Below are 72,089 nucleotides of genomic sequence, written 5' to 3'. Positions count from 1 at the left end.
GGGAATGTGAGTACCAGAAACAGTGTCCTGCAAGTTTGGAGAAGCTTAAAGCAGTCTGGCTTTGGTCTACTGGGTAGAGCACCAAGTCATGAATTGATATCCAGAGCCACCACATTGCTGATTAAACATGGACCAGGAGATTCCTTTCCAATATTACCAAAGCTCTCCCACTTGCAATCAAAGTCTTTAAAGAGCAAAGACTGAGCCAGCGTTCTGAATTCCCAGGTACTGACCAACTGAGAAGTGGGGATGTAAAAGCTGAACTCCACCCTTCTTCTCAGGAGGCACGAGGGCTACACATTCATTTCTATACAGATAACTTTCCAATGATCAGCAATGGAAGGTGAACAGGCCGTGCTAGTGGAAGAAAAATGAGGAAGAATTGCCTTTGAAAAATGAGACAAATATAAATAATCTAGAAAACTCATCTCTGTATTCCTTCAAAAATAATTTCTGGGAAATCTATAGTTTACTATCTACAAAGAGTATAGAAGTCAAACAATTCTATTGAAGAATCTGACATTCTCAGCAATAAAACATTGACATCTCACTCCTCCAAACTCTCAGCAATTTGTCATTGTGTCTCTTTTGACCCTGATTTTTGTCTCACTGAATTAGGGTTAATACTTTTATTATTTTCCCCCTGCTTCTAGACTGTAAGCTCCTGAAGGAAAGATGTGGGTCTACCTCACATTTGATCTCTCTGTAACAGGAGCAGAGAATAAACATTCATCTGACCTAAAGTACCCAACCAGGAAATCCATTGGTGCCATGTAGATAATCCAAAGTTAAGGATTTCTTCCACAGGTCCTTTTTTTTTTTAATTTTTAATTTTTATTTTTTTTATTTATGATAGTCACAGAGAGAGAGAGAGAGAGAGAGAGAGAGAGAGAGGCAGAGACACAGGCAGAGGGAGAAGCAGGCTCCATGCACCAGGAGCACGACATGGGATTCGATCCCAGGTCTCCAGGATCGCGCCCTGGGCCAAAGGCAGGCGCCAAACCACTGCGCCACCCAGGGATTCCCTCTTCCACAGGTCCTAAATCAGCCTCCAGACAATGACTAAATCATCCTACAAATATTTTTTCCACTAACTTTTTAAATCTATGCCAGTATGAACTTACTGTAAACTATAATGTCCTTTTTGAAAGCTATTTCCCCTTAGCTGGTTGCTCTGTGACATCACATGCCTGCCAGGTTAAACTACCATCCATCAGAAGCTTCTGAACGACACAAGTTTCAGTGACAGCCTCAGGGCCAAACCCCAGAGATGTGGCTATCAGGTAAATCAAGACAATTGTGTGTGTGTGTGTGTGTGTGTGTGTGTGTGTGTGTGTTAGGAGAATGCTGGCTTATATTTAACCCAAAGCAAACTTTTGAGTAAGCTGGCCTCTCTGAGGAATTCTGGCTTACAACAGAAGAGCTGGCAGTCTCTTTTCTACAACCTCACAACCAGCTCTCACTCCACTGCCAACCCCTAACTTGATTTTTTTGTCTGTAATTCAATGAGAGGTTTTTGCTTCCAAATCACTTTCAAATCCTCCAGCTGTGCTTTCTCCTGGTGCACGATAGGTACATTGCCTTCCAATTGAATTATCACCCTATTTATCTATTTTTCTATATTAAAGTCTGGTTAGCTGTTCTCTTCCAATGCCCTGGGGTCTGGCCCCTTCCTTAGCAAAGCCTAGCATTACTTTCTCAGTAATAGCACTAGGTAGACTCATTAAGTTTCAATATTAAACAAGCTGTAGGAAACTTTGAGTTTCTTCTACAAAAGAGAAATGAAATCTTGATATACCTATATATATGTGGTGTTTTCAACCCCATCCCAAACTTTTTGTTACATTTTAATGCACATTAATATATGCAGAATAAGCTCTCAAAAGAAAAACTGCAGCTTAGTGAATGTTAAGAATGACAAAACCCAAGACTAATTGAGCCCCATAAGGGACTTGCAGATAATTTTAAATGATAAATTCTTTGCCTCTTCTCCTTATTATTTGAGCAAAATCTGGTGCACATGAAGGAAAAAAAAGACAACGAGCTTGAGATAAAGCATTTCCAAAGTTATCTGCATATGAAGCTCCCCTACAGCTGCACTGATAGCTTTTGCTCTTCACTGGACTGGCCGAAGATTCCCCTGGATATGCACATCATTGTCTCCAAACATCAGAGATGCACTCCCAGTCTTCCCCCAGAAAAAGCACAAATTCCCATGGCTTGGAGGGGGGACGTTCCAGGGTTCCTCCATCTTTGGGTCTGGTATCAACCCTACAGGGATATCTGAGCAGGGTGGTATTAAGTCTGTGGCTTCCTTGGGCATGGTGGGGCTCTGTGCCCATCCCTTCAGCCTCCTACACGGTTACACTGCCAGCTCAGTCTCTGAATGGTCCAAAATTCACAGAAGAAGGGAAGTAAGGAGATAGCCAAGTAATTACAACAGAAGATGTTGAAGGGGAATTATTTTATACTAAATTACTATATCCTTGTAAATGAATGGGATTATTTCTGGGGGAAAGGGGAGAAAATTATGTTTACCCAAGTGGAAAGTTTTATTTTCAGTCTTAAGCTGAGGCTTCATATCCCATTAAGCAGCAAAAGAAAATAACTCTTTTAGTCTATTCTTCTTCCTGTCAGTTTTGATTTAAATGAAAGAAAAAAATTAACCAGGGCTACAGGTCAAAGGATTTTCTAGCTTTCAAAATCAGAACACTAATATGGATGCTTTGAGACAGTCGACCAACAGGGAAAGAAATGTAGCGTATCTAGGAACCGGTTCCCACTACAGGGACTTAAGAGAGGGCTCAAGATATTCTGTCCTCCTAGCTGCTAAGGCTCTGACCCTGCCTGGGATGCGCATTGTCTCTGCTCATTCTTTCCTGGTAAAGATGGTGAGGTGATTTAATTCCCATCAGGAGCTGCTATTCCTGTGAAGACCTGTCTTCACACACAAGGCAGGCAGGCTAAGTGGTGGGGAGAAAAGTGTTCCACCGTGTGATGGAGTCACACATCTGCCCCAGTGGATGAGTTGGCTCTACCTCCAACCACACACCGACATCCATTATGGAAAACACAAGAAGGCAGAGTTGAGTGAGAAGAGCCTCAATGCACTGGGAAATTTGGAAACAGCAGCAGCAGCAATAGGATCAGGGCAGAACTCAAAGATTAACTGAAATGAAAGGCTTCAGGCAGCCTGTCGCAATAGGATTTCACTATAAATGTGAATTGCTTCAGAATTCACCATCTCCTTCCCACCTGGTTCAGAGGGAACACCACCAGGGTCTATGCTGGTAGCATTTTCTTTCCCTCTGAGCCCTTAAGAATGGAAAGCTAGTAAAATATTTCAATAGCTATGGTCCACAGAATATGCACTCCCCAAATGATTATTACACTGTTGGCTTTAATTCAATTTCTTAGGGTTTCCTGATCAATATCTTGGTGGAAAAAGTTACAACTCCAAGAAAAGAAAGCTTTCTAAGTAATCCCACCAATAGTCTTCTTCTGATGGTAATGTTAGTCCATAATGACAGAGTATTTTCAGATAAATTCTGTGATCTTTTCCCTTAGGGCGTTACCCAGCTGAGTATATTAAACACCTTCCCAGACACACAGTAACTCCTTCCCCTCATCCCTCTTATCTTTCCTCAAGGGCTGTTCCTTCCCAGTCTTTGATATGTTGTTCTCTTTGTTACTACCTATCTTGTCAGGCATTTCCTCTGTGGTTTTACACATTTCATGCATCATTGCTCCCAATGTCTTTTTCTCACATTTTTTGCTTCCTAGGCCTTGAATCACTTTTTGGTGAAATATTTCATGACTTTTCATTTTTCATACAAATTTGTAATTTATTTCCATTTCCTTCCTGATCATATCACATTTCACACTCCTTAAGATGCTGAGTGGAGATCTTCTTCCAGAAGGGTCTCCCATGAAAAGAAGGAAAGGAAGAAAAATAATGTGTCATCATCCTGAAATCAGTTTATACACCTAGATGGCTCTAGAAGATGTTTTACTGACCAAAAGTAAAAGTGTAGTTTTGGGTCAATGACAAGACAAACATGTCTGTTATAGATGCAGTTACTCTGCAAAGGAGAGAGAGCTTGTCTTTCTCTGACATGATTAGTATTTCAAACCTTGCAATCAATCATAAAATCTATACCACCCACCAAGAGTTAAACCATCTTTTTAAAAGATGGTCTTCAAGGTTAGCAGATGTTGAGATAAAAATACATTATAACTCAAAGATAGGTGAAAATCAAGAGATCCTTAGCACAGAAGAAGGCAATGTGTTTTTAACTGAGTTTCAAAGCCATATGGAGAGCTGATGAGGTGGAGAAATGTAAGCAGGATTTTTTTCCAGATGGTGGGCACTTGAGTTGAGGAGCTGAATTTTGTAGAGGCCAAGGACCCAGGGAAAAAGGATTTTGAGGCTGTACAAAATTGATTCTCAAGGTCGAAGGAAATGAAGTATTCAATTGTGAACAAGTCTAAAAAAATGGAAGGTCTAGGTAAAGGAGGTGACATGTGGAGCCAGCTGGTGGTTTCCAAAAAAATTTCTCAGTACATGTAAAGTTAAAAAGATATAAGAGAAACTCACTGATGCAACAACAAAACTCCATGTGTTCCTGTGAAATGAGGAAAGGGTGATCTACATACAGAAAACATACTTAGTGGAGAAAAGATAATCAAACTTTCTCAAAATATTGTCCCTAAACCACCCACATTAAAATCACCTGTCTTTTTAGGCAAATTCCAGGCCTCAATGCAATGTTCCTGAAAAGGAACCCCTAGTTGGGGCAGAATTTTTAAAAGTTCACCAGGTGATCCTTATGGTCACTAAAGACTGAAAAGACTACTGGTAACAAATTTGCTACAGATAGACTCAAGTGAAAAAAAAAAAAGACAATACACAAGAGAATATGCCTGATGCCCCCCAAACTTGTGGCTAATTTTGAAAGACAGTAAAATATATTTTACAATTGGAACAAGAAAGTTAGATGCTAAAATGCTAAAAAATAATCACTTGAATGTATACTGTCATCTCCAATGCCTTCATTAATCAGATACCAGATGATGAGAATTTCTGAATAATTTCATTTTCTACTTATTTAGTTGTTAACTAAAAAATACTGTGCAGTATTAAGGTTTTGTTTGTTTGTTTAAATTCTACATCCCTCTTAGAGCAGAGTAATCATGATATATTTATGTTTGGGTCAGTAGAGACCTTTCAGATTTTCATGCTAATCACTAGGGACAAAATGTTTTAACATCTTATGTGGATATGGAAAAAATATGACTGGGATGACAATATATTTATTCTTGCATAAATCTGAAAACTTCCTTTTAAAGGTATGCTGTTTTTGGTGTTATGTTTGCTTTTTATTATTTTTAGCTTTTACTTTTTCTTGTCTCTTAGAAGGTTAAACAAAAGGGAGCATTTAAAACCCTAAAAATATTGTTATGAAGGAGCCTCAAAGAGCCTGTATATTATAGATACTGTTTTTCCAGGAAGTATCTTTTTGTCAAGATTTCCTCCAAAGTAAGTCTATTACTGCACTGAGATGTTGCTCACAAAGGCCATTCTAAGTCAAAGGGTAATGGTTGAAAAATTCTTTTCACTGATTCATTGTAAAATGGAAAATGTAAAAATACTTCCTTTTCATGAAGACAAATTGCATTTTTAAATTCTCCTAATGAACCAGCATTCATCAATGCTTGCTCATTTGTCTTTGCAGGGGGAGTTCTGGGGCACAGATAAGAAGATTAATGTCTCTGAACTTTTCAACACATTGAGTTCAGTCATGGTCCTCCCCTAGTGAGCAGAATTAAGTCAATATCATTACTAACATTCTCAGTAACATTTTTAGATTTACATTATGTTTCTATTTTTTTTCAGACTCAGAGAGTTCGCACTGATACCAAAGTTTATGTTTCTAATTTACTAAGAATATGGCTTCAATTTCTTTTCATCTTGGTGAAAATAAAATTGTGGCCAACAGGGATGGGCCAATAGAATGAAAGCTAATAATGCTTGAGGGATTTAAAGAATGGAAAAGTAGACAGGCCCTTTGTTCCCTTAAAAATCATTATTTATCAAACATTCATTAAGCATTTACTCTAAGGTAGACATTGAAGAAGGCTCTAGAGAAGCAAAGATAAATAATAAACTAATCTTTCTCCAAAGACTCAAAATTGTTGGAGGAGGCAGGCAAGAAAACAAATCCATGCTATATGTGGTAGACATAGCACTGCTCAATGGAGGGAGAAATATTTTATGAAAATATCAGAAAAGTACTCAAAGAGGAGAGTTGTTTGACTGGAATAGGGCAAATAAAGTTAAGATGTTCCATTCTGCCCTGAAATTTATATCTGCAAGGACCCTGGGAATGTGGCTTTATTTAAAAACAGGGTTGCAGGATGCTCAGTGATTGAGCATCTGCCTTTGGCTTAGGGTGTGGTCCCAGATTCTCAGGATCAAGTCCCACATCAGGTTCCCCGCGAGGAGTCTGCCTATGTCTCTGCCTCTATGTGTCTTTCATGAATAAATAAATTTTTAAAAATCTTTAAAAAACCAGGGTGTTGCTAATATAATGAAGTTAAGATGAGTTCATTCTACATTAGGATGGGACCCAAAGTAAAAATTGCTGTCTTTACAAAAAGAGAAAAAGTTAAACACAGAGGGAGAATGCTAAGATGGCATTGAAGTGATAGTGGCAAATACTAAAGCGATAAATCCATCTAGGATCCTCCCTTGGAGCTTTCAGGAAGAATATGATCCTGTTGACACCTTGATTTTAGATTTCTAGCCTCAAGAACTGAGCTGATAATTTTGTGGATTTTTTTTAAGACACTCAGTTCGTTTTGTTATGGCAGCCTTTGGAAACTAATACAGGAATAGGTAACGATGAGGAAAAAGAATGGTTCTATACATGCATGCCATATTTGGGGGAAATGAGGTTTTCAGGGAGTCAGAAATATAGAGACTGAAGTGGAAGGCATAATCAGGAAATGTGGTTGGATAGGTCAACTTGATACAGATTTATCTAGTGCACCCATATGGAGCACTTTTAAATTATTAAAAATTTTAGGTATTTTTGTACCTAGAAAAGTGGTATATACTTTAAGTTGGAAACAAAAGGAAGCTCTGGGATAGTTAACACAGGGGCAGGGAAAAAAATCAAAACTGTTCTTGCTCTTATTTCAGAAAAACTACTCTGAATGTCCTATATACAAATGCATGTAGGGAGGAGTGCAAGGATTATAAACACAGAGATCAGATAGGAGAATGTCACCATGGTTCAAATAAAAGACTAAAGCAGATGATTAGGGAGTATCACTTCCAATAAATATGGACTAGCTTGTATCAGTCTAAGCCTTGGAACAAAAACTCTCATCAAGATCAAAAAGAAAACAATGTTGAAGTCATCGGAGAGCAAGCAAAAGCAGGCAGAAATTAGAGGAGGTGTGACCTTTGAAAGCAATGAAACAAATTAGGTGAGATCCATATTAAACCAGTTCTTCTCTGGAGGGAATTTTCTTGTTTACAGTGCATGGTGGACAGACCTCAGGCAAAAAGTCATAGTCTCATCTGGTGAAGAATAAGAGAAGAGCTCAGAACTGCCAAAGAGATATGAAATCGAAGAGAGAAACCCAAAGTAAAGAAAAGGAACCCCAAATTCTTCATATAAATATTGATCAAATCCTGATCAACTTCTGATCTGGATATGCAAAGAGCAAGAGTAGAAACCAAGTTTCAAACTGGAAGAACTGGAAAGGTTGGAAGGTTAAGGAGTTGAGCAGAGATTTTCAACAGCTACTCAGTGTCGGAGAGGATAACTTCAGGGATCAAGTCTTGCAATGTTAAAAGGTATTGACAAACAACTGAGAGTTACTTTTAAAATCTTAGAAGGGCAATGCCATAAAAGTAAGAATATGTTTAGGACTCAGGAAGGGCCTTTCCCTAGGATCATAGACAAAATTGAAATAACAGAGCTATATCTAAGCTTTCCTAGTATCAAGATGACCTACCAGTAATTTAACTGCCTGAAAAAATAAAACAACATTTAGAAGTTAACAGAATCCAGAATATCTATACTTCAGCTATAGTATCTATAGAATCAATGATTACTGTGTATACCAAACATCAGGGAAATGTAAACTATATTCAAGAGGAAAAAACATCCTGTACACAAAATTGGAGCCTCAAAAGAAAAGAAAAAAGAAAAAGGGGCAGAAAAATACTTGGAGAGAATATCGGTTGAAATTTTCTCACACTTGATTAAAGACAACAACCAATAGATCCAAGATGCCCAGCAAACTACAAACAGATAAAAATGAAAACCCCACTTAGGTATATTATACTCAAACTCCAAACAAAAACAAAAACCCAAAAACAAACAAACAAACAAAAAAAACCAGGGGGACATCAAGAAAATCATAAAAGCACCCAAAGAAACAAGAATAAGAATGATGGCTCACTTCCCACCAGAAACAACAGGAAAAAAAAATCTGATGGAACAAAATCTTTAAAATATTGAATAAACAACATCTTAGATAACATCTTAGAATTCTATACCCAATAAAAATATCCTTCAAAAATCATTTTAAAATAAAGGTGTTTTCAGATGAATGAAAACTGGAAGAATTTGTAGCTAAAAGAACCTAATTAGAGATGAGAAGAAAGGTTTATGGGTTGAAAGGAAATGATACCAGATGGAAAATTAGATCTAAAGGAAGAAACAAAGAGTGCTAGAATCAGTCCAAGCTTAAGTCGATTTTTTTCATTCCTTAAATTCTTTTTAAAAGCATTATTTAAAGAAAAAGAATAATAGTTCCGTATATTGGGGTTTAAATACATGTATATGTAAATATATAGAAGTAAATTAGCACTAAAAAGGAAGGACACATTGATTCTATGAGAGATACACTGATTTATATTTTAAGGTTTTATTTATTTACTTGAGAGACAGAGAGAGAGCTAGAGAGAGAAAGAGAGGATGAGCAGGGGGAAGGGTAAAGGGAGAGGAAAAAGCAGGCTCCTCACTGAGCGGGAAGCCCTATGGGGGGCTCCATCCCAAGATCCTGGGATTATGTCTTGAGCCAAAGGCAGGCACTTAACTGACTGAGCCACCCAGGCACACCCCCAACACTGATTTATATTTTTATAAAGTTCTTACATTATAGACGAAGTACTTATAATAACTTGAGCAATTACTAAAACTTATTACAAAATTAAAGCAAAAATCTAATAGAGAAGAAAATCTTTTAAAAAAATTCCAGATCAACTATATCTAAATTTATTAAAAATAAAGATACCTATCAGTAGAAGCAAAAGAATGGAAAATTTAAAGTTCAACCATCAAGCTTAAGAAAGTGGAGAGGCTTTAATAACCTAAGACTTGAAGACAAGAGGTATCACTTGAAGAGAGGCATTTTGTAAGCATAGAAGGGTAGTTTTTCAAGACAATATCTGAATACTGAATAAATATGCATCTAATGGTGGATTTTCAAAATACATAACGATAAAATTAAAAGGAAAAAATCCTAAAAAGAGAAATGGACTTAGTTATAGATTTCAACACTCCTTTGTCAGTAATTGATAGACAAGTTGACAAAAAAAAAAAAAAGAGTTCAATAAGAATGAAGAATATTTGAATATCAATAGAAGTTATTTTGGCTTAATTAATATTTATGCAACACTGCCTCTGACAACTTTAAATACATCCTATTAAAGTTGATATGGATAGTGCATCAAGAAAGATCATATGCCAGGCTATAATCATTACTTTTAAAGGACTGAAGTCATTCAGAGTATGTTCTCTGACAACAGAATTACATTACAATTGACAACAATAACCACTGATGATTTTATACATCTAAAAATGATAAAAAGCGAATATTATGAGCAGCTTTCTACCAATAAAATCAATAATATGAAATGGGAAAATTCCTCAAAAAACGCAATTTACCAATTTGGCCACAGGTAGAAATAGAAAATATTATTAGTTGGTATCTTTTGAAAAAAATTAAATTTGTAATTCAAACCTTTCCCAAAAAGAAAACTAACTCCAGGTCCATGTGGCTTCACTAGTAAAATTGATCACCATTTAAACTACAAATGCTACCAAGCTTACACAAAACTCTTTCATAAAACAGAAATGGAGATAATACTTGACAACTCACTTCATGAAGGCAACCTAACCCTGCTATCAAAATTTGACTAGGTCCAGACAAGAGAAGATAATTGCAGACTAAACAACTGTTAAAAGATATTCAATTAGAAATTTGATGATATTAAGGAACTGTCATATTTTTTGGTGTGATAATAGCATTTTGACCATATCTTAAAATATCTCTTATATTTTTGAAATAGGTACTAAAGCACTGCCATGTAAAGTAACATTACGTTGATGGTATAAAACTGATCTCTCTCGGTCAGAAAAATCTGAAATATCAGCAATTTCACAATTCAACCTAATACAAAGTCTGGAATTTATTCATTATAATCCAGTGCACATGGAATGAGTGTATGAGAGTAGATAAAACTAGAACATTGTGATGATGAGTGCTATTTATGGACACACCACCTACCCCATGACCATTCTAATTACATAAAAACTGCTGTTTGTTCTGCTGATCCTATCACAAGCATTATTCATGCTAAGGGTCACATTTCAGATATGGGGGTGGGGGGGAAGAGGGGCTGCAGAAGATGCACAGGACCAATCACAGTTCACATGGGCTGGACGTTGTGACACTGTAAGGTCAGTGTGTGCCCACTCTGAATGCCCTTGTGATAGAATTTTTCAAAAGATATCCCATCTTTTTCATAACTTGTAAGAGCCATTTCAATTTAGCTATTCTCTCTCATGCATTCCATTTGGAAATTCTTAAGCAAAACGAAGTCTCTGTATAAATCACTACACATTAGTAAATTGTTCTGAATTATACTTGAATTAGTCAATTTTTGAAGAATGTTACACACATTATCTTTCTTGTAAATTTCAAAAGGCATCACAAAGTGTAATCTAGTCATTGATTTATGGACTTGAATCTTTCAAGGAAGGTTTCAGATTCACTCTGTGTCCGTGAGTTGCTCAATCTGGCATTTAAGTAGGAAATATTGCCTAATGTGTACTCAGTTCCTCATTCTCCTCTTCCTGGGATAGAGATTCATCATCAGAATATCCAAGAAGTATAAGCTATACTCCCAACTTCAAAATGTACACAGACACACACACACGTGAGTGCACGCCTGTGCTCACACACATACACATACAATTTGATAGAGTGTCCTCCACCATTTCCCACACCAAGTGAGAAATGTGCTCCTCCATATGTACTTCATACGTATCATAGGACTCCAGAATACTCAGGCTGCTTGGCTTTTTCAGTCTGCATCCAATCAGGAAACAGAAACCACATGATAATTTTAAAAAAGGGGAAGCTTGATACAAAGAATTTATTAAGCTATGACCAAAGGATCAGTAAAAATGTAGAAAGAACTCAGACACGTACTCTAGGGCTGATGGTGAGGGTACGAAAGCAGAAAAAATTGGAGGGGGATGTCTCTCCAACAATGAAGTTCAGACCTCATTGAGGAAGGCCTAGTTTCATGAGTTGCAGACTACAGGATGGTGGACAAGTTCACTGGCTAGCCTAGGCTAATGCTTGTCCACAGCTGCTAAACAGGTAGGAAAAACCCTCCAACTCACAAGTGAGCCAACATTGGTGAGTGGATAGGCTCAGGGATTTAGGGCATGGATGGCTGCAGGTTTGGAGTGCATGATGTTCATGTCAAGAGAACTACATGAAAGTGGTTCCTGGCCCGGGCTACGGCTGTGAGGTATCTGAGGTACTGTTCTCTCCAGGAATTGCCAGGGCAGAGCACGACTGGATGACCCAGTACACTCACACCACAGACCAGACATGCACAGGAACAAACAGAAGCAAACACAACAACCAAAACCATGAAGAGAAGTCCTCTTCTCATGCAATGTACCTCAGTGCTCTCTCCTGACTAAGTTTCACACTGTGCTCATTATTATGGAGAAATGTTTAATCAAGCATACAGAGCAGGTACCAAAAAATGAATTCGGAGCAGAGAGGCAATGGATCCAGTTCCGTCTAGGGCTTTCTGGGATTTATATGTAAGCATAGTCTCCCAAAAGTAAGCCAAAATCTAACTTAGTAATTTCCTTGGCATTCTGAGTTCCATGAAAACGGCTTAACACCCAACCATCACCAGATTCTTTCACATGGTTAAAAATCTCATAGTGAGCCCTGGAGCTGGGCTTCCTTGGGCTAAAACTTGGTTTGTCCACTCTCCAGCTGTATGACTTTAAGACAGTTATTCATCCTCTCTGTTTCTTCATTTAAAAGTGGGGGTGACAGCCCCCACTCCTTGGAGTTGTTGGAAAATATTAAATGACAATATATGTTGGTACTTAGAACAGTCCTAGCTCATAGTCAGAGCTCAACATTTATCAGCTTTTAATAGTATTATTGACTGAGTACCTATGACATAGATCTTTTACCTCTCTGGAAAGAGGTAACAAGAGTCAGAGCCAGTCCTCCAATTACATTTGTTCACAGGCTCAGGTATTTCTTTAATCAGCTCACATTGGCTTTATCATGTCTCCTTGCAGCCCACAGAAATTACATTGCCATTGCTTTGTGCTTGAATGCCACAAGCTACCAAGAATTCATTACTTTCGCTCCAAATTCCCACACCACGTCTAACTCCCCATTGACTCTTCCTTATGTGTGCTCCTCTATTTTCTCTTGCCTCCACTGTACAACCTGAGATAGTTTTTCCAACCCCTTATTCCTCAGTTTATATGCTGATACATTAAGGCATACTCTATAAACAGGCAACTTATTTAGGGGTCAAAAAATGATGCTCAATTTTGAAATTCTAAATTTGAATGTCCTCATTTTCTGAGAATGTTTCCTACTTCACTTATTTAAAATCTAATTTATGCAATGAGATTGCCAGGAACATATGCCAGTTAGTCTTAAATGCTAAAATGAGAATCACTAGGTTTCCCACTACGACCTTTGGGTACAGCACTAGTCTTCCAGTTTTGAAATATATTCACTTCTCTTGGAGGTGGGTGGGTGGGTGATAAAATTAACACTGAGACACTTCTACTTTCTAATTTCTTCTCCACTTCTGTTCATTATCCTGAGTGTGATACATAAACTTTTACTTCATCACTTTTCAAAATGATTAATGCTAGGTCAGACCAAAGATCTTTTGTTTCCAGTTCCAAAGAGAACCAAGAGTGATCCTAAGCCAGACTTCTGACATATTCTAGATTAGTTCAGCATAAAGAAAAAAGTGGGACCTGGGATCACATTGACAGCTCCATATGCATACCCCAAGCATGGATATGACATCAATCAACATATTACTGTTATTTTAATAATTCTATCTCCCTCACTATACTGAATATATCTCCGCAGACAGACACTGTCTTATTAATGCCATAATCCAAGTAACTAGGACATTTTTAGCACATAGTATATACCAAAAACATGTAAGTACATAAATGAATGACTGAAATTTGCCAAATTGAAGCTTCACTTGCTCTTTTTTCCTAAATTTTTTTCAGGAAACACAATCTATCCAGATATATAGTATAGATATGGGGTCTTTTTCAATCAGCAGCATACAATAAAAAATTTCCACCAAATCTGAATGGCTCACAGAATTTATTTCAGTGTCAACTATTATAAGACAGGGAAACACAAATGTCACCTTAGGGCGGCTAAATAGTTGTTTATCTTTTCTGAGGATATCTAATGACAAACAAGAATGAGAGTCTCCATATTACCCAACACCTTTCTTCATCTAACAAATCTGTGTGCATGAAAGGCAAGTGTACCTCAGTGAAGAAAGTTTCCAGTAAAGGATCAGGAGAACCTCAGGAGATTTAGATACAAGTGTTTGAAGATGTTAATCCTACTTGCATTAGAGCAAACTCAGCTACAAAGAAAAACAAAGAAACATCAAAGGATGAATAGGAAATGCAAATACTCACATGTGGTAAATCAATCACGACCTGTGGTACAAAGCCTCAAATACAAGATATCGGCAAAGACGCTGACCAACTTTCCAAGTAGAGCCAGAAGAAAGAAAACACACAGTTCTACCTAGAGAGATAGAAAGAGCACATTAAATGGATAAATCAACACAAAATATAAGACGGTTTTATGGAGAATCAAAGAAGGTGGTAATTCTGACTTCTCTATGGCGGTCAGATGGATGTTTCTACATTTCTATAGGTCATCACCAGACAAACAGCAAACTACATGGATGACAATGGAATCAAGAGGAGTTCAGAATAAAAATCTGTCACATTATAGAAGTTTCTGGAAAGGTAACTCAGACTTGTTGAATACCTTCAGATGCCTACACTGCTCTAAAAATTAAGATAAATCAGATAACATTCCCATCAGGAGAGAGAGTACAGTATTTAATGAAGATAAATACATATTTGTAAAGAGCTAAATTATTGTGCAATGTTTTAGATGCCTTAATGAAAGCAGGGACATTTCCATGAGAATGTAGAAATATGGCATATTAAGTATACATGGAATAGTAGCAGATTAGGATGTGAAAGCACAGTACAGATTACCTTTATTTTAGTCAGCTCAGGCTACTCTGACAAATACCACCGACTGAGTTAGCTGAAACAACAGACATTTATTTCTCATCGCTCTGGAGTCTGGGAAGTCCAAGGTCAAAGTGCCAGCCAGTTAGGTTCTGGTAAGGACTGTCCTCCTGGATTATAGACAGCCACCTTCCTGCTGTCTCCTCAACATGATGGAGTCTGAGAGGAAGCAAGTTCTCTCATGTCTCTATCTATGCTAATCCCTTCATGAGAGCTCCACCATCACAACCTAATTACTCTCCAAAGGCCCCATATCCAACTACCATCACATTAGAGAATAGAGGTTCAACATACAAATTGGGGACGGGGCACAAACATTCAGTCCCCAGAAATCTTCAGTTCATCAGTGGACTACCAAAAAACCCTTCTATCCAGCCTGGCCTCTCTCCAAGCCATTTCCCATAAAGCAACTAGGCTGATCATTGAAAAATGAAGATCTGAGTATGTCATGGCACTGATTCAAACTCTTCAATTGCTTCCCATTCTAATTAAAATAAAGATGACTCTTTGCATGGTTTATAAAATCTGCAGGATCTAGCTTTGGTTTTATGTTAGTTTCCAGCACTGCCACAACAAAATACCATAGCCTGGCTGGCTTAAATAACAGACATTTATTTCATCATAGTTCTGGAGGCTGGAAGTCCAAGGTCAAGGTGTTGCCAGATTTGATTTCTCCTGGGGACTCTCTCCCTGGCTTGCACATAGCTGTATCCTCTCTGTGCCCTCGTCCTGGTTTTCCTCTGTGCATGCATATCCCTGATGTATCTTTCTCAGTCCAAATTTTCTCTTAATGTAAGGACATGAAATAGATTGGATTAGGGCCTAACCTAATGGCCTCACTTTAACTTAATTATCTCCCAATACAGTCACATTCTGAGGCCCTGGCCATTAGGGCTTCAATATTGGAATTTGGGGGTCAAGGGTAGGGGAGACACAATTCATCTCATTACAATGCATGTCTTTTTAGTTCCTAAAACATGCTATATATTTTCTCAACTCAAGTCTTCCCATGTGCTATTATTACTTCTTGGGTGCTCTTATCCTCCTGTTTCAGTAGATTAATATTTATTCATTGTTAAGATCTTAGGAAGTTCTTCCCTCAATTTCAGTGTTGGAGGAGCTACCCCATTACATAGACATTATTATATCTTATTAACAGAAATTTGCCCTCTTGTAATTATGTGCTTAATTTCTCATTATGGTTCTATTAATCTTCTCTTTAAACAGTGCATTCTATGAACACAAAAACAATGCCATTTATGCCTATATTCAATTCCTTACTCATTTCATGAAATTATACTCTATTTTTTGTTTTGTTTGCATTTGTTGTATTCTCTATTTTTTAAAAAAATCAATTGTCCTTGTTTTTAATTGCAAACTTCTGTCCTCTCTTGCAGTTATCTTATTTCTAATTATCTTGACTCCTTTGCCTTTGTGTTCTGCATTCTTTTTATTAAAAATATAGATTCACATTTCAGTTGTGTCTATTCTTTGCTTGTGGTTTTTATTTTATTTATTGGTTCTAAAATGGAGTTTCTTTTCACCTCATTTTTTAAAAACATTTACAATCGCCTTTTTCACACCATTCTATTATTTTATTGCCTTATCCGTAAGACATACAAAGAACTTAACAATCATATAACAAATGTTAAGCATTAAAATAGAAATAAAATCTATGCTTTCCAGACAAGTAAAAGGAAAATGAATAATAAAAATCAATCAATATTAAAGGCATAAACAAATGAAATAAAGACAAAATCAGTCCCCAGAAGGCAGAACATAAGAAAAACATCAATTGTAAGAAACAGTCTAATTTTAAGGATGTTCCAATGGAAAAACATAAAATAAGGCCACAAAGTCACAAAAGGTTCAAACATAGTAGCAATCTTGCAAATGTAAGGAAAATACATACCTACTTACTTATTTTCTCCCAGTAAAAACAAATAAATATTTTCCATTCAGATAAACTACTTCAAGAGTTAACTTTAGAGGAAAATGAACCCAAAATTTCATTGTAGGAGACACAAAAATACATAAAAGGGCAGTCTTACTAAAAAGGAAGCTTTTATAATAGTATCCATATATGAAAAAAAATCTAAGATAAAAACATTAATGGTTAAAAAGACAAAAACTATGCATTCTAAAAGTATATTCACTAAGAAGAAAATCATTGTGAACTGCAATGGCCTATAGATGCATAAATTATAAAACTAAAATAGAAATAAAAAAAAGAATAGTAATCAAAAAAGGAAATTTGAATTATATCTTCCAAAAATGGACTGATTATGCAAATAAAATCTAATAATATATAGAATTTTTGAAAACCAATTGAAAAAACAATCTAATTTTATAGAGATAATCTTTCACCTGAAACTAATATGTTATATGTCAATTACACTTCAATAAAAAAAATCAATAAATATATATGGGAGAATAGGCAAAGCATCCATATAGAAGTATTCCAAATAAATGCATGCAGGTACTCCTCCCTCAAGTAGGTGGAACACAACTCACCAATCCTTTATTGTGCACTGTACACAATGACCCTTCAAAAGAATAAAATATGGAAAGAGGAAGAAAAAGTAATATTACACAGCAGATCTCTGACAAGCACTATATCAAGCAAGGGGATCAAGGTCAACATCAACAACCATAAGTTATGTTGCTAATGCGTACCCTTGAAATTCTGTGATAAAAATGACACTTTACCTCTCTGGTCTTCCTCCCCCCAAAATCCATAATTCTAGTCTATGATGAGGAGAAATATTACATAAGTTCCAATTGATGAATACTTATAAAATGCCTCATCAGTACCCCTCAAAACTGTCGAGATTATAAAAAAAAAAAAAAGAAAAACAAAAGAAAGCCCAAAACATTGTCAGTCAAGAGGAGCTCAAGGAAACATGTTAACTAAATGCAATGTGAGGGATGCCTGGGTGGCTCAGTGGTTGAACGTCTGCCCTCGGCTCAGGGAATGATCCCGGGGTCCTTGGATCAAACTCCTGCATCGGGCTCCCTGCAGGGGCCTGCTTCTTCCTCTGCCTGTGTCTCTGCCCCTCTGTGTCTCTCATGAATAAATAAAATTTTTTAAAAATATAAATAAATAAATAAATAAATAAATAAATAAATACATAATACATACATACATACAATGTGATATCCTAGATAAGATTCTAGAAATGAAAAAGGAAATCAATGAAAAAAAATTAAGGAAATCTGAATACAATACACATTTTAATTAACAATAATATATTAATATTGGTTCATTAATTGTGACAAATGTACCCATACTAATGTAAGTTGTTAAACATAGGGGAAATTGAGTGTGGGATACATAGAAATTCTCTGTACTAATTTTGCAATTTTTTTTTGCAAATTTAAAACTGTTCTAAAATAAAAAGCTTATTTAGAAAATCTACAGAACACCTACAACTAAACCTTGAGAAAAGACATACAAAAACTTTTTGAAGAAAAGCACAAAATGCAATTAAATGTTCATGAAAGAAAATCTGAATAGATATCCTATATGCACAGTTGTGAATGTTCACAATGTTTATGTGTCATTTGTGCAGAAATAGAGCTAGAAAATTAATATAATTTCAGAGAAAAATCTCAAACAAAATTTTAAAAGACTTAAGACAAACTTATTTTAATTTAAATGTGGTTTAGATTCAAGAACATCTAAATTTTTTTGATTATAAAAATAACAATATATTGGTTGATATATGTCATACTGAATATCTAGAATTAGTACAGAGTTGCACTTGATGGGATGAGCACTGGGTGTTATTCTGTATGTTGTCAGATTGAACACCAATAAAAGTAAATTTATTATTAAAAAAATAAAATCATACTGTTTTCATATAAGGATAGAGAAAGAGATCAATGGAACTGAATATGGAAATAAGATTTAGACTCATACATGGGAACTTTGTAAGTGACAAAGATAGCATTATAAATCAAGGTGAAAGGAAACCAGTATTCACAACTATAGCAGGGACCATTTTCATACGGAAAATACTAACTTAGATACCTAATTCTATACACAACTAATTTCAACATATATTTAAGAACTAGGTTTGTAAGATACATTATGAACTTCTTAAGAAATAAATACCTTCTGTATATTAATGAATCACAAATAAAAGCCAAACAACAGAATTGGAGAAGATATCTGCAGTACATAAATAGGAACAGTATGAATGTCCACAATATATTTGATTTGTAAATAAGAAAACATGCAATCTAATTAACAAGTGGACTGAAATAATGTGATGTCAAGGATTAATTCAAAATATCTGTACATAAAGAAGGAAGTGGGTAGGGATATAGATGAAACAAGATTGCTTATTATTTAAGTTGGGTGACAGATATAAAGGGAGGAGAAATCATGGTGTTATTTATCCTACTTCTGTGCCGTGAATTGTTGATGCCCCAAAGATCATCAATAAACCTTTTGATTTACCTAAATTGAAGTTGGTAAATGAGGCTAAATTTATCAGACTTATTATGACAAAGGAGAATACCATGATAGAGTCATAGTAGTGACTCAGAAAAAGGATATCAAAGAAGGACATTTATAGGTTGTTGAGTTTGGGTTCAAATGATACGGTAATTCTTTCAAAGTACAGAATTGCCTTATTTTGAGAGAAGTTTGTGACAAAATTGTGCTGGACAGAAAGAGGTAATGATCTTGAAATGAATCGAGATAAATGAACTGTTGTTTGATAAGCTAGTTGTTTACTCAGGTGAGCAATCTAATATCTTATGGGATGACCATTTGGCCAGATGAGCAAACTCTTTGTCCAGACCTATTGGTATGCAAGAATTTCCTGAAGCAAATAGTGAGAATACTTACTGGTTTATAGTCTCATCTTCTTGGGCAAGAATTTCCTGGAATAAATCATGCTGACATGCTGACACAGGTGGCCTTGGTTCTCAGTCATCATATTTAAGCTATGTGGACACACATCTCAGTATATATGTTTTCCATAATAATGTTTATCTTGTTAAATAGGCAATCCATCAAAAAATAAACACCAACAAATATATGAAGGAACACTCATCTTCTTTAATTACCAAGGAAAATTATCTATATGTTATTTAATACTAATTAAATTTAAAAACTCAAAATTCCGATATTGCCAAGATTTGACAAAGACAAAGGAAACTAAAACTCTCAGTGATTGGCTGGTGAGAGAGCAAAATGGTAAGACATTTTAGAGGGCAAGTTGTCAATCTCTGGATATTTAGATATATAATCTGTGACTCAGCAATGCTGACTTTAAATATATGCCCAGGAGAAACTCTTGCACATATTCACCACAGAAAATATGCATGAAAATATCCATTGAAGCAGTGTCCTTAGTTAAGGGAATGAATAATAAATTATTGTTCATTCACACAATTCATACAGCAATAAAAACCAGTTAATGCATGTGAACATGAATAGATCTCAAAAACAATACTGAGTAAAAAGATATTCCGGAATAATATATACACTATGACAGCATTAATATAGATTTTTAAAACAATGCAAAGCAATGCTTTGCTCTTGGATATAAAAATGACAAAATACTAAAAGTATGAACAGGAATGATGCACATCATATTGGGGAGAGCGTTTATCTCTGGGAAAAAAAAGAGATAATGTCATTGCAATGGTGAACAAAAAGGGCTTAACCATCTCCCATAATGTTATACAGTATACCTTTTATTTAAAAATAAAAAGAAACCTGAAGGAGAAGCAATAAAATATTAGCATTTCTTTATTCTGGCTGTCTGGTTTTTTTGTATCTGATATTTTATTATGTGTATTTTTCTATAGTTTTAGAACTTATCAACTTTCATTAAGGGGAATGAAAATATTCATCAATATGGGAAAACAGTTTAGCACAAGCTAAATAAAAGCAGAATGTAGGGCAGCTAGTCTATTTTTCTGTGTTACTCTCTGACACTGGAAATCCCCAAACCAAAATCTTATACATTTAAAACCTCCCTAATCTTCTAGTTAGCTTAAAATCATAGAGATGCATATCCCTACCCCACAAATGAATCTCTTTTCCCATTAATATAATAACCTATATGAGCATCTCTCTCTCTCTCTCTCTGATGCTCAAATGCTTATATATTTTTACACTATAGATTTCTTGTTCTTTCAAACCTCCACTGAATCTTATTAAGAAATCCAGAGAAAAAGACAAAGAATATAAGAGCCAAAGTAAGAGTATAAAATGTTCCTAATGTCTAAATTTATGAAATCCCAGATATCCCAGATTATCTAATATGGTGGTAACTTCCAACCAAGAGGAGGCATATCCAGGTCACTTTACTGGCCAAGGGAAATAAAAAATACCAGAAGAGAGAATGAAAAAAAGAAAGAGAAAAGGAGATCAAGATCTTATTTGAAGTATACATGGACCCTTTTCCTCTGGCTCAATTATTGGACACAACACTGATTAAATTACATTGTGAATCCCAAGGATCCATCCTTCAAAATATGTGGCCAAATGGCTAACTTGATCATCCTTAATTTGAAGGATAACAGAAGACTTTTGGAATACTATTAGAGATTTAGAAACACTGATGAACATGTTTGCAGAGATGACATCTTTGAGTGAAGAGAAAATGCAGCCATTCACTGAGCTGCAGGATGATGGAGATGAGAGAGTTGAAAATAATACAAGTCTGCAACTCAACATACTGCTATTGGGGTGCAACCATGGCTTGTGGAGTCAGAAGTATACTGAGAGTTGTTTAAAGCATGGGAGGAAATGAGCTTATCCACGAAGAATGAATGCATCCATTGAAAAGAGAGTAAGAATGGAGAATAGCAAAATTTAATTTAATCCACAAAGGAAAAGAAGCCATTGAAAGAATAGAGGAGTAGCCAAAGAGTTTGAATAGGAATCAGTAGAGGATATGGGAAAACTCAAGAAATGAAAAATGCTTTCCTGTGTAGGATAAAAAGGTCCATAGTACTGAAGGCCTTGAGGTATCTTATGATGAAACTTGTGAAATGATCCCATTGTATTAAACATCTGAGAGGTCCAAGGTAAAAGTGAGAGCAGTGCTAAGGGAAATGGAATAGTGGAAGCTCGTTAAAGTAGTATGAGGAGTAAATGGAAGAGAGGAAACAGTTTTGTGTCTATGTGGTACTCCAGAGTATTTAAAAGTAGTGTTCAATGTGAGACGGGACAAACGTGAAATAAGTTAAACCTTGACATCTTGCTGCTAAACTCTAACAAAAAAGAGGAGTTTTTCTGAAATCTGAATAACCCATCTTGTTGTAAAAATACTGTGCATTGGGCAGCCCTGGTGGTGCAGTGGTTTAGTGCTGCAGGGTGTGATCCTGGAGACCCCGGATCGAGTCCCACGTCGAGCTCCTTGCATGGAGCCTGCTTCTCCCTCTGCCTGTGTCTCTACCTCTCTGTGTGTGTGTGTCTCTCATGAAAAAATAAATAAAATCTTTAAAAAAAATACTGCGCATTTAATTTCTAATAAATGCATTTTAAATCTATTATTTTCTTTAAAAAAATCAAAATATATGACCTGCTTTTGGAACTCATTATCATTTAAGTTTATTTATCCTGATTTAAGTTCTATCATGTATTTCATTTTAATGAGACATAATTAAAGCGTAAAGTTCTGAGTTTTGGTAAATGCATACTCCTAGATTCTCCACTGAAATCAGGATACGGAGCAAGTCCACTGGCCAAGAAAATTCTATAGGATGTAGGCATCTCTTCCCTTCCTCTCTGAATCTCACATGCACACTCACTGGTTTGCAGAATATCACAACAGAATAATAAAATATGTAATATAGTGCACTATGCACCTAGCATAGTTCATTTGAGATTTATCCTTCTTGTTGCAGTATTATTCATTTGTATGGACATATCACAGTGTGTTTATCCATCTGACAAGTGAAGATTTGTGTGATTTACAGGTTAAGTTGATTATGAGTAAGGCCACCAAATATATATGTATATGTGTCTGAACATAAGTTTTAATTTATCTTGGGTAAATACTTAGGAGTGGGATTACTGGGTTGTATGGCTATTGGATAACAGGTGGTATTCTGTTTTCTTTCTCATCTTCCTGGACGTTTTAATCAAAATGTAGTGGGCTATCTCATTTTGGTTTAATATGCATTTCCCAACTGACAAATAATATTCAGTATTTGTATTAAGCATCTCGTATTGACAATTGTATATTAATCTTTGGTTCAGTGCCCATTCAAATACCTTGTCCATTATGTTTTATTTTTTAATTATTTATTTATTCATAAGACACACAGAGAGAGAGGCAGAGACATAGGTAGAGGGAGAAGAAGGCTCTTCACAGGGAGCCTGATACAGGACTTGATCCCGGATCCCAGGATCACGACCTGAGCCGAAGGCAGACACCCAACCCCTGAGCCACCAAGGCGCCCTGATTATGTTTTATTGCATTGTGTCTCATCTTATTATTGAGTATTGAATATTTTTTGTAAATTCTGGATAGAAATCATTTAGCAGATGTGAGTTTGGCAAATATTTTCCCAATCAATAACTTGTCTTTCCATTTTCCTAATACTATCTTTTAAAGAACAGAAATGTAATGTGCTTTATTTTTAAATAAATTTATATTTTATTGGTGTTCAATTTGCCAACATATAGAATAACACCCAGTGCTCATCCCATCAAGTGCCTGCCATCCAGTCACCCCCACCCTCTGCCCACCTCCCCTTCCACCACCCCTAGTTCATTTCCCAGAGTTAGGAGTCTTTCATGTTCTGTCTCCCTTTCTGATATTTCCCACTTATTTTTTCTCCTTTCCCCTTTATTCCCTTTCACTATTATTTATATTCCCCAAATGAATGAGACCATATAATGTTTGTCCTTCTCCGATTGACTTACTTCACTCAGCATAATACCCTCCAGTTCCATCCACGCAGAAGCAAATGGTGGGTATTTGTCGTTTCTAATGGCTGAGTACTATTCCATTGTATACATAGACCACATCTTCTTTATCCATTCATCTTTCGATGGACACAGAGGCTCCTTTGTTTTAATTTTAAATGAAGCCTATTTCTTATGTTTTTTGTGTGTGTGTCATACATAAGCAACTTGTGTCTAACCCAAGTTTACAAAGATTCTCTTCCTATTTCTTCTAGACATTTTATAATTTGGGTATTACATAAGGCTAGAATGTATTTTGTGTTAATTTATATACTTGGTGTGACAGTGTCAGGATTAATTTTTTGCTTATAGATGTCAACAGTTCCTGAACATTTATGGAAAACACTGCTATCTCTGCATTGAATTGCCTTCAATTAATCCCAAAAGCTAGTTGTTCATATATACATGTGGATCTGTTTCTGGACCCTTTATTCTATATCAATGATTTATGTGTCTAACTTATCACCAATACCATATTATCTATAGCAAATATTAAAATTTGGGAGTGTGATTCCTTCAACGTTTTTCTCTTTTCCAAAGTTATTTTCAATATTCTCTGTTGCATTTCTGTGTACACAAATTTCATTTTAGAGTTAGTTTGTCAATACTTAAAGTATCTTTTGTCAATTCTTAAAATACCTCTTAAAATATCCTACTGGAACTTTTATAGGATTATATTGAATCTATATATTGTGGAGAATTGAATCTTTAGCAATATTGAATCTTCCAAACCATCAACAAGATATAGTTACCCATATATTCATATTTCTTTGACTTCTTTCTTTTTCAATTGCTTAATTTCTATTTTAAGGTGTTTATTACAAATATATAAAAATATAATTTGTTCTTTTAATATTACTTTTGTAGTCAGAAACCTTGCTCAAGTCAGCCATTAGTTCTAATAGCTTTTTTGTAGAATCTTCAGAATTTTCAGTGTAAGCAATCATATCACTTATAAATAGAATTTCATTACTCCTTTTACAATCTGGATGCCTTTTATTTATGCTTCCCGTCTTTTTACACTGGCCAGTACATCCAGCATGATGTTGATTAGAACTGGTGAGAGCAGACATCCTTGGCCTTTTCCCTCCTAGGAGTAGAGCATTCAGTTTTGACTGCTTAAGTGAGTGGTTAGATAGGGGGTTTTGTAGATTCCTTCATCAGGTTGAAGGAGTTTCTTTCTGTTTCTAGTTTGCTGAAAGTTTTATTATAAGTGGATGCTTTTAGTTTTCAAGTGCTCTTTCTGCATCTATCAAGAATGATCATATGAGGTTTTTTTTTTTTTAATTTGTTGAAATGGTAAATATCATTGATTGACTTTCAAATGTTGTACCAACCTTGAATTAACAGATAAGCTCCATTTGGTCACTGTCTTATGTTCATATATTGCTGGATTTGATTTGCTAATATTTTGTTGAGGATTTTTGCTTGTGTTTTCATGAGGCATGTTATTCTATTTTTTTTTCTTATACTGCCTTTATCAGTTTATGTTTTCAGGATGATACTGACCTCAAAAATTGATTTGGGAAGAGTCTTCTGCTTTTCTATTTTTCTGGAAATTGATGGTTTAAGAGAAATTTATTGAGTTTTAAATACCTAGAATAAACCCAGAGATATATTGTTATTCTGAATTCTTTCAAAAATATTTCCAAATTAAAGTGACTGCAAATAAAACATGATCAAAATTTTAAAAAACTATTTTAAAATAGATAATGTAGAATGAGTTTCATATAAATGTATACATGTACTCCACATAAATGGATGAAGTTACTGGATACTATACTACAATATTGAGAAAATTCATAACACTAGATAAACAAACATAAAGAAAAAAAATGTAAAAAGGAATGTTGTATACTGACAGAGTAGTCATGGAAAGCTGAAGTCCTGGTGTTCATTACTTCTTTGCAGCATAGATTTAAAACTAGTGGTATACAAATACCATATATATGATTTCATTCGTAAGTGGAATTTAAAAAACAAACAAACAAGCAAGGGGGATAAAAAAAGACGCAGTGAGAGAGAAAGACAAAGCAGAAACCAGATTTAACTACAGAGAACAAACTGATGGGTACCAGAGGGGAATCAGGCGAGGGATGTAAACAGGTGATGACAGGGATGAAGTAGTATACTTGCCGTGAAGTGCACAGGGTGATGTATGGAAGTGTTGAGTCACTATATTGTACACCAAATTTACTTTTTTTCAAGTTTTTATTTTAATTCCAGTTAGTTAACATAGTGTGTTATATATCTCTCAGTCACATGCAAATTCACTCCATGATAACTGGGTGATACAGATGTTACATACGTACATACATAACTGATATTTTGCAGGCATGTGCTCAGTATCTTCTGGAGGTAGATGGAGAAGAATATCCACATTTTAAAAGCAAAACCAACAGGTAGGTGACTAATGAAAACTCTTCTGAGTGCTTTTATTACCCTAAGTGCTATAAAGTTTCTAATGTATAAGTAAGGGTGACTTAACATATCAGAGGCATTATGTTACTTGTTTGTTTCAGTTTCTTTCAAGTTGGAAACTCTTTCACTTGGAAGAAAACTAGGGATGTTTAAAAGCCATGAAAATCTTATTCTTAACAGAATATTTTTATGGAAGTGATTTCATTTCTACAGTTCACTTTTCTCACTGTTACTGTTAGTCTATGGCTCTTGGCCCAAGTGGTTGTTACTTCTGTTGATTCAGTGTGAGCCTGGCCCAATTTAAGCTGCTGAGTAGAGGAGCAAAATGAGGAAAGGAAGGAACCTGGCATAAAAGTGAAACTAGATTTTGTAATTAGTACTAAAACATTACCAAATGCAAAAGATTCATGGTTTTGAAACATTAGTACAAACTTAATCAGTGTTTCTTTGACCTGGATCTAGAAACCAAAAAATAGTTAATGAGGTCTATAACTTAGAAAATGAGCTCAACAAGAATATTAATCTGAAAGTGCATGCCTGTGTCTGCTAGGCCTAGTCCCACACCTGGCATGTAATAAGTGCTTGATAAATGTTATTTCTTCTTGGAAGTAACAGAGGATGTAAAGAACTTTTGTTCATACGTATTGGCTTCCATATAATTCCCAAGAAGGGCCTTCTTTTACAGTTTCGTATACCAACGATAGAGATCAATAAAAGCACATTGCTGTACACAGGGTAAGCAAGCCAGTTTAACCCACTCAGTTTCACATCAAAAGTTGTCATTATTCTTTCTTCTAGGAGTATCACATCCGATTCCTTGCTAATTTTCTTTTATATTTTTCTAATCTGATTAATACATTTCCATTTTTATTAGGTCTAATAGATAGCTGATCTAATTTGGAGCTTATAAATTATACAGTTATAAGTGAATTGATTATAGCACATAACTCTAATAGACTGGCAATCTTTCCAGAGATTAGAAGTGCTGCTCCGTTCCCTTTCTATGGATGATTAATTTTCAGTGGTTATCAACTCTCAAACTGAAAATTAAGCAATACATATTTGCTTTGTGGATGACCAGTTTTATTAAAACAGTAGAGTTGATGCAATTAATTATCGATACCCTGTGAAAAAAAGCCAAAATTAGAATGGCTTAAAAGAAGCAGGCAGGTATCCATTGTCAATAGTAAAATTCAGTTACTGTTGTAAAGAAATAGTGCCAGACAGTTCATGATTTATGCAACAATCTGAGAATCATGCACAAACTACCCCTAGATGTCTTGGGTTTTATATCTTTCAAGGAAAATTGGCTTATATCAATAACCATTTAAAATAGAGTGCCTTGAAAATGATAAATGCTTCATTTGTGCAACAGAAATCTTTTCATCCCATTGGTGCTCAGAAGCTGCTGTCTACAGGGCTGACCAGTACTCAAAGCAAAAGAGAATTGTTCACTGATGTCCAAATATTTAGCTCTTATGCTTGTTTGAACACCATTTCTGAACAAAATAATGCAATTAGTGCTTTGAGAACTGAGAGAGGGTAGCTAGACTTTCATTTTGGTCCTTGAAATTCTACAAACGAGAGATTCTGTGACAGTGCTCCTGGCAGGGAAGCGACATTATAACTGCAGGCTGGGCTCCCTTTCTCAGAACAGTGGCAAAACTGGCCCAGGTGGACTATCTCTAGAGATTCCCCTTGCAATATGGAACTCATCTGTCATATTATCATTAATAATATCATTAATTAAGGCTATGAATAAAATATAAGATCTGCTATGCTTGCGTGGGGGTGGAGACTTGTGGTCATAGCTTTGAAGTTATTGATCACTCATATTTTATGGCAAAATAATTTATTAGATCTTCTCCTTTGTGACAGCTAGCTGAGAGTATGACCTTCAGTAGAGTTTTGAAAGAGAAAAGATGAAGTCTCAAGAAAATCATCTAGGACAATGAGACCTTTTCAGGGAAAGGAGGGGATCCTGCATGTCAGACAGCCCTGAGGCTGGGGCTTCCAGGAGCAAAGAAAATAATGACAAAGAAAAACACTACTAAAGCTACAATCTTTGCTTCATTCTTACTGATAACAAACATAAATGTGGTCATGATTTCTGCCTTGACTGAAAAATCTATCTACATTCCCCAAACAAATCAAGCTTTAGCTTCCAAACAGATCTCATTCCAGTATCATTGTATCAGGTAAGCAATTCCCTAAAAAGAAAAGGCAGATAATAGCATTTATTCTTTCTTCTCATAATACTATTTTTGTTAGAAACATAAGTACTCTAATTGGCAAACACACAAAGAAGATATATTCTCTGCTCCTTTGGCTCCCCCTTGAACCCAGATGCTATTTGAAGCATTAGCCTGTACCCAGCCTCCTGCCACAATGGACAATTAAATCCACGCTTTTTTATTATCTCTTGGCACCTGCAATTTCCAAGAATTTTTAACCTCCCTTCCCCTCTTTTGTCTGGTAAAAGACTTACTTTTCCACAAAGTTACAATTTAAATATTAAATTTTCTGTCAATATCTCTGTCCCCTCCCAAAGAAGCATTAATCATCTGGTAATCAGTATATACCAAATTGGTCTCTTAAGGCTGACCAAGGTCATTTTCTCAGCTGGCTGGACTAGGTAGTTCTGGGCAGAGGGCTTTAAATGTACCATTTTATTTAATCTTCTCATCAAAAGTATGAATTAGGTACTATTATAATTCCATTTCACAGGTCAGAAGACTAGATTCAAAGGCTTAAAGAATATGTCCATGGTCATAGAGTTTATAAGAGGTTAAATCTAGGTCACCTAACTCCAAAGGCTATGTGTTTAACCAACATCACTGCCTCTCATATGCTGAGAAAACACACATAAACTAAGGTTTATTCATAGAGTCCTGAAATAAGAAACAGACATTTTAATACATCCTAGGCCTCAAATAAGAAGAGAAAGCATCAATTATGATGAGACAGTCATCAGATCTGGGAAGATGAATCCAGACAGGGATAAAAGAGAAAATATTCCAATAGCTAACACATTCGTTGTGGTTTTCAATAAATTCTTAAAGTGACCAGATATGCATTTCAGAATCCACTGTGTCTTAATAATTCTTTGTATATTCATTAATAGAAACATAGTCAATTTCTACTAAGTATTTTTCTGTACCAGGAACTATCCCAAGTGCTTTATATATTTTATTTTAAATAATTATAGTAATCCTCTGAGACAGATGCTATTCTTAGCCCCCTGAGCCCCCAATTCCTATCAGGGAAAATTAGTGAGAGATAAATTGGCAAATAAATGTTGGAGCAAAGAGTTGAGTTTAGCCAGTCTGGCTCCAGAGTCCAATTTATCTAGGATATCTATGTTCTAACTATTGTAGATCAAACAAACATATAAAGAGCACTCCATAAGTATGTAGCTAGAGCATATTTCCTACCTTTAATCAGGCTAAGTCTTTCTCAATGACAAACCCTTTTTTCATTTCCATATGTCCCCAATTGACATATTATTAAATATTTTTAAATATTCTAATCTAATAATCTAGCATAAAACCAGTAAGTATTTTTTCCAGTAGATGGTGGTTTTAATAAGTATCAGTTCAGTCTGATCATAAGTTTTATTAGTAAATACTACCAGTTGGGAGCCTGAGTGGCTCAGTCAGTTAAGCATCTGCCTTGGGCTCAGATTATGACCCCAGGGTTCTGGGGTTGAGCCCCCGACAACTGGCTCTGGGCTCCCTTCAAGGAGCCTGCTTCTCCACCTCCCCTCTGCTCACGCTGTCTCTCTCTCTCTCTCTCTCTCTCTCTCTCTCAAATAAATAAATAAAATCTTTTTGTTAAAAAAGTAAATACTACCAGCTGACCTTTCCATTACTGGAAATTCCCAAATTCCAATAAAATATGGGAGGTAGAATAACCACCCCCCATGGGCCTCATTATTTGGTTTAGTGTAGGCTTTTACTTAATTCCCTTATCTTTGTGTTGGCTCTCTACTTTCACATGTGTTTGGTACCTCAATCACCTTCTTTTGGTTTAATCTCTCCAGAAAATAAGTGTCCAGACCTCTACTAGGTCGGGGAGGGGAAATTTCCAGATTGTAAGGGGTGAGGGAGGAAAGGTGTGTGTGTGTGTGTGTGTGTGTGTGTGTGTGTACACACATAGAGACAGAGAAAGAGAACTCTAAGATCCTAAATCCTTATTGGGCAATAGTCCAAAATGAGTTAATATTCATTTAATTAATCTTTTTAAAAACAATTAACATATTTTTATTTCTCTCATAATTTAAAAATGTGAATATTCTGTAATTCAGTCTTTACAGTAAACGTCATCACTGGGCTTCAATTCCCCTTAAAGTAACATACTCTTTTCCAGAAGGCAATTAGCTTTTCATCATTTTTTCTTGCTAGATAACATCCAAAGACAAATCCCACAGGGGAGAGTCTATGAATCCACTGGTCATATGCCATCTGAAGTAATTCACCATGATGGCTTGGCCCCAGTGCCAGCAATGAACCCAAGGACCAAGGGCACCAGTGAGCTCAGCACCTCCAAATTAATTTAAAACAAAGGAAATCCTTTAACTGTAACATCATGTAAATGTGTATGTTATCAAATTAGAAACAGACAGTTATTCAAATACAGTTGATTAAAAAACAATAAACTTGGAACAACTGCAGATGGAGAAACTGAAATTTTCCTGGGGGATAAGAATATGCATTTGGATTTTATAGAGACAATGCGCATATTTGCATAAACCATAAAAGGCAGAATGTCAGGTATCCGCAAACCTGAAGAGTGAAATTTGTTTTGGGGTTTGGGAGGATGAAATGGGCGGGTGTTAAGAAGATCTTCCTTTTACTGCAAAACTGTCACATGAGTGAACGAAGACTCTTTGAGGGGGAAAACCCATACACAGGTAAAATACAAAAAAAAAAATAAAGACTCTCATTTACACCCACCGGGTGTATGTGAGAATGGGGAGTGGGTAGAGAGGTGGTGGACCCAGTCTCTTATCTCTGGTGTCATTTCTATTCTGATAAGAGTGTGTCACTTACTATCCAGTCTCAGATACTACAATAGATGTTTCTAGTCCGCTTAACTTCTTAATTGATTCTCTTACTAGTTATAAGCAGATACATTTCTGACTTCAATCAGAAACTGAAGCCTCGTAACAGCACAAAACTTAGGGAAATTCTATAAGAAGCCTTGAGATTATTCATACTGGATGCATAAACATTTTACTAACCACTTATCAAGTCTGTGCAAAATTGCCAAAAGAACAAATGAAAGCTAGCAAAGATTTAGCTGTGCCATTTGTCACTTCACTTCCGTACTGTAACACAAGCTCTGTTTTAACCAAGACGTTGCTTTTTTACTTAGATCATGAGTGGGTTTAGTGCACTGTTTCATCTTTTTCTTTAGAAGTGTTTTTCTTTAAATATATATGTACCTTACCAAAGTATCTATTAAATTCACATTTAATTAATTGCACAGTTCTAGAGACTTTTAACCAGCAGGTAAGATGCACAGAAATTATTAAAAGTTTTAACTGTTACACAGCATGGGTGTTTTCAGTACCTGCTTAGATTTAAAACATTTTACTGAAAGAAGTCCAGGACGAAAGGGTCATTAAATCTCGACTAGTCTCTGGTTTGTTACCAATTAGTTGTGATACCTTGGCCCTGTTATACAAATTTTTTGTGGGTCTCAGTTCCAGAAAGGAATGGGGAAAGACAGATCAAAAGGGACGTAGAAAGAAATTCTAAAATTCTATTTCTCAAGAACTGTAAAGGGTCTAACATGTTATCCTGCTCCAAGCTAGCAAGTCAGTTTGCAACAGTCTCATGGATGCTGGCACAAAACTCTTGATTCAGAGATGAGAGACAATTTATTATTCAGAACAGTAGCAGTAGCCAGAGGATCAGCAGTGTGTGTGTGTGTGTGTGTGTGTGTGTGTGTGTGTGCACTAGCTATCTAAGCTCCTATTCCCTAGGAAGCCAAATGAGACCTGCATGCACTACAGGTCATGTCACAGGAAACCTAAGCCTTCTGTCCTGGGCAGTACGCATGCCTGCCCTGTGCTCTGGAGGGAAGCATTATTTCCACCTTCCATGCTTCTGGTGTATATTCTTGAACATTTGGTCCAAAACTACAGACAACATCATTCTTCTCTTATAAGACATGCAGAAGAAACATGAGAAAGACCCAGAGAAATATCTCCTCTAACATCCAGCCCTCTTTTCTATACCATCTTAGCACATGTGAATTTTCCATGAATATGCTACTGCCAACCACTCTGAATAATCTGACTGACAGAACTAGGAGCCAAATCCTTCAATTTAACTCACACAGCATATAATTAAGGCTACATCCGGAGGACTCCAGGCACCAGGATGAGGCCAATGGCAAATCTCAACCATGCCCACCAGGGTCCTATACCCATGGAGAACTGTCTCCAACACCACCCAGATGTGTCTTACTGTTAATATTTATAATGTGTCTGATTTATAAAGGCAAAATTGTTTTTTTAACAAGAAATTAATTCACAGTACTCATTTCCCTTCTCAGAAAAACTTAAATGTTAAAAGACATTTGGTATAAACTCCTCCTTCTACAGATAAGAAAAGTAAGACCCATGCAGAAGAAATTTCATTTGTTCTGGGTCACAAAACAAAGTATTGACCCAGGTCTCTTAGCTCCTTGTCTACTTCATGGTGAAAATGGTTGGCCAGCTAGTGTTCCCTGGCACACTACTGTGTCTAATATTGGTTGGTTGAGGTGTGAAGTAGAGGGCAAAAATCCCTGCCTGTGTGGGGAAAGAGCAAGACCAGATAAGACAATAAGGCAGCGTTGTGGGAGACCCTGACAATCAGGGAGGTGAGTTTATTCCTGAAAAGCTGGAAACCAAAAACCCTTACCCTCACTCAATCCAGCACTTAGGCAAAGTCAAGCTTGGGTTCGAGTACAAAACAGGACCTATGGTTATTGTACACACACACATATTTACACACTACACCATATATCATATATATAGCATATACTACATATGTTCTAAGCCATAGTAAAATTATTTGGGGGGACAATTAGGTTATATATCAATACAAAATAAATATGTTTCTTAAATATTCATAAATTAGGATTTTCTATTTTTGGTTTATTGTTATAATTTCTACCAGACCTTAGAAAGTAAGTTCTTTACTGAGAATCAATTAATCTGAAATCTTTACTCATTTCTTAATGATATAAGACACTAAATCATTCAAAGGAAAAATGAACATATATTTAGGATTGGTTTTATATATATATGTATATATGTATTATATACAAAACCAATCCTAATTATATATCCATTTTAATATGTAAATATAAAGTATATAATAATATTAAATATATATTCAATATATATACAATTAATATTAATTTAGCTAATATTTTAGTATTATATTAATATTAAAAATATATACAAATCATAATGTATATGTGTGTAGACACATTGTAATTTGCCAATGTATCAGACATCTACCATTCTTCAATATATGATCCTTCAAAGATTCCACAAGTACCAACTACGTAATGACCTAGTTCTCTAAAAATCACTGAAAGGATGACAGTGCAGTATAGACAAGAGTCTCTATCCCTGAGGTGTCTACATTTCAGCTGGGTGGTATATAATATACTTATTAACGCTGATTATTTTTTCACATATATTATATACCTAAAAACGCTGATTATTTTAATATATAGTATATACCTAATATAGTATATGGTCTACCTAAAACTAAGTATATTAAAATATTACATATGTATAATAATATATATCTATTTGTATAATGTACCTAACAATGCCAGACTGTAAGAGACAGAGAACACAGACTTGGTATGCATAGAAATGAAGAGCAAAGCTACATCCAATCTTAATACCTCCACCAATTAGAGGTGTGATCTTGACTAAGTTACTCATCCTCTCTGCACCTCAGCTGTTGCTTCTTTTCTAGTTTATACTTAATAAGATTTCTTCTGGTCTAAAATGACTTAAAACATGAAAAGTGCTTACTGCACTCCCTGGCACACAATAAGTCCTCTGGAAGTATCAGGTATTATGACTAACAGAAGGTAGGAGAGACAGATTACCAATGCTGATCGGAATAGTTTAAATACTGTATTTTTTTTTCTTCAAAAACCTTTTTTTTTTTCAACAACTTGCCTTTAAAACCCCAAGATCCCAACATACCAGACTCTTCATCTTTCTCTGAACTTGCCTTACTGTCACACACATGCCCACACGTGCGCAGTGGTGACATTTCACAGACTATGTTCCCTGAATGCCAGCCCAACCATGTCTGCCAAGTTCTGATGACTTCCTCCCTCATGAAGCTTTCCCCAGTTATTCTAGGTAGAATGAGTGGCTTAACTCCCTTCCATTCCCAAAGCTCTTTTTCTATGCTATTTCCCAGCCATGTGACTTTTGGCAAAACATTCAAACCTATCTTTTTTCAGTATCCTTATCAGTAAAGTGGATATAATAACATCTAATATATTATTGGTATTTCTTTCATTACTAAAAGCATTTACATACTTTTTTATTATACTTTTGTCCACTTCTCACTAGACTTTATATTATGGGTGTGAGGCAAAGGGATCATGTCAAGTTTTCCTTATCTTGGTATCTTTAGCACCAATGCCCAAAACATGAAAGAACCAAAGAAATATTGGAAAATTGATTCATTTTATACCACTAGCATAGTGGATAATACAGAGTAGGTGCTCAAAAAATTTTTTTTCAGGAAAGAACTTGAACAAGTTCCTTGCCAGACTACAATTTGAGCATGTCCATTCATGTATAATCTCTATAATTATTGTGACTATTTCATAAAGTTTGCTTTGATATATCTGGGAAATGGTAAAATATGATATCACACTGAGTGTTTTTGTTCTCCTGCAAGGTCCTATGTTGAAATACTAACTCCCAATGTGATGGTATTAAGAGGTAGAGTTTTGAGGAATTAATAGGTCTCAAGGGCCCAGAAGAGGGCTCTCACCATAACTGACCATGTTGGTACACTGATCTCAGACTTCCAACCTTCAGAACTGTAAGAAATAAATTTCTTTGTTTAAAAGCCATCCAATCTATGGTACTTTGTGAAAGCAGCTTGAATTGACTAAGGCAATAAACCAAGAATGCATATTGGTTTCCAAAAGGACACGCTAAAGAGAATAATAAAGACCACAGAAAAATTAGAATAAGTACATTTTTAGAGTGACTAATCCAAGAGAGGTCAAGAAATCAGGAAGGAAGAGAAAAGGAATATGAAATGAGTTGTAAAAATAGAAAGTAAATAGTAAGTTGGAATATATAAACCAAAATCACTAAAATATATTAACACATTAAAGGTAATTTTTTAAATGTTTGATTGAAAGACAAAGTTTGTCAAAATTAATAAAATAAAACTTAACTAGTTTACAAAACACACAAATATAAAAATAAAATGGCTGAAAATAAAAGAAGCAAAGTTGACATAAACAAAAAGAAAACTTCCTCAAAATGCTAGAAAAAGATCTAACATATGATATAGCAATTCTGGATATATACCCAAAGGAAATGAAAACAGAAAATCAAACTGATATATGGACATGTTCATTGCAGCATTATTCACAACAGCCAGGGTATAGAAACAACCTAAGTACCTGTCAATAGATGAATGGATAAAGAAGATGTAATAAGATATTATATACATATATATATCAGCTACAAAAATATTATATTCTTTTCTACATATAGTAAATAAATCTCAGATATGTAATATACAGCATGGTGACTATAGTTAACAACACTATCTTGTATATTTGAAGGTTGCTCAAATAACAGATCTTAAAAGTTCTTATCATGGGGGCACCTGGGTGGCTCAGTGGTTGAGTACCTGCTTTTGGCTCAGGTTGTGATCCTGGGGTCCTGGGATCGAGTCCCACATCAGGCTCCCTGGAGAGAACCTGCTTCTCCTTCTGCCTATGTCTCTGCCTCTCCCTCTGTGTCTCTTATGAATAAATAAAAATTAAAAGAAAAAGTTCTCATCACAAAAAAAAATTAAGTAGGTGAAATGATAGATATTATCTCGACTTAATTGTGATCAGCATTTTGCAATATATATATATTCAATCATGATATTGTATACCTTAAATTAATGAAATATTATATATCAATTGTATCTCAATACAACTGGAAAAAAAATGATAGCAAGTAAGAATGAAGGACAAAATTTGGTGTTATATACTAGTAACTGTAAAAAGACCTGGAGTGAGACACCTGGGTGGCTCAGTCAGGTAAGTGACTTTTGATTTCGGCTCAGGTCATGATCTCAGGGTCATAAGATCTAGCCCAGTGGCCCGGTCCAGACTGGGCATACAGCTTGCGTAAGATTCTCTCTCTGCCTCTCCCTCTGCCATTGTCTCCACCCCTGCCTTACATCTACACATATATGTGGGGGGAAAAAAAAAGCCTAGAGCAAGAAGCCTAAATGTTTTACTCTAAAATTGGGAATAGACCAAGGAAGTCAGCCATATCCATTTCTAGTCAATAGCATGCTGGAGGTTTTATCTAGTGCAATGGGGCAAGAATATATAAAAAATGTGAGGTTTGGAGAGAAAGTTATAAAAACAATCATTAATTTGAAAATGACAGAGAGTACATAAAGAAATCTAAAATAATCTAGTCAAACTATTAAAAGAGTTGAATTTGACAAGTTCACTTTTTAAGTTATTATATAAAAACTAATTATCTTTCTATAAAACAAAACAACTACATAGAAATAAAATGTTTCAAATGCCACCATTTACAAAGCAAACTCTTTCAATAGGAAACAAAAAGCACTAACCCTTAGAAGAAAGGATTTGACTACTGTAAAATCAGAAACATCTCTTCATTAAAAGGCACAAACCATGGATTGAGAAAAACTATTTGCAATGCAGATATTCAATAAAGGACTCCAGAATATATGAAGAATTTCTACAAGTCAATAAAATGAAAGACACCCAACACAACAGAAATGTGGGCAAAAGCCCCAAATGGGTATTTCACACATACACATCCACACACACATCCACACACATTTACACAATCTAAATGGTCCAATAGACATGTGAGAAGGTGTTTAACTTCATTAACCATTAGATAACTACAAAATAATAGCAGGATTCAATACCTTTAGGCAAAAATCATAATGGCTAGAGTTTCAAAAACCTGAAAATAATCTAGTGCTACAGAGGATGAGGATATGAAGCAACTAAAACTCTCATTCAATCTAGTGGGAATGTAAATTTGTAAGCCACTGTAGCAATCTTCGATACTTTCTCATAAAGCTTAGTACAATTTTATCCTAGGATACATCAATTCCATTCTGAGGTAGACACCCAACCAAAATGTGCCCTTTCAGGCTCTAACAGATGTACGCCAGACACTCCAGCACTATTCCTAATAGTTAAATATGGAAAACAACCCCCATGTTCATCAACAGAATAGATATATTGTAGTAGATTCACAAAATTGGAAAGTACATGATAAGAATAAACAATTGCAGTGTGCAACAACATGAATGAATTTCAAGAACAAAATGCTGAGAGCAGGAACACAGTTACAAAATAACACATACTGGATGACTCCATTTCTATAAATTTCAAAAATGGCCAAAATCAATGTGATATAAATTAAGATAGTGATTAACTTTGGCGAGGGTAGATGAGCACATGGAAAGCCTCCAGGTTGCCAGCAGTATTTTGTTTTTTGATGCAGGTGGTGGTTCTATGAGCTTTAGCTTTTATAAAGTCTTTGAGCTGTAAATTTGGTGCATTACCCTTCATGTATCTGATTTTTCAATAAAAAGTTTATACATATATGTATGTGTGTATGTATATAGATGAGAGAGAGAGGGAGATGTATTAAGAGATTGAGCTGTATTGAACAGGTTTTATAAATGCAGTGAGTGTAAAAGAAGGATAATTCGCCGGTACCATATGCCATTCCTCCACAATAGCCAATCCATCATGTCTGAAAGAGCTCATAAAGTAATTCCAGAATTACACAGAGATTGTTGTGAAGTACAGAATCACAGTCAGCACAATAAGACCTTTTTTTATTAAATAGCTATGCAAATATTTTGGAATCTGTTACTAAATAACTTTATCAATATAAACATGTTGAATCAAAATTTGCTGGGAAAAAAAAAACACCTACTTTTAATAATAAACACTATCCTATCTCAAATAGGTTGAAGACTCAGTTGGAAAGGAATGGGGGTTTTTCCCCCTACCAAAGACACACACACACTCACAGTCAGTTTGCAGACTAGCCCGTGTACAGGGAGGGGCAAGGAGAGATTGAAGACAAAGACAGGCCACTCCAGATTGGTAGGTGGAAGATTTAATAAACAAGTGAACTTACCTATCAGGCTTTTCGGGTGCCACAGGACAAGCTCCTACCCACCAGAATTTTGGAAGTTTATATAGTGACCTTAACGGGTTTCATCTTATATCCCACCCCTATCACCTTAACAACACCTCACTCTCTCAAGGCCACTATCTTGACACTGGCTTATCATGTGAGAGTGGTGGGTGGAAGGTAGATTCCAAGGACAGGTGAAAGGAACCTCCAATTAGCTGGATCCAGCTTGCAGGTCAAATGGAGGTCATATCCTCTCAATGCCCTCCTCCAACCCTCCACACCTCCTGACCTGCTCTTACAATCTTAAAGGCCCTGCCCCCTCCAAAACGTGCCTTGAGCATCAGCAAGGGTTTCCACTACCCTGGAGCTCTTCCTTTGCCAGCTATATGGCTGCATTGGAGACAGATGCCACAGCAACAGTATAGACACATGCAAGAGAGAACACAAATTAAGATAATGATCCCCAAAATAAGTGACAATTTTTTTCCATCAAGAGCCCCATGATCCACATCACTGACTTATTAAATCCTCTAGGCTGGGGGTGGTAGGACCATTCAGGGCATTCACCTGTGTCCTCGTGTGATTTAATAAAGATACATTAGCAGACTCATCAGGTGTGAACACATAACATTCGGTATAGATAATGGCCCAGGTGCCTCTTTGGGAGGCACTACTAATGTCCAAGGCCATCCTATTTTGGAGGACTGCTTTTCTCATTAGAGCACTTCAATGTTCAGTGAAGATATGCTTTGTTAGCTACCATGTAAGCCTTGCTGAGTGAATTTAGTAAGGTCTTCCATGTGAACTATAATGTCCTCCAGGCCAGCAGAGGGAACAAAGATAGCAACCAAATAATCATACCAGTGGAATAAAGATTATGCTTACCTGGCCTTAAGAAGAGGGAGATTGGCAGCTTTAGGAATTTGTCCTGGTCATGCACACCACACATTGGCCTAGGGAGGCAGCACTGTGAGCCATGAAGAGATGCACTGGGAGCAGGATATGCCAGACCAGGACTGCCCCCCAACCACCTTCTCCCTTCTTTTAATGGAGCTTGTCCCATTTTAAGTACAGTGTGTTTCAATATGACAACAGATCCCAAAGGAGGCCGAGCAGTTCACCCTCACCCAGGAGCATGAAATAATTCCATCCTGGTGGGATATTTTATTGCAAATTCCAGTAGATAATGCTTTTCCCAGGTATGTAGTGGGCTTGGTGTTCTCAGCAACATGGCACACTGATCCACAGTGAGACTAGGGCCCGGGCTGTTTGCAGCAATTTCTACACCCTAATGGTGTTGGATGTCTCGGCAGTCTGGCATATGGAAATATAGGCCCTACCAATTGATCATTCAAATGTATTGAAGCCTAGGACAGTATTTTAGTCCACTCAGCCAAGGTGGTTTTTCCTGTTAATAATTTAATCTGCCGTTTTAATATTTCATTCTTTATTTCTACTAATCTTGCTACTTGTAGGTCATAGAGATGGAACCTTCCTTCATTCAATGTCATGTTCTTTTGTCTAGTCTTGCACATCATGAGCTTTGAAGTGTAAACTCCTATCACTGTCTATGCTATGAGGGTATCTGTCCACGGCACTTAGCTTCTCTAATCCCCTATTAGTGGCGGTCTGGTTTGCACCACAACAGGAAAAAGTTTGGATTGAGCCAGACACAGTGTTCATATAAACTGAGGCATATTTAGAACCCTCATTTGGAGGCAAGAAGCCAATATAACCAATTTGCCAATCCCTTACCTGTTGAGAACTCTGGTGGATGGCCCCAGATTCCTTCAGCAGTCTCCTTGAGTGTTGTTTAGAAAACACAGGATGTGCTATTATTGCATTAACCAAATCACTGTATTTCAAAGGCATTTCAGCATCCTTGGCAATATGTTATCCCACCATCCCATCCCACTGCTACCGTAGCAGCTTACCCATACACCCAATCTACTGGAGGAATGGTCATGAGGGTTTGTACCCAGGCTAGCGCATCAGTTTCCAATAGCCACAGGGTAAAAGGCTAATAGCCAGTATGGTAAGAACCAATACATGGAAAACAGTGAGGACTGCCTCAGGCTCTTGCACACAAACCAAAATGTCTTAACATGTATCCTGAACCCACAAGAGCTTATTCATGATTATTTGTCCCTTAGCAACCCATTGCCCAAGGCATAGGGTTAATTCCTTTAAAATAGTCCATCTGTCAGGGAGAGATCAAAGAAAGAGACAGACCACTCCAGATTGGTAGGTGGCAAACTTAATAACCAAGGGAACTTACATATGAGATTCATCTTGGATGACTGTAAAATAAGTAAATTTCTGTGCCTCCCCAAGAGAATCCTTGAGGTTTATAAAGAGGCCTTAACTGGATTCAGTCACTTTAGTCCAGATGATCAACAACACCTTATTCTCTCAAGGCTACAGCCTTGAAACAGCCCCTAGTGTGGAAATGGTGGGTAAGACATGCATTCCAAGCACAAGGAGGAAGGAAGGAGCCTCCCCCTGCCCAGGTCCAGTGGTCAACCAGTGGCCATGTCCCCTGGGTGACCTCTTCCAACACACACACACACACACACACACACACACACACACCTTCTTTTTCTGTAGTAAGATTGAAGGATCAGCGAGGAATTAGAGAGATTACTGTTCATTTGTTTTGTTTCTTAAATTCTACACGAGTGAAATTATATGGTGTTTGTCTTTGAGTTATTTCACTTTGCATGATACCTTCTAGACCCATCACATTGCTGCAAATGGCAAGACTTCATTCTTTTTTATGGCTGAGTAGCATTCCATTTTATACACACTCACACACACACACACACACACACACACACACACATACATACACATCTTCTTTATCCACTCCTCTATGGATGGACACTTGGGTTGCTTCCATATCTTAGCTATTGTAAACTATGCTGCAATAAACATAGGGGTGTTTTTTGGAATTAGAAAACATTTTTTGAATTAGAGTTTTGCTTTCTTGTGGTAAATACCCAGTAGTGGAATTACTATATCATATAGTGGTTCTATTTTTAAGTTTTTGACAAATGAACACAGTAAAAAAGACAAACAATAAAACAGACTCAAATATAGAGAATAAACTGGTGGTTGCCAGAGGAGAAGTGGGTATGGTATGGGTGAAATAGATGAAGGGGATTGAATACATTTATTGTGATGAACACCTAGTAGTGTAAAGAATTGTTCAATTGTTATATTTATACCTGAAACTAATATATAACACTATGTTAATTATACTTGAAGGAAACAAACAGACAGATCACTGACTATCCAAGCAGGCTCTTGGATGGCCTGCATGGGACAAGTATGGGGCACAATTATACTGTCAGAGCCCTGCAGCCAAGTGTCTGATCTCCAGCATTGAATCCAGAAACCACATCTTATCCAAGAAGTTAGAGAAGGCTGAACTTAAAAACATGAGTCAATTAACTAAAACCATAACAAACTGATATAGTACACTGATGCCATTATCATTAATTAATGAGAAAGTAAACTCTAAGCAAGTCAGAATGTTCTCATTGATCTGTCAGTATACACTCTCACTGTCCTAAATAGGAACGTGAGAAGTCAGGATATGCCCAGACTTTGGTAAGAGAAACGAATGGCTTAATTTTGATGACATTGGCATTGGACAGAGTACCTAATGGATCCATCTCCACTGTGGGATCAAAAACAGCTGGCTGTAGAATCAGACACTCATGCAGGTTCCTTCCCCTTGGAGTAAAAGAGAGAGAACAGATAATTCTAATTAATTTTATAAACTTCAGGCAGTTCAATCCTTGCTGCTTCCCCCATATGCTTCTAGACAATACCGTTGGTCAAGCCTGTTCACAATGTGTGAATTTCATTAGTTAAATCCTTCTGTTTCCAGATTCTAGGGATATTTTCATCTAAGTCTCTATGAACTAACCTCAGGACTCTATCAGAATAGAAAAAATATAATGCAGAGGAAAATACTCTATGTTTAATTAGTAATTGTATTAATATATGTGAAAACAGAAGTTTCTTAAGAATGATTATTGGAAATCTAGTTTAAAAATAATGCAAAAGTGGATATACAATAAAAGAATCCTCATAGGAAGAGATAAATGCTCTATACTTGCTTAAAACGAGTGGGTGTTTTGTTTTGTCCAAATTTACAAACTTGGAAGCTCCTGCAAGGAGAACTTGCACCAGCTCCAACAACGAGTCTGAGAGACATTAACCTGACACAGTTTACCACGAGACCTCCTCCTTCCAGAGGGACCAATGGATGCATTTTATCCTGTAAACTGATTAGAAGTTAACAGAAATGTGAAACCTAATTAAATATATAAGAAATCACCTTTAAAAAATCTACAAGGCAATAAAACCTGCAGGGAATAATGTGGGAGATATCTATATTACTCAATTCATCCAGAAAAATAATCAGTAAATCATTAAATCATACAGATTATGGTCTGCTTAATGCTAAGTATTTGAATATTTATATCATTCATAGTAAATGATTGTTTGACATAACCCAATGGACATTTTGTACATTCTAGATACTGTATTATCATGCAAATATCACTGCACATTGGGGAGTGCCCTGGAATAAAAATCAGGGCAGTGGTGTAAAGTCACACAGGCTGTCCACTACTTACTTCCAGGGGCATGATTGGCACAGACTATGAAGAGATCACACACATGGAGCCCCCAGGGGTCGGGCATGTGGCAGTCTTAAAATATTCTCAATCCAATGAGAAAGAAAAATTTATTTCATAAAGATTGGTATATGGCCACATTATGAAAATGTTTTAGAAATTTCAAAGTTACAATTTTATTAATTGACTGATGCCAGCATTACTACCTGTGACAATCCACCTGGAATATCATATATCACTGACCCCAAATCACATAGGACGCTAGTTAGAAGAGACATCATAGAATCCATATCTATCTGAGGACTCTGTGGTTTTCAATTATATTTTCCTGTAGACACAACTGTTTCTGAAATATCTTTGTTCTCCCTTCTATCCATATTTATAACCTCGATAGCTCTATTTGTATTATTTATATGTCTTCCCAAATGTTTTTAATGCCTTCAATTTAACATCACTGAAAAAGGCATTATTGTGCTTTGTGCTGCTTTCTGATCATTAATGAAGACATTACACTTTAAAAAAAAGTCCACCCTTGTTAAACACATTTTTGCAACTTCAAATTGTATAAAGCCTAAAATATGAGTAATTTGAAGACATTGCCACATATTATTATCTTTGCTTACCATCTTTTACCTCATTTTCAGTTTTTGAGGCTGAATTTTTCTGGTTTGATTTGAATCAATTTTGCCAGCAAAGTCTCACTGATGTTATATCAATTACTGTAAGAGGAGAATATAGGATGAGCACGGTACATAATCCTCTCGATTCAGCTCTGAATTTAGTTATTCTAACAAGAATGCTATTTAGGGTGTGTGTGTGTGTGTGTGTGTGTGTGTGTGTGTGTGTTGAGGGATAGTGGTGTTGGGAGATGGAGGGTGCTTTTTAAAAATACACAATTCGCAAAAATAGATTTACTATTCTGGGAGAGACCAGAATTAAAGTAAGAAAGAAATGAGCTCTGGCTCTGATCATCATGTGAAATGACAGAAGAGAAAAATGTGGACATCAGAATGGTATTCCCCTTAGACCTGGGTAAGCATGGCCCTTGCTTCAGGGGGACTGGTGCTTTGAAGCTCCTCTCTTAAAATTTTCCAATTTCAACTCCGGTCCACACTTTGGTGGCTGGGACTAGCTGGAATTGGCAGTGCCCTGGAGTAGAGTACCCTGAGCCCTGACTGGGACCCACATGAGCCCCAGTCTGTTTCTCTCCTTTGGAGCATTCTAACATCTCTCTTTGTACATACCCCTACACTGCAGGGTCAACCAGTTGCACAGATGTGCTTAGGGATTGTAGAATATGGGGTCATGCCATGGCTGGATCTCAGTCTAAGGAAGCTGACTTATTAAAATAATTGTTCTCATTTGTGGGCTTAGTATTTCTTTCACAGATTCATGAAAGACTGACCTAAAAGAATGGAGCTGACATGCTGATTTGGGGTGATGCAACTTGTTTATATAGACAAGCATTTTGCAAAAGTAATAATATTTGCTGGGGCTGGCGTACTCTAGGCGGCACCCTGTATGAAAATGCTTAGATGACCGGAAGTCCCTTTTAAGGAATTCTACACAAGTCACTGGAAACCCCATATTTTTTTTTAAAACAGATTTTAAGATAATCTGGCTATAGGGTATCTACATTTGATTTGAAATTATAACATGAAGTCTTGTCATTGAATGGTTATATAAAAAGGCATCTATCCATTTTCTTTTCTTTGAAGAAGTCTGGAAATATCTAAACAGTTGACACCTAATAAGCAAGCTCAAGTGCAGATGTGTTTAATATCTATAATAAGTTGACCTTAAAAGGAAATCAAAAGGACATTTTAAAGGACATTATCTTCAGTAATCTGGGTGAGCCTCATCTAAGCAGTTGAAGGACCTTAAATACAAAAGGAAGATTTCCGGGATCCCTGGGTGGCGCAGCGGTTTGGCGCCTGCCTTTGGCCCAGGGCGCGATCCTGAAGACCCGGGATCGAATCCCACGTAAGGCTCCCGGTGCATGGAGCCTGCTTCTCCCTCTGCCTGTGTCTCTGCCTCTCTCTCTCTCTCTGTATGACTATCATAAATAAATAATAATAAAAAAAAACAAACAAAAGGAAGATTTCCTTGACACAGAAGAAATTCTCCTCTAGACTGAAGCAGCAGCCTATTCCTGAGGGTTTCCAGTTTGCCCCCTACTCTATAGATTTTAGATTTATCAGTTCCCACAACCACATAGGCCAATTTCTCAAAATCTATCCATCCATCCTCCTGGTTCTGTTTCTTGAATAGGAACCTCAGGGATACAAGTCAAATGTATCTCTCCAAAATGTTCAAATACATATTCTGACATTGAGTCTCCTTTGGCTAATGAGGAGGATGCCTTGCCTTTACTTAGCCAGTCACTGTGCTCAGAAGAATTGGAATACATTGGTGGGTCACAGGCCCACCCTACAGCCAGGCGGGTAAGGCATATTCCACAATAGCATGATCAGAAAATCAGGAGAAATAACTCCGCAAAGAAAATATGGATTCTTATATAAAGGAAAAGGATGCTGGATAGACATTCACACTAAACATCCAACAAAGAGAACTTATACACTTTCTGGGTTTCAAATCTGACGTTAATGGGTACCAAGCAGATTCAGGTTGAATAAAACTTGTAAATATTTTGAGATCTTACCAACCTGGATTATATGTTCTGGTAAGGTCAAATTTTCTGCCTAGAATGCAGTTTACTCATGTGTTAGATAACTTACAGTGGATACACTGGAGTCTTTCAATGCATCTCTTGGGTTCGTTTTGTTTTGTTTTTTAACAAACCAATGCAGAGCCATGATGCCTGAAGTTTACCTGCAGTTTTGCTAATACTGTTTTTCAGCATTTGGCTTTATTTTCTATTTCCCTCATTGACACATAGACCTTTGCTGTCTCATATCTGCACTGTGTTTTCTATTGCTCTTGAACCTGTCAGGACCAACACCTGGCAAATTTGCACTGTATTGGTGGGCTTGATCCTGACCACAGGGGAGTTACACTAACTAGCTAGGAAATGAAGAATCAGGGTTAGGGTAGGGGGAGGAGTGAGGGGGAGGAGGAGAGTGCAGAAATACAGCATGACTGGGGATCCATCTGGACTTGAGTTTGGCATTGAAGACACTACTGACCTAAATGCAATGTAGTCCAAGAAATGAAAAGACTTCCCAGGCACTGTGTTCCAGGGGTCAGGTTTTATCAAAGAGGGAGGAACTAGGGCCAGAGGAACCAGCAGGCCCCAAGGCCTGAGTAGGAGCTTGGGTTTCAGTTGAACTCTGTCCAGTGGGTCAAATTGGTTATGGAAAAGCTGAAATATAGACATTCTGGGTGAAATCAGAATGCTCAAAGATTCCATCCTCCCATGTGGGATTGTGAAGTGCTCAGCCTGGCTGAAAAACAGTGTGTGAGACAAGTATGGAAAGAAAGGCTGGAGTCAAACCATGAAGGACTCTAGCTGTCACTCATAATAATACAGGTGAGGAAAGAGGGACAACCTTCTTAATCCAGGAAGAAACGTGAGGAAATAGATATTTTTTAGATTGTTTAGTGTCTCTGTTAGGGATACAGCCTGGAACCAGGAGGAGCTTGCAGAACATTCTAATAAATGCAGCTTGAAATCGAAACAAATAGTCGTTACCATTCATTTGGGATTTGTGCTACTTTACAATGCTCAAAGAATCCTTTCAAAAATATGGGATCATAATGGAAAAATAATGGGAAAATTGAAATATATTATGAAAGCATCAGAAACATGCACAGATTTTCAGCACAGTAATGCTAGTGCAGTTATATGTATTGATTCCTCATTCAAATACAATTAAGCTTTGAAATCAACTGCATATGGATTCAGACAGTTGAAAATGATATATTTCTTCAGTACTTAATAGATGTCCAAACTGTGTCTAGGAATGATAGAAAAATGGGTGAGTAAATTGTTCTATTTTACCGTGTGGCTAAATTAACTCTTCCTGATTTCGTCTGTCTGTAGTTTGTATTCCCCTTTACAAGTTTTCACTGCTTTCTCACTCTGCTAAGTTCTGTGGATCTTCAAGCTATTCCATTGTACAGATGAGAAAAAAATGAGTCCAGAGATGGCAAGTCGTTTATCCCACATATCCCACATATTTGCTCTTTAGTGGTAGAGCTGCAGAAAGCTTGGACCTCAGCACTGTTCAGTACGAAATGAGCAGTTGGTCTGGGAGGTAACCATGAGCTCAGGAGGAGGCAAATCAAGGGAGAAGTCAATAAGTCAAGATAGACGGGTAATGAGCACCGGAGCTAAGGGGGAACAACGGGCTGATCTAGGTTTAGAAATGGGCAGGATGGACTATTCAGACTCTGCCTATTTTTCCCCCCTACATTCAGTGTACTTTCCAACCAGGACAGATAGCGAGGCTCAAAGCCCCCAAGGGTGGAAGCAGTTCCCCTTTGCTCTGGTCACTCAGCACCAAGTCCTGTTCAGATTTCATAGATCAGTGCTACCTACCTGGAAGGAGGAATGGGGCACCATCAGAGGAGCCAGTGCAGTAGTGTGGCTGCCTCTTATCCCACACTTGGTTGGAGAGCGGGGACATCAGCTTGCAGAATATCAAATAATAAATAAATAAATAGATAAATAAATAAATAAATAAATAAAATATCAAATAGTCAGGGCTTCCACTGTAGTTGTGTGGGTTAGGCCCTACAGCATGTCCAGCTGATGGCTGAAGAGGGTAATAGCCTATCTGTGCTCTCCCAGGCCAGGCTTGCCCTGCACAGCTGTGTCTTCCCTCTTTCTAATATGCACAAAGACACCATCTGGGCTTAAAGTGACCCTGATAGAAGGTAATTCCTGTAAGAGGCCTGGCCATAGTCTCCCATAGCACTGGGCTCCCATATGCCTCGATCACATGTAGTGTGTCAGTGTTCTGTGAGCAAGAGAGAAAATAGAAAATAATCAATGGGTAAAGCAAGGATTCAAATCTATCAAAAAACACATTAGCCTTTTAGAAAAAAAGGTTTACTCATTTTACTGAAAAAAATCTAAAAGTATACATGGTGAAATCATTTATATCACACAGAGACCCAGTGGGAAGACCAAGAGAAGACAAAGAAGTAGCTCAGTGTCCTTATCAACTTTCTTTGCACCCTGAAGTTGAGGTTACCAAAACACTTTATAGGTTCTAGAACCTGAGGTCACTGTAGCTGGTCCTTCTACCTACCCTTCTGAAACTACCTATTCTCATTTGTATCATCCACTCAGTCTCTCTCCCTTTCTCTCTCTTCTTGGTCACTTTGCACCAGCTGATTCTTAGCTCTGGCATCATTCCTGGACACTACTTAATGGATTGAATATGGACTAATATCTCAGGCCTACAAAGCACCTCCATTTCTTTCCTGAATCCAGCCAGTATTCCCAGAATCCCTGCAAAAGACAGAGCACTGGCTCTGCCCTTCTTTTTTTTTTTTTTTTTTTTAAGATTTTATTTATCTATTCATGAGAGACACACAGAGAGAGGCAGAGACATAGGAAGAGGGAGAAGCAGGCTCCCTGCAAGGAGTCTGATGCAGACTCAATCCCAGGATCCCGGGATCACGACCTGAGCCAAAGGCAGATGCTCAACCACTGAGCCATCCAGGGTGCCCCTGGTTCTGCCCTTTTGAGTGTGGATGCATACAGTGACCATTGTCCCACTGGAGGCAACTAGACTTGACCCAGATTAGATGTCTGAAGGTACATTTTGGGCAAACATTTTTTTTATACTTGGAAAAATGGTAAGCTGCCATCATGGGAATAAGATTACTAAAATGGAAGGACAGCAACAGAATATTTCAGAGGAAAAGCTCCCCATCAAACTAAAGCCCTCCCTTCCTCACCTCACCTGTGAGATTTGGCCACCCGTGTGTGTGGACTATGAATGGTAATTATTTGAATGAGTGTGCACGGTTTGTGGGAGTCAATAAATGTCCACTTCGGTACACCTTGTCAGTTGCAATTTGCATCAAACCCTCCTTTCTCATCACAGGCTGATCTAGGTTGAGAGGTAAGGAGAGGCTAAGGAATATCCAAGATTAATTAGCAAGTGTTTGAATGGAAGATGCTGTGAGCCAAGGGCAAGAGGTACATGAATGGGAGTCAAGAAATCAATTGAGGGAAATCAACAAGACATGTAATTAAATGAAAGACAGACTTCAGGACAGATGCCTGGGATGGTCTGACTTAATTCTAGGGAAAGATAGTCAGGCTTAAAGCTAAAATTTAAAGGGCAGAAAACAGACCTGCCCACTCACTTGGTGCCTTGCCTTGGTAGACATGTGAGCTCAGGTGGTAATAATAGCAAAGTGACACTTGTTACCTCCCAGGTAGTTTTAAATGCTTTGCATACTCTAACTCTCATATCATATAGCTGGTACCATTATTTTCCTCTCCATATTAAAGATTGGAAAATTGTGGTACAAAGTGGTTAAGTAAGTTTATCTAAGATCACCCCACAAGTAAGTTGGCATAGTTAGCATTTGGCTCCAAAGCATATGGTCTCAACTACTATGCTACATTCCCAAATTAGGAGGCATGTCTTTCTCCTTTGAAAAACATGAGAAATATATCAGATAGAGAGAGCTAACAAAGTGAGAGTCCCAAAGAAGCTGCCACAAGGAAATGAAAGTAGGCAGAAGTCAAACTGAACTATGGATAATGTCTTGAGGGATACTGCCCCCCACACCCTTAAAATTCATTCTCTCTGCTCTTTTTTTTTTTTTTCTCTCTGCTCTTTCTGCCTGGAGTAACACCACCAATTCCTTGTCCAGGTGAAACCTCATAATCTCTGTTTCCGTTTACATTTTAGTTGGGCCCAGCATGAATGATAAGGTTCAACCATCCTAATAGGATCTCCTTACTCAGAGAAGGACCTGGCATCAACAAAGAGATTCTGTAAGGAGTGGGCAGAGTACCAGAGAATGCAGAAAGACCAGGAAGAAAAAGGGAGGATCCTAGTTATAAAGTCTGTACAATAAAGAAAGTAGAAGCTTTTTTTCTTTTAAATTGGAGTCATGACACTGTGAGTCCAGAAATAAATTGACTTACATCCTGAAATACACAGAATGAATCCCCAGATGGAGAAACAGTGATATCTATGTTGGAAATGCAAAGGAGAAAGTATACGTTTGAGTGTAATGATTTTCCATAATTAGTATTTTTTCACCTTAAAATACCAAGGGAATAGGCAACATAAAGAATAATAGTGGATAAATACTATTGTTCTCCAGACTCTGTGGGTCAGGAAACTGAAGTTGAAAGAGTTTAAGTCTCTTGCCCAAAGGCACTCAACGAGGGAGCCTGGTGTGTACTCAGGCTGGACAATTCCAAAGTCCATCCTTACGGTCCACACTGTACAGCTCTTTATGTGACACATGTGGGCAAAATGTTGGCTAGGTGAAGCCCACAAACTGTAATTGAGACCATAGCACTTTATTTGGCTCAGGGCAAACTCAACAGAATTAAAAACAGAGCAACCCTTTTCAAATCAATGCCTACACATATGTCTCAGCCCTTTGTTGCATACTCCTGGGAAAACAAATATAAGACTCAGCCCTGAATGCAGAATACCCTCAGCATCTCAGAGCATGGGGAACAACATAGCAGCAGTATTACACAAAGCACACAACATCCAGAGGGTCTAGACAACCTCTCTAGTTTGTGGGTTAGTTAGAATTATTGAGGAGGAACATTTATCCTGGATCTAAAGGAACCTGTCAGGTGACGTTGACAAGGAAAGAGCCATTTCACTGCTCTGTCTGGCTAGAACATCGAGGCAAGCAGGAGGATAGGAGATGCAAGAGTAGATTATATTTAAAATTTAACACAAATAAGTATACACAGGTAAGTGAGGCAAGGGTGGGTGATCTAATGAAGAAAAGAGCAAGATTCAGAGTCCAGCCCAAGCTGGGTAAGGGGACAAGGCTCTATTCAGGTTAGAATTCAGATGAGTAGAGAAGCTAACAGTATGCAGTTTTATTCTATGCAAAAACTGTGGTCTCCGAGTTCAAGTGTCCTTCCATGGCTATTAGAACCCCTGAAGAGTCACTCATGCAAAAAAATGCTTCATTGCCATTGTTATCAGGCTCATAAGTTTGCACAGCCAGATAAGTAGACACACGCTCCATTGCATCTTGTGAATATCACAGCTTTTGTTCAAGTACCACATTGAAATCCTAGGACTATGTCATTTACCCTACTATATATATATATTTTTTTTTTTACTTAATTTAAAAATACAACACAAAAGATATGTGCATAATGGCAAAGCAACGACTCCCAAAGATTGCAATTTAGTTTAAAAATGGAAATTGGGAGGTACCCAAAGTTTTCAGTTAATATCCACCATAAGAAATGTGAAACACACAATAATTTTAAATTAAATATTCACAAATTGAAAGCTTTGTAGATTGCTCTTTTCTCCTCACCCAGGTGAAGTAAAAATCAATAAATTCACACCTCTTTGTTAGATGATTTGGGAAATATATGCAAAGCAGAAAATATGTATTTTTGTCTTTCAGGACTTCGTAGTTTCATTGGAAGGGTGAGTCTTACACTATGGACCTGTAAGTAATGCCCTTATTGATGGATAGAAAGTAGTCACCGGTCTCACAGAATTATATACTTACAGGGCAAATAGATAATTCTAAAATGCTTTAAAAATAGCTTTATTCAATAAAGAATTTTTCCCTGAATGTATTTTTTTAGTGTCTGATATGTCCTAGATACTGTGAAAACAGAGAAGACTAAGAATGGTTTCCACCCTTAACAGTCCATCAAGTTAAAAAAAAAAAAAGACACAACAATTCGAGTACCATATAAAACCATGTATAACAGAGGGATGAACCATGTGCTGCAGTAACACAAAAGAAGAGTGACCACCTCTCTCTTTACCATGTATGATTTTATTACTCAAAAAATTCATTCCACTAAGACTAATGCCAGGAAACTTCTAGCTTTTGCTGCCATGATCACAAAATTCATTTTAGACAAGTAACCCCGCTGACTCTATTTGAATGAACAACGTATCCAGTACTTGTCATTAATTTTAGCCTAAGATGTATGAGAGGGTAAAAATTGTGCCCAGTTTCAATTTAATTCTGAATAATTCTGATGACCATGAGACATGATGATTTATCTAAGCATAAAAGCACACAGCAAAATCAAAGCCCAGATATTTGAGACTTAGATTCTTGTGGTTGTGAGAATCAAGAGTGAAGATAGCCAGGGTGCAAAATTTGGAGAAGCACTCACTCTGCCCTAAACAATCCTGACAGTGGGCACCTCTTTAAAATGTGTGTCCTTGGTACCTAGTTGGCCTCACTCAGCCCTGGAGTGAATATTTTCAAGGGAGAGCAAAATAAAAGGAAATGTTGTTAAAAGAAGCTATAGCAGCTGGAGAAATAGACCTAGACCATCCATTTCAGAAAGGCCTTTCTGCGCGCCACATTGCCCCCTTTAGAACAGCACCACAATAACCCTCGGTCATTTCCTGTTGCAGACACAGGCTTAGAATACATACTGGGTCTCTTTCTTCTTTTGACTAAGCCTGGTCAAAGTCATCCTTGACCAAGTCCTTGACTTAGCTATAATCAATGAAAGATACCACAGAACTGATTGGATCAGAGCTACTTTTGAGTGAAACTTTACATACTCTGATTTAAAATGCACTTGGGATTTATTTTAATCAAGTATGGTAACACATTCAGACATTTACATGGAGGAATAAATTTTTCACTCATAGATCCTAGAAACAGGAGGTACAGCATGCCATGCAGGGCACCAGGGTTGGTCAGAAGGCAGAAGTAGCAAGAGGAAAATATGGGAAAGAGGCTTTGTAGTGGTTTTCCATAGGTAGAAATGGGCAGGCAGGGTAAGCAGGTTACACAGGTTTAGGATGGGCTAGTTTGAATAATTTCAGCAGGCTCCAGCAGGGCAGGTCAGCCTCTGGGGTGATTAGGGCAGGATATAGTGGCTCCTAGGGTAAGAGCATGATAAAGGAAGTATGAATTCTGGATTGGTTGGTTTGTATATGAAAGGCACACTTCCTGGAGGGCAAGATGATTGCTATCTCTAGGAATGAGCTAACTTTGAAATGGAAGCCAGTCCCTTCTAGTATCAGCAAGATTCTAAGAAGTCAAAGCATCAGAATAAAAACTGTGCTTAGTATATACTCATATTTTTTTAATAGTCACTGTCTAGTAAATTTCTAGAATTTCCAAGGCCTGTAAGAGAACTAAGCTTTAGTCTCTTTCTTAGAAATGACGGGGAAGCATTAATGCAGCAAAGTTTGGAAAAAAGGTACAATATCACTGCAGGAGCTATAATCAGAGGACCTTGGCTTCCCAGAGTTTTCAATCCAGCATTATTCACAACTCTGAAACTCCTTTTAAAAAATACATAGAGAGAAAGCTCTTACTGGACTCTAGGTACATATTTTTAACATTTACACTAACTCAACACCCTAGGGTTTTAATCACCAAAAAGCTTATTTAAAGGTGCAAAAACCATGGGCTTCTTTCTACGTTATGTTTGTGAAAGAGGTGGAAAGACAAAGTGTTCAATGCAAGTAAGAGCTATGAAGACAAGATTCAGGTTCCTGCAGCAGTTGAACACCAGGTTGCTGATGCGACCACTGGGCTCTCAGATAAAATTAAATGTGTCAGAAGTCCCTTCACAGATAATACAGGTGGCCACATCTTCATTCCCACTATGTGAGGTACATGGTGAGATTTTTAGTGCCAGGAAAACTGCCAGCTGAGGAGAAAACTGAAGAAAAGAGCAGCTTACAATTATCGGGGTGCTGGAGGATCTGACTAACCAGAAAAGCCTCGAAGAAGGAAATTTTGTTCAGCTTGTGTTAACAATGTTGAAAGTGTGAGAAATGGAAATGAACTTAGTTTCAAGATATTTGAAAGGTGCAAACATCAAAGGGGCATAATTAGAAGCAAGTGTTTAGAGTGAAAAAAAAATGATGAGAGATTCATGGCTGATAATCAGGAATTAACTTCAGATCTGCTATTTCTCCAAAGCTATAGAGACAGTCTGCCTGAATAATCCCTTCCTTCTTCTTCCCAGGAGATCTCCCTGACTATATCAGCATCCTTATTTGTAAACATTACCTGAGAAGCAGTCCATTTTCCGTATGGCCTGTATTCCACTCAGTGTATCAATGCTATGGGTTGAATTGAATTAAAGTCATAACCCCTAGGACCTCAAAATATGACTTCATTTCAAAATAGGTCATTGCAGATGTTTAGTTGCAATGAAGCAGTACTGGAACAAAGGTGGTCCAATACATTATGACTGGTTCCCCTATAAGAAAATGGGCACATGAAGAAACAGAAACATGGGGACAAGGCATGTGATGGCAAAACCACAGATTGGTGTGTTGCAGCTACAAGCCAGGAACACCAAGGATTACGGACCACCCACCAGAAACAATGAAGAGGAAAGAAAAGATTCCCCTACAGGCTTCAGAGGGTGCGTGGCCCTTTGGACACTTTGATTTCCGACTTCTAGGCTCTAGAACCATGACACAATAAATTGCTGTTCTAAGTCACTCAGTTTCAGTGCTTGGTTACAGCAGCCTGAGGAAATTAATACACAGGCTCTAACTACTGACCAGAAGTCTTGTAGTACATCCTCAAACCTTAATTTTGAACACTTAAATCCAATCCTCTTTTTTGCTAGTTTTGAGGAAAGCTACTTTCTAGCTCTGATGTTGTTAGATTTTGCTGTGACATCATGAATCAATTCCTAAAGAGCAGAGAGTTAGCCAACATAGTAACACTAAGAACTTGTTCTTTGACTGAGAACCTGAGGTCTGGACACTGAGCTTTGGGACTCTTCAGGACTTCTAGCGTCAACAAAGGGTTACCAAGGCTGAGTTCCTGTAAGATATGAATGCCAGAGCAGAATCATGAATGGCCAAGGAGTAAGATGTGACATCAAAACACTTTTGAGATGAATTTGAAATCAATAAAGCAACCCTAACCTCCTAGAGAATGTAATGATCTCCTAGCACTGGAGAAAAAAAAATAATGAAAAAAAATTCATCCAACTACCCACTAAAAATAAAGCAAAATAGAACAGAACCACTTTGTGTGTTGAAAAAAAAAACAAAGTGAGAATTCGAGTAATTTTTGTATGTGATGAACAGCAAATATTACTCAGTGCTCACAAGGTCTGGAGGAACAGACCATCCCCTATTTGCTGCCCACAGGAGTATAAATTAGGTTAGCTTTCTGGAACGCTACCTAATAATGTATACAAAGAGTCCTTAAAACATGTATGCATTTTTCAGCAGCCAAATGCAGCTCCTATTTTATTTCATGGGTCTACTCAACCACCAAGATATTTTGCAGTGTGTTCAGGTCTTCTAGTGTTCCAGAAGGTCTAGGGGCTGGCATTTTATTTTTTTATACCCTTTACTCAAGGAAACAGATACAAAGGGGCAATTAGCCACACCCAGGCAGTTGTGCCTCTTCTTCCGTTGTGAGCCATGCTTCTGTCACATGATGACACTTTAGTGCCACTGTATACATATACTCAAATCATACTCCTGTCCTGGAATATCTTACACCTTCTACCTTTACAAGTTCTACCTACCCTTCAAAAACAAATGCCATATAGCTCATCAATCTCACTCATAGAAATGAATACACATGACCCCAAATTCTTGTATGTTTTTAGTTACTTGATTCATAACAGCCAAAAGTTGGAAACAATCCGTATGTCCATCAACAAACTGTGGTATATTCATATAATGAAATATTATTCAGCAGTAGGATGGGACAAACAACTGATAAATTTGTTTTTATCTATCAACAAATAAATAAAGACAAATTTATCAACAACTGTGAATTAATCTAAAAAAACACTATGGTGAACAATAGAATCCATATGTGATTTAATCTATATAAAGTTCCAGAACAGGCATAACTAGTTTAAGGTGAAAGAAATCAGAATGATAGTTGTGTCCTATGGGGAAGAGTTAAGGATTATCTGAGAAGGGGAACCTAAATGTTCAATATATTGATGGGGTGTGGGTACACAGGTGTATGAATTTGTCAAAGCTGAACAAATTGCACACTTAAAATGTCTGCTTTTCAATGCAGAATAATTATACATCAATACGAAAATCAATCAATAAATGAAAATCCAATTTTACAATCTCTATTCTAGAAATACATACAGAGATTTTAATACAATAGAGATTGCCTTGTAGGTAAGGAAGAAAGGAAAGGATCCTAGACTATTTGTAAAAGAACAGTATGTTCATTTCACTGTCTCCTGCCAGCCCTGGCCCAGGTATAATCACGTTGAGTGAAAGACAGGAAGGCCTTATTGCTACTGGTCAGCTCTCAAGACCCAAAATTCAGACTTGCACTGACGTAGAGCTTGGCTGACCAGGGTACACAGCAAAGACCTGTGATGATTACAGAGCTCTGAGTCCCCATTAAGGACAGGCATGTACTATTTCCTTGTATTTACTATTAGTATTAGATAATTATCAGATAATGCCCTTTAATACCTTTGAGAGGTGACCTATAGAACTCATCTCTTGAAGACACAAAATTCAAGATGGGTACTTGCATTTTCCTCACAGTGGCCATAGTGTCAAAAAAATGTGGAAAAACAATTTGACGGTGTGGTTGGACAGAAGCAAACATCAGTGAGGCCATTAGGAGTGCATCGGTGGCCAGAGGTAACCAATGCATCTAGGTTTTGTGGTCACAGATTCAAGAGAATAAGCCAGTGAAACTATTGTGGAAAGATAGTGTATGACAGAGGAATTTGTATGGTCCTACGGGCCATACTCCCCTTTACTCCACAGTTGACCAGTACTTACAATGGCCTCACTCATCAGGCTCTCTATAGAACTGAATCATTGGTTAGGAGAAGGGGCAGTGACCACTCCTCTGTCCACACTGGGGTATTTTGTCTCCAAGATCATTGGAGAAGCATTGTGGCAAAGTAGCCAGGAGCACAGACAAGAGCCAGAAGGCTTACATCTCAGCTTCACCATTTGCAGCTATTTTAACTTGGATAATTAGCTTAATTTCTCCTTCAGTTTTCTCATTTGTAAAAAAAAAAAAAAAAAAGGAATAATAATAATGCTGTTGAGGGGGAATTAAATGGGTTAAATGGGTAGAGTGCTCAGAAAAATGTTGGGAAAATGGTAAGCACACAATAAATGCTCGTGATTATTAGTAATACTAAAGCTTGTTTTCTTATTGTGTATTTGTGCACAAATGTATCAATTCTGCTATAAGTAACATAGTTTTTATCAGATATTCAGAGACCCAGAGAGACTAAGAATCAAGGAGGAACCACCTCAAGAAAGTCAGTTCTTAATTTCCTGATCCCATAGATAGTCTGCAAGACTAATAGTATTCAAATACATGAGTCTGATTTCCAGACAACCACAGCCATGATTTGAAAACTCCCATCCACACCTAACACTCCCACCTCAACACTCACCCCCCACTTACAGTGTTACCCAGTTATATGCAGATCCAAATGTGTATCATCCAGAATGTTCCAAGATGCACTTCCCTCTGCAGGAAGCATATGCTGAAGAGTTTGTCTTTTAATGCATGTTTCCATTTTTGTTTTTGTTGTTAAAATTGCCAGAGTCTGAATTTTTCCCTAAAGAATTTTTTTTCTTTCTTAATTTTTGGGTTTGTTTACTTACAAGTTTCATTGACTTTAGCAAGTCCAATATGCAACAGCTATGTTAGGATGAAATCCGTCTCGCTGATTAAAGTCTGCATCCTTCTCTCCAGGTGAACAAAAGCAGTGCAGGATTAAAGCAAATAGCATTAAAAACATAATTAAAGGAAAGAGGTGAAAAAGTTTTAAGAAATCTATAATTTTAACTATAGTTGGGATTATTCTCTGCACTTTGCATTTAATTCTGTGTAGTCATTAGAAAATCTAAAACTCAATTCTTTTAGCTCTCCTTTTTACATGTTTATCCAGAAGCAAAGATATAAAAGTGGAGAATTTGCTTGGCCAAGAGACTTATTTCATTTACAAAATTTTATTTTTATGTTTCCCTGTTTCTTTTTTTAAAAAAACCATGAGGCGATCCGGTCCACCATGGTTTCACAAATGGTGAAGTTACAAGTGGACCACTCCATCCTGATAGTCATAATAATTTCTGCTCTATAGATTCAGCTTGATACGATACAACATTTCTAGACATTTTATTTTAGTGACAAAATAAATTGGATGCATAACTTTTGGCCTGCTGCTATGGCCTCCATAGTCTGTGTCACTTTCCCAGAACTAATAATTTAATTATGATAAGTACAGGGTTCTTTTGAATTCATTCAAATGGTGTATATGTACACACTTGCCAACTGCTTCTGCAATGTTATTAATAACTATGTGCTAATTATGTCAATAAATTAATTGGATCTGTACTCCTATTGGTATGGCCTCTACATCCCTCTGTTGCCTCTCTTCCTATGGACTTTTAACCTTGGCTCTTATGAACTGCCTATTTGCTCCTCATGTATAAGGAGCATTTTCCCGGATTATTGTATTTTAATGCATGCTCTGTTCAGCATTAAATGTCTTCTTCTTTAATTCATTTATTGACTGCTGGATGTTTTGCAAGAAACACTGCAGTGGTTTAGAAATTTATTTGGTAAATCATCGATTGACCCTTTCAATCACCTAATTAACCATGAATGAAAGATTTAAATAGGTTTATTTTTCTTTTTAAATAAAAGTCCCTATAAATCGCAAGCCAGAGCCCTACAAATAAGCAATGTGGCTCTGTTATTACTAAGTCAGCATCATTGGAATCATCAAATATCAGGAAATGAGGCAGAGGTTTGGCACCTTTTTCTAACATATATGTAATCTTATGCTCTCTTCCTTCAAATAGCTTTCAGATCATTGCACACACAGAATGCAATTACTGAGAAGCAGTAAAGGCATGACTTTTAAAGGACTATGATGCCCTGAGCAATCAGTCACTATATGAGATGGAATGAAATGCTACGCCTGCCAGTTCAACTTCGGGAACGAGGGAGCAATTTCTACCAAAGACACCATGTTCCTCTTATAAGGATATTTTCTTTAGCATCAAGTTGTAAGGTGTTACTGTCAGAGAACTTTTCGGTTTTCTGACTTTTTACGTGCATTATATATAATGTCTATTATGTATCTTTACTAAAGTGGCTTATAAAGAAAATAGCAGCAGTTTGCTTTGTGCTGAAAGGCAGGCACTTAGGGAGCAAAGCATCCTTTTCACTTCCTCTAGCCTTCTCAAGCTGGAACAATGCATTTGGCAAAAGAGCACTTTTCTTTGTCCCTTTCCTTCCCCTGAAATAGCCAAGTGACAGCAGAGTTGCCCAAAGAGGACTTCTTAAGCTTTAGGGTGGAATTCAAGTCTGTCTGTCAGCCTTAACTGTTGAGCAGCTTCTGGGAGCAAACAAGGAAAGACAGCAAGAAGTCCGAGATCACATGTCCCCACGTGGAGTTTATGGTCTAGCAAGAGCATGACTTATCCAATGCCCCGTATTGCATCCAGGGCAGAAATCCACTGGATAGTTTAGAGGGTTGAAAGAATTAAAATAAAATATGCCTTTCCTAATTTTTGCTTTCGTTAGTGAATTTTTCATGATTCTGGTAAAAAACACTACTCAGAAAAAAAAAAAAAAACACTACTCGGGGCAGAAAACATATGGGGTGGAAGTCATAGGCTGGTAATCCCAGGAGGACCAGAGGAAGGTTTAGTCAGTTTCTAGAGGCAGAGATCGACCTAAAATGGGAAAGGAGAGGATTCTTGCCAAAGCCAGGCTCTTATACCAGCTTCAACACTCATTTTTGGGTCTGTCACCAATGCAGCCAAATGAAACATTTCTATTTCTAAGATTTTCTCTCTATAACATAAAGCAACCATTTCTTTTAGTTATAATTCATATGTAAAGAAAAGACATTTTATAAGTATCAACTATTATTTTAAGCATGTGATCATTTTAACCACTAAGATACTTTATCTCCTTGTAGAAATACTTACAGAAGAATTATTCTTAAAAATTTTTCAAAGCTTCCAAGTTTGGATCCTCCTACCCCATCCTTTGACCTATGAATCCAGTAATGAAGATACATATGCTAGCTAGAAAATTAAAAACTCTACTAGATATTTAAAGACTCTTAACTCTATATTAACTTTATACTGAAACAAATTCTGTGTTTTCTAATCAGATATATGTCCTAAATCCAAAAGATTTGAAAAATACTGTAAGTTATTTATGTTTTTAATATTACTGCCCGACCTATACTTAGCATTTGAACATATATAAACATCACTGTTTTTGCTTTCATTTTCAACAGAGATTGTCACACAATAAATTCGGCATTTAAAAAACTTAACGGCTAATTCTAGGTATATTTTTTATACCATCATAATTTCAAATGGCATAGGAATACTGTCAGATACTATATTTAGAAGGTTAGATTTCTGGTGACATAGTAATTTAAAGGTAGTTTACAAGGCAACATGATATAACCTCTTAAATGAGGAAGGTCCCTTTGTGTAGATTGTTACAGTTATTTAAAAAAAAATTTCCATAATGTAGAGACACTTTTATCCACATGGAAAATTATGGTATAGCAGGGGCTAAATGTGATTTATGTGTATGATGATTTACATCAAAACCATCCCAAAGGCAAAGTTAAGATTAAAATAAACTTCAGGATTCTGATTCCAATAGGTTTAGGTTTTTAAATTATCCATGTCTAACAGTGATATAAGATAAATATATTTTTTAAATAGCTCGACTTCAAAACAAGTTAAACAATCACATAGACCAGAGAGAGTTCAATAAATCACATGCCAAAGCTATTTCTCTGACAGTTGTCAAGTCTGAAATCTGGAAGACCTGGACAGAGTTCCAATCAGGTAAAGGGAACAAATGAGTCCCTTACAAGGAAGAATCCGAGCTGGACTTACTGCTTAGAATCCATGCCTGGGCAGGGTTTTCACTCCCTATAAGTTACATATTATACACACACACACACACACACACACACACCCATTCACACAGCCTGTGATCACATACTTTGTAGAATAATAAACTTTAAAATGACTTAAAATTTTCAGTGCTGACATATAAAGAACTTAGTAGTTATCATTGCCATCCTTATGACAACAAAAAACCAGAACCAACAGAAAATCAATATTTTTCTTATAGCCATCAATTGAGGTTCCAGGGCAAACCTCTACCCTGAAATCTGTAGAGAGAGAACAACTAGGAGTCATTGCAACTGAGATACGCTTACCTGGAGCAGAAGCCACTGGAGCTATAGACTGTAAGGAATATATAAGTGGAAATATTGAAGAATTGCTGAAGACTGAATGTAGATGTGTGTGTGTGTGTGTGTGTGAGAGAGAGAGAGAGAGAGAGAGAGAAACTCTGGAGAGTCCAATCTAAGGGGGTCCTTCATAGTTTCATGACCTTCCTTTATCTCTAGGAGACCTACCAGGTACTCATGGTAGAGAGCCTAGAAAGGTTCCCTGTTGGCTGTGTCAGGTGGAGAAGAAAATTAATCACTGTGAAATATACCAATAGCATTCTCCAGAAAAATGGCTGCCATATTTTTGGTAAAATGACTATCAGAACAAATAACTTTTTACCAGAGCCATAACCAACCTCTGGGAAGGACATCTCTACTACTGTAACTCCTTCCACTCTTCCTGTGTTACCTATGAGGGGGAACTAAGAAACACCTGTGGCGATCATAGCCCAAGTTCAAAGGCTAATTAGAAGACTGAGATTTAGGTGCACCTGGGTGGCTTGGTGGTTGAGCATCTGCCTTTGGCTTAGGTCGTGATCCGAGGATCCTGGGATGGAGTCCCACATCGGGCTCCCCATAGGGAGCCTGCTTCTCCCTCTGCCTATGTCTCTGCCTCTCTCTGTGTGTCTCTCATGAATAAATATTTTTTTTTTAAAAAAAGGAGGCTGAGATTTAATCATTTAATGCTGCCCGCCTCAACTTACCACAACAAGAGGGCTTCAGAATAGTAACAGTGGATTATTATCGAAAGTGCTACAAGACACAGATTCTACTTAAGAAGTACTCAGAAAATTCAAAAGTCAAGAAAGGAGATTAAAAAACAAGGACATCAAAGTAATTTGGACTTCTGGCACCTATAACCATAGCAAACACAAAACACAGCCAACTCCTGGCCAGATTAAAATCTTACACTACCTGCTTATAGCTCAGTTCCCATTACCCAGTACATCATGTTTGGCTTTCAGCAAAATATTACAAAGCTTGTAGAAGGACACATACAACACACAAGCATACATACACGTTTGTGCACACATGCATGCACACGCACAGCCTGAAAAGATAAAGTAAACATCAGAATCAGATATAACACAAAGTTTGGGAATTATCAGACAAGGAATCTCAAATAACTGTGATTGTTAAGAGCTCTAATGAAAAATTAAACATGCAAAATCAGATTGATAATGGAAACTCTAAGGATGAATAAAAATACATACCTAAACATTTCCTAATGAAATTTCAGAAGCTCCAGGATAAAGAGAAAATATTAATAGGTATTAAAGAGAACAATGTTTTAACTCAATGGAAAGACAAAGTGACAGTAGACTTCAGCCACCCTAGTTTCCAGCATACAAGGTCATCTGAAAGAAGTAACTTGAAGAAAAATAATAATTAATCTAAAATCTCATGTATAGCCAAACATTTATTTAAAGGTTGAAATTAAATAAAAACTTGCTGACCCATATGAATATAAAAGAAAATTTTCCAACCACAGAATCTCACAGAAACTACATTTAATTGATGCTTTTAAATAAAGGAAAAAACAAACACAGACGTAGAGTAGGATAAAAGAAATAATGACTAGCACAGAAATCAGGAAAATATATAAGTAATCCTAATTAATATTTGAGGGTAAACGTAATAGTACTTTATGATAATAATTGAATATTGTAATATTCTGCATTGCAATGATAAGAACGATGAGAGGTATTCAGTAAGTAAAATGTACTAAGTTTTTGCCTTGTTTGGAGGAGGATAGAGATACAATATATACTTAGATATCATTTTTAAAGTGTTATAGTTAGGAATGTATATTAGACACTTAAAGATAATATGAAAAGTTTGGAAAACTTAGCAATATATTTAAATTGGAAAAGAAACAAAAAATAAAGTAAAAAGTATGGGTAACAAAAAAGAAATAATATAAAAGGAATGATAAAAATAAATGGAAATATATATTTAATGGCAATAAATAAAACAATTGTTTGTAGGTTATTTAAGGCAATACCATGACACCAACATTCTTGTAAAATAAAAAGATTAAAAGTAAATGAATAGAAATAAATACATTGAAAACTGCTGACCAAAATAAGACTTCTATGGTAATATTTTTATCAAAGAGAATTTAAGGAAAACATTAATAGAGATGAGATAGAAAACTAATTCATAAGTGAAAGACACAAAAGTATTTAACCATAAAGAACGTAGGTGCTCTTTGAAGCATCTCCTAAGTATTTAGTAGGCAAACACTAACAGAATTAAAAAATGAAATTGACAAAAAATATTGTAGCAGATTTTCTACATTTCTATTAGAAGGTTTTCTACCAAAAAGGCCAGGAATAAAGAAAAAGAACAACAGGATTAGTAATATTGATTTATAAAGAAATTTAATATACAAAGATATATTCAAAATTTGATAAGTACTAGACCATAAAATGATCTTGAAACATTTCAGATAATTGATACGATACACTATATGACTTCTGTCCACAACACAAAAAATGAGGAATCAGTAATAAGTGATAGCACCTCTCAAACCTTCTATACTTCCGAATAACTAATGGATTTAAGAGGAAAACACAACGGGAGTTATAAAATATTTATAGGAAGCAATGACAATAAATGAACTACATACCAACACTTGTGGGATGTAGCATAAGGGGAACTAGAGATCCATTATAGTATTAAAAGCACTTTTTAAAAGGGGCTATTAAAAATAAATGAGTTAAGTATTCAGTTCAAGAAGCTAGAAAAATAGTAACCAAAAGAATGAAGGAGAAAGGAAATAACATGGACAAAAGCATGATTTAATAACTATAGAGAAGACTGGAGATAATCAGCAAATTTAAACCCGATTCTTTGAAAATAGTCACAAGAAAGACTATCCTGAATAAAGGTAATCAAAGAAAGGGTGGAAGTGACAAATCAGAAATGAAAAAGAGCAAGATAGTACTGTATATAAGATCTTTTCAAAGTCTCATGAAATTAGTTTGAACAACAATGGCCAATAAATTTCACAATTTAGAAGAGTGACAATCATGGAAAAGTATAAATCACCAGGATTGACTTATGAAGGAAAACAAAACCTAATTCCTTTTTCTAGGATGCTAATAAGCTTTATTTTTTTAAGGTATACCACGTGGTGATTTAACAGAAGTATACGTTGTAAAATGATTACCAACACCAAGTTAATTAACACATCCATCACTTTGCATGTTCATCATGTTTGTGTGTGTGTGTGTGTGTGTGTGTGTGGTAAGAACACTTAAGATCTACTACCTTAGCAAATTTCAAGTATACAAAACAGTATTATGAATTATAATCACCATGCTGTATGTTGAATCCCCAAAAGTTATTCATCTTAAAACTGAGAGCTTGACCAACAAGCTTCAAGCTTCATTTTCTTCATCCCCCTCACTCCCTCACACCCCTGGCACCATTTTTGTACTTTCTGGTTCTGTGGGTTCAACTTCTTCAGATTCCACATATAAAGGAGATTATACAGTATTTGTCTCTCTGTGACTGGCTTATTTCACTTAGCATAATATCCTCTAGATTCATCTTTGTCACAAATGACAGGATTTCCTTTTTTGTTTTTGGATAATATTCAATTGTGTGTTTGTGTGTGTGTGTGTGTACTTAAGAAACATATATATAAATAAAATGTGATATATATATATCATAAATGTGACATATATACATATATATCACATTTTCTTTACCCATTCATCCATCTACAGACACTTAGATTTTTCCATGTCTTGGCTATTGTAATACTGTAATGAACATGGGACTCAGTATGTCTGAGATACTGTGGTAGTTCCTTTTGAGGATACTCCATACTTTTTTTCATAATGGTTATAACAAATTACATTTCTGCCAACAGTGCTTAAGGGTTTCTTTTTCTCCAAGGCCTTATCAATACTTGTTATTGCTTATCTTTGTTATCACAACCATCCTAACTGGTGTGAGGTGACAGCCCAGTGTGGTTTTGTTTGCATTTCTCTGATGATTGGTGGTATTGAGCATTTTCCATATACTTGTTGGGCATTTGTAGGTCTCCTTTGGAAGGAATGCTATCAAATTCTTTGTTGGGTTATCTTATTTGATTGATTCATATTGAGTTTTATGAGTTCCTTACATATTATGCACATTAATCCCTTTACAGATATATGGTTTGCAAATATTTTCTCACATTCCGTAGGTCACCTTTTCATTTGGTTGATTTTTTTTTCCTTTGCTATGGAAGATTTTAGTTTGATGAAATCCCACTTATTTATTGTTGCTTTGCTGCCTGTGCTTTTGGTATCACATCCAAAAGAATCATTGCCAAGACCAATGTTAATAAGCTTTGTCCATGTGTTTTTTTTTCATAAGAGTTTTATAGTTTCATGTATTACATTTAAGTCTTTAATCCACTTGGAGTTAATTTTTGCATATGCTATAAGACAAGGGTCAATTTCATTTTTTGCCCATGGATAACCAATTTTCCAAACATCATTTATTGAAGAGAATCTTTTCCCCATCGTTTTCAAAAAGCAAAACCAGTTAAGAAATTAGACTGGTGGTTATAAAAAGTCCATCCTCTGTTTCCCCGAGGGCACTAGTATACCTATTCAACAAAACATTCATTCCACAAATATTTATTGAGACCTTACTATGTGTAGGCACCATTCTAAGCACTTGGCCTCATCAATGAACAAAACAAAACAACCAAAAATATTGTCTTTGTGGAGTTGAATTCTAGTGAGGGAAGAAAGCAAAAGAACTATACAAATGATAATAATTCTGTGTTAGAAGGTGATAAAGACTGGGAAAAAAAACAGAACAGGGTAAGGGAGATAGAAGTACAGGATGGTGTGGAAAGAAGCAAGCTGGGTATGATGGAGTGGCTTGCCTGATATTTTTTTCCTGTCTTAAATAAATGGATTTTTAAACCAGTTCAATAATTACCCAATAGTGAAAGAAACTCTCTCTGAGAAAACATGACATAAAAAGTGCTAGAGAAAGTAACTGAGCTCCAATAGTTGTTGTTTTGTTTTGGATGAGGAAACAAAGCCCTGGCCTCCCTTTGCTTCCTCATCCATTACTGCCTCAAAAGGTAAATCAGCTTTCTGGAGAAACCACTAGGTCACTTGCGGTGACTCTCTGTGGGTTGCTGGTCATTTGAGACAGACATTATTGTGCCTGCTATTTTAAGCTGAAGGTTAAGGTCTGGATCCCTGAGAAGGCAGGTTTAAGAGTTAGGAAATCAGTCATGTTGATATTTGGGAGGAGAACATTCCAAGCAGAAGAAAGAGAGTAGAATGTGCATGCAAACAGATTTCTGGTATGTTCCAGGTACAGTGACACAGCAGCAGAGGAAATTGAAGGGAGGAGGGAGTAGAAGAAAAAGTGATCAGATAGTCAAAAGAATTTCACTGGTAAATTTTCTCTAAACCTCAATGAAGAAATAATCTTCAAACCAGTTTCAAAGAATGGAAAAAGGTTAAAAAAAATTACCCAGCTTCTTTTATGAGACTGATTTAATCTTGACACCAAAATTAGATAAGTAGAGAACTAGATAATTATAGACCTATCATACTTATGAACATAGATGGAAAAATCCTAATACAATATTGGCAAATCAAATCTAGTAACGTGTCTAGATTTAATCTTGCCCAAGGAAAGATTTTCTTAAGGATGTAAGGCTGGTACACCACCAGAAAAATTTATCAATGCATATAAGCATATTAGTGCATAATACATTGATAAGTTAAGGAATAAAAAATAGAATCATCTTAACTGACTATCCATAGTGGCCAGAGTAGTTGTCATACATGTAATGAACAATGTGGACTTGCCTTCATCTTGGCTAGAATGGCTCCTGTCCACCTGAGCACCCAAATTTACAAATGATAAACATACCTGCAGAGATCACCCACCATCAAAGGGCAGGGTGATCATATGGCATTCTCCTATCATGGGAGTAGGATTTGTCTTCACTCAAATAAGATTTATTTATTTACTATTACTTATTTACTTATTACTTAATTACTTTTTAATAAGATTTACTTATATATAATTTAACTTCACTCGAATAGGCTCTGCTTCTTCTGGATTGCATTTGCTTTCTCTCCTGTCCTGTTTCTCCTCCACAAAACCAATGTGAGATCTTATTGAATGCCCACAATGAATGCTGTGATAAGCTGATTGAGGCCTCCTCCTTCCCCTAGTGGCTGAGAGGGTCAGTTCACAGCTAACAATCTTTCTGGAAATTGCTCCTAGCCAAAAGATCTATCTTGTCCAAGCTCGTATCTCTACCCTAGTGGCACCTCAATAACAGGTTGAGGCAGGGATACAAAGGCCCAAACACTCTCTTGTCTCTGGGAAAGGCTATCCTAACTCTGTAGCTCCCTGAAGAACAGGCTGGGTCCTCTTACAACTGCATCTTAGTTGAATTTTTCCCTTTGTGTAATCCTCCTCCCTCACTCCTCACAAGTGTTCTGGAGAACACGCTTCAAGAAAACTACTGCACAAAACCTGCTGTCTCCAAGTCTGTCTCCCAGGAGACTTGACCATCTAAAAATATTCCCTTTTCTTTGTATTACAGTATCTCTGACAAAGAATTCCATTCTATGGATGGCAAAGTAAGGTGACAGGTTAGAGCTCCTGGCATTCACTGGGTCTGCTATGTGTCCCATCCTGCACTAGAAATTGGACTTAAAAAACAGTGGGATGGCCAATTGAACACTCAGTTACATTATCAGCTGAAGGACATCAACCAGTAAAAGGGTCTCTTTCTCCTATAGGATTCTTTTTTTTTTTTTTTAGTGGTGCTGTTTCTCCCGAGGGATGAACGCAAAAGTCTGAGAACCAGGGATAGAAATGTGACACCTGTCATTACTGCACCTAGCAATCAGGTACAATATTTTTACTTTTCATTTAATGATTCTAGGTGCTTCCATTTTAGAGAACTTAGTACCTACAAGAGGAATGCTTTTGCAAGGGGGAACAATGATTTTTCCAGGGCATAGAAATTGGGCATATCATCTTACTTATTTAGATTCTCAAAGCATTCAATGAATAAGAAAGAAAAAATGGAAGCATGGCTGGGTTGAGTAATCTTGATATATCAAGGTAAAATAAGGTTGCTGCATATCATAGGCATTATGAAAGCTGTTCCCAAATATGATCCTCCTCCTTCTAGGCGTTGGGTAGGATTGCATTTCCCTATACCTATGAATTCAGTCACGGCCTTGTTTTGACAATATCTAGGACAAACATTGAACCCATAATTAGGAAGCCCACATTTGAGTTCTCTTTGGAAGTTGTATGACTTTGATCAGGTTAACCTTTTAGATCACCTGTGTAGTTATCTAAATTGAGGAAGTAGTGGTACCACAGGGGTATTCTGAAGAAACTGTGATAAGGATGCAAATATCTGTAAATACAACAGAAACAGTTAACATTCATATTTTTTTATTATTTATTTATTCAGAAAGAGAGAGAGAGAGAGAGAGAGAGAGAGGCAGAGCCCGACATGGGACTCGATCTCGGGTCTCCAGGATCACACCTCGTGCTGCAGGCAGCGCTAAACCACTGTGCCACTGTGGCTGCCCTAACAGTTAACATTCAATGATCATTATGCGTTAAGTGTTTTATGTGCATTTCTTAATTTTACCCTCATGCTATCTTTATGAAAATGTTGGTAATGCAAACAATATCCTATTTCACAGGTGAGGAATCTGAGAAGTCCTTTGCCCACATTCCCAGAATTAGGTGGCAAATGAGGATGCACATCACGTCTGACTCCAAACACAGGATCTAAACAATAGCTTGTACATTTGCAGAGTGTAGGGCATTGTAAAAATATCAGGGGGTGAGATGCAACAGAAGTTTCCTTTGAGAGTTTCCATTGGAAGTTCTACTGGAATTCCTTCTGCCCTTGCTGTCTTTCCTATTTCAATATGGTGCTAGTACATTTCATGAAGAGGTTCTGAGCCAAAAGTAGCCGGAAGAAGAGTCTGAGCTCCATTGTTCATTCCTGGGTTTCTCATCATCGGTAATCTTGTGCAGCTTCTTCCTGCATCTCTTCTCTTTCCTTTTTCTTTTGTACTGAAGACTCTGGGCACCTTTCTATCCTCCTCTCCCTCAGGAGATTTTGTCTTCAAATTTCATTCATGATTTAAGAAGTTATGTTTTCCTTACAGAAACTCTGAAACTTCTAAAGTGAAGTCAACTTTCTCACAGTACCCCGAAAAGGTTAATGCTCTGAAGAGTACTTATCCCTAGCACACTCTTATTCTTTCAGAAGGTCACTTTGTTTTCCAGTTCAGCTACAGTTTTGTCACAGAAATCTAAGATAAAAGAAAAAGACCAGCACCAAAACCGATGGTTCCTCTTAAAAGAAGCCAGGACTGTTCACATTTTGAAAACATGCTCATAAAGTCTGAATTAATGTAAATAGCAGAGCCCCTTGAATTTAGTAAACTTGTCATTTTTACTTGAAGTGTCCCACGCCAGCTGAAATTCCACAAGGCATGTGTGTGGGGAGGAGTCTAAACCACACTGGTGAGACATTTCCTTTTACCAGGAAGATGTGGTCCATAGTCATAGATGGCTCATAGAAGGTATCTCAGCTTCTGCCAGTGTTGGCAGTCTGACAGAGCTTGGCTGGCTTTCAGGTCAGGGAGTGAGCACAGCCCTGAGAAGAGGGCAGGATTAGCATGATGGGTACTTTTAGCTCATTGCAAGCCAGAGTATGCTTCACCCAGTGAAGCAGCATGGATTCATTATTTGGCTCAAAGCAGCATTGCACAGCCTATATTATGCAGAATATTGATCCCATTACATATTCTGTGGGAAAGGAGTTGTCTCTTAGAGACACACAATGTTGATTAGCATATATAAAACCATAAAAACCCTCCCTTAAAGATGTCTATTCTGCTTGGGTTATGTAGCGTTCCCCAAACTTATTTGATCTAGGAATTTATCTTTTTATTCCACATTTTTTAGCATTCCCAAAGGAAGTATTTTGGAAATCCCAATTGCTCTCAGTGCCCAGATATCAGACAGTCATATTAAAATATAAAATTAAAAAATTACTTCTTTCACAGTAAGCTACTCACTAATTATATGTATCTCAGATTCTATTCATGAATAACTAAACAATATCACAATTATGCAGCTATATATATGGCTACATAATTATGCATTATCTCCTTATAAAACATTTTATATCTGTGCCTAATTTTTATCTTTCCTCTTTGGATATACACTTAAGCAGACTCCCTTTGCCTCTTGCCTCTTTGGATATAGTCCTTGGCAGATTCACTTCTTTAAAATGATATGACATTGATTATGGAGACTTGTGAAATGTTCATTTGAATTACAATAAAAGCTAAGCTGCTTTTACATTTTAAATGTTATATAAAGAGATTCCAAAATTATTGGCTCAAATGAAGCAGTTTCTCTTTCTCTTTCTCTCTCTCTCTTTTAACTCTCCAGAACAGGTAAGTTGGCTCTTTGTCTCTGCTCTATTACATCATCCAGGCACCAAGACTAGTAAAGCAGCTCTACTATTCTTAACTGTGGGTTTCCATATTTATTCCGGTCATCTCATTTCCAATTAAAAGGAAGGAAAGGTGATAGAAAATCCAGGACAATGGCCTTTAAGAAAGTAACCCAGATGTTACATATAGTATTTATCCTCACATCCCATTAGTGAGAACTTAGTCACATTGCCATACCTTGCAAAAATAAACACCTGGAAAATGTAATTTCTTGCTGGTCCCGATGCAACAAGGAATAAAGAACAGGACAGCACATGATTTCAACCCACAGTCTGCTACAGCCTGTCATTTGGCCAGCTATGAAATAATCTGTACCCTCCTCCCCAAACATAGACTCATTGCCTCAAAGGAGACAAGGTCCCCTCCAGTTATTGCCTCTATTTCAAAATCCTAGATCTTTAGGTGAAGTTCAGTCCTCTTCATCAGGTCTGGAGATATCCCTTATTGTATATAACCTTATTGTATCCCTTATTGTGATCTAAAAGATAATTTGCCCCCTCTCCCTCTACAATACACAATTATGGAATAACAAAAGAATAACCCCAATAAAATCTCCCATTCAGAAAAGGAAACAATTGCAGACACATGCAGTCACTGGTTATAGGAATGAATAAATTACTGCTGGGTAGGAACTGAAAAGGCTCCCTGTCCTGGGAGGTGGAGTAAGTTAGTAGGTTAGACATTATCTCTGGTTCTGAGATGAATTGTCTTGTCCATTGACCTCCAGCTGCTTAGCCATGCCCTCTGGGAGGTTCTTTCTGGTCTGTGTTCTCACAAGACATCCAAAATGGGTGTTGGAGGGACCCATTGTGTGTTGAAATGGGTATTCTCTCCTTGGGAAATACATAGTTCCCTAAGCAGGCTTTCCACTAACACGGTTTTGAAAACCTTGGAAGCTTTTGTAAGCCAATCCTGTGACCTAAAATTCCCTCAAAAATTTAGTAGCTTTCTGATCTATTTGATATCGGTCAGTTTCATGTTCAAGTAACCTCACCCAAGTTCTTCTCTGGACATCTTCTAAAATCTGTCTTATATGTCAGCATCAGTGTTGAGCCCATCTCTTTCTCTCTTGT

This window comes from Vulpes vulpes, chromosome 8 (assembly GCF_048418805.1).
Source record: "Vulpes vulpes isolate BD-2025 chromosome 8, VulVul3, whole genome shotgun sequence".
In the NCBI taxonomy this organism is placed as follows: domain Eukaryota; kingdom Metazoa; phylum Chordata; class Mammalia; order Carnivora; family Canidae; genus Vulpes; species Vulpes vulpes.
The sequence above is the reverse complement of the archived record's forward strand: the minus strand, read 5'-3'. Positions refer to the sequence as shown.